General features: G+C 41.1%; 2 protein-coding genes across 3 annotated transcripts; one reads left to right on the top strand and one right to left on the bottom strand.

Annotated features, from left to right (window-relative positions):
- The first annotated feature begins 9372 nt into the window (after positions 1-9372).
- LOC103715327 (zinc finger protein KNUCKLES-like) lies at positions 9373-9837 on the top strand. The gene has a single exon (XM_008802911.2). The coding sequence runs from the start codon at positions 9373-9375 to the stop codon at positions 9835-9837; it is 465 nt and encodes a 154-aa protein (XP_008801133.2).
- A 10237-nt stretch (positions 9838-20074) lies between these two features.
- On the bottom strand, positions 20075-64499 carry LOC103715323 (acyltransferase-like protein At1g54570, chloroplastic). Of its 2 annotated transcripts, XM_039129890.1 has the most exons (14): positions 64002-64497; positions 63729-63780; positions 63589-63644; positions 61792-61950; positions 61583-61687; positions 43107-43213; positions 41150-41271; positions 35496-35604; positions 34579-34709; positions 34080-34449; positions 31980-32093; positions 23328-23413; positions 22482-22591; positions 20075-20456 (listed from the first exon to the last, which is right to left on the bottom strand). In XM_039129890.1, the coding sequence occupies exons 1-14, from the start codon at positions 64417-64419 to the stop codon at positions 20266-20268; spliced, it is 2130 nt and encodes a 709-aa protein (XP_038985818.1). In that variant the 5' UTR covers positions 64420-64497; the 3' UTR covers positions 20075-20265. The 2 variants fall into 2 exon arrangements, with proteins under 2 accessions (XP_038985818.1, XP_038985819.1); XM_039129891.1 differs by lacking the exon at positions 31980-32093 and having other exon boundaries at positions 64002-64499.
- Between the last annotated feature and the right edge of the window lie 7590 nt (positions 64500-72089).

Here is a 72089-nt window from a genome sequence, read left to right as displayed (position 1 = left end):
GTAGTATCATAAAGCCCACATGCTAGTTGTTAAAATTTCATGCATTAGTTGCAAGACCAAGGCTTAGTGAGCTAATCAGCCTCTATAGATTGGGACAGCTCAAGTGGAGATTCTGGCCCTTATGCCAAAGATTTGGCGGGTTAACTGACCGCTCTAGGTTGGAACAGCCCAAGTGGAGTTTCCGATCCTTACAGCCCACATAGAGATTTCAGTGAGGCAACCCGAGCTGAGGCACCAACTTCATAGATGGTTAGCCCCTATGCTATGGTATTAGCAACCCCTTCAAGTGAACGTGGCCCACGACACTGCTAAAAGCCATTGAGGCTGGGGGGCAGGACCCTGGACATCTTTTGATGCTAGGCACGGAGTTTAACCCTTGATAGAGGAAGAAGGATCTGTGATAATGAACCCGACCACTGGGCTTGCACGCACCATAAAAGATAATAGAAAGAAGAGGAGCAGAAGAGATATGATAAAGAGAAAGCCTTTATTTACTTATTGCTCCAATTACAACAGTACCAACTTATCAATGGGGTATATGCTTAAATAATAAAACATGTGAGGCTATAAAAATGATAACTTAAGTGGATAGTTTAAAGGCAATTAGACCTTTGTGGACTACAACATCTAAAAGGAGTCTAGCAGCCACTTTCTATTGCACCCCTTTTAAAGGGTGACACAAGGATCCTCCGTCAAGTATCCTCTAGTGAGGATTCAACTTTTTCATGTTCAACAATGGTCGAAGGTTTGCGTTCCACCATGAGAGCAACCTCTCCCCCATCCTCCATAGTGTGCAGAGGCGTGATTCATGATTTCACTGCCGGTTCGGTTATATTGAAGACTACACCTTCCTCTTGGGTTACTCTCATTCTTCGTTCTGCCTCTGCCTTCACCAGCCTAGTGCCCCTCCTTCAATGGAAAGCCTTCATTAGGAAGGCTGAAACAGACTCAGCGATTAAAAGATCCCTCAGGCTCCCTCAAAGAAGAGAGGAAGCAATGAAGGGTCGCACGGGTCAACCCAATATCTCGGAGGATGGATCCTGAATCTATTTATAGAAAGCGCATATAGTTGAGATCAGCGCACCCAATCTTGATCGCTAGACACGTGCCTAGTTTTTAGGCAATACACAATTAATCCAGAAAATATTCCCCAGGAATCGGTTGTTGAGGTGGCATCGTTGCTCAAATTCAGTTTCATTTCCATTGGGGGAGAACATTTTGGACATTGGACATTGGTTAGCATGAGATGTTCATGTTTTCTTGAAGAAACGTATAGAACATGGCTACATAATGACTGAGGGAGAACACCCGCCATAATACCCTCATTGGCCAGCCACTAGCGGCCCCACCTCAGGTCAGGAATGGATGATGCGATGGCTAAAGTATCGAGTAGTCTTGCTCCAAATTGAGTAGACCGTGAAACAAGAATTTATGAATCAAGCCAAGCAACCAAGCAAGCAGATGAAAAATAAAAAGAGAACTTCATTCGTTTAGAGAAGGATTATAGGAATGACAGACAAAAAAGAAAAGATATAAAATTATAGCTCATAAACACCTGAGCTAAAAAGCAACTCTATTCCTCTCCCCTCTATTCTTTTTCTTCTTCTTCCTCCTCCTCTTCTTCGACTTTGCTTTCCATCATCTGAAAGAATGCGCCTTCATTATAACACTCCCCTGAGAAGGTAACCGAGCTGAGGTCGAGCTTGGGAGCCACCTTATGGATCATTCTCTAGCAGACGGTGAAACCCATCTTGAGGAGTCTCTAGCAGCCTCCAACATCCCATTATGGAACTCTCCAGAAGCTTTGTAGTCTGCAATGGTATGCTGGGCCTTCTCCTTTGCATGGGAGACCTCCTCCCTAGCTCAGGCGACCTCCCTCTTAGTGAGGTCGGCCCTTTCTCAAATTGGACGGCTTTGCCTTCTGCCTAGGTGAACTTCTCCTTAGCTTGAGAGGTCTGAAACTCAGCCGCAATGACCGCATCTTTTAGGTAAGAAATATTCTCCCTAGCCTTCCTCCTGATGTTGGCCCCTTCCTCACTAACAACCTGTTGCATTTCCTAGAGTCGTGCCACCATCCGGCCCAGCTTGACCTCAGCGGCTTCGGCCCTAGCACCTAAGATGGAAGTCCGCATCTTCGCCTCCTCTTTCCTTTTCTCTATGGCTGCGCACTCCTCTGTAGGCCCTACTATGCTCGATTTTTCGAAGGCGGCACTTAGAGGCCTTTGATCTCTACTCCTAGGAACGGATGACCTCGATAAGCACTAGAGCAGCATACATCCTCAATGGATATGAAGAGAGTAACAGTCAGTCTCCCTAAACAAGAAAAGAGAAAGGAAGAAAGAGAAAAAGAGTATAGGATCAACCACATTACCTCGATGGCAGTCCAACAAGGCGAGGTGAGAATGTTCTCCAACGGCCTTTTGTGCAACTCTTCTCTTCATCCCCAGGATCATGTCCCACATGATGCAGGGATTGCTCCGACAAACCACTGAATCAGAGGTCCTCATGGACCAATTCAGGCAGAAGACCCTTGGCTCTGTGCTCCACAGGATAGGCTGGAACAAAGATGAAGATGAGTGAGTGCCCCCGATGGTTGGGGTAAAAACTGGTTTAGATGTCGCTGCCTTAGGCACAATAGCATCTGAGGTAGGTGTAGAAGCATGAGGACCTTTAGGATGGGCCATTGAAGGTAGGGCTACATCTACCACAACCCACGAAGTACGAACAACATCTAGAGCCATCACAAAAGCTAGAGCAGCTATAAGGGCAGCCATTGGAGTGGACTCAGAGATATCAATTGGAAGAGCTGCTTGATCGGCCACCATGGCAGAAAAATGCATATATATAGGAGGGACATCGATCACCTCCACCTTCAGCGATCCTCCTCTAGTGGGCCTAGCCTCGGCAGCAGATGAGCTTGTCATCGCCCTCCTCCTCCTGCTTGAGGAGGGAATGACCTCTTCAGACCTCTTCCTCAAAGAACTGAAAAGCTCGTTCACCTTGAACTTCATCTCTACATGCTCGAAGAAAGATTAAGTCAATTAGTAGAACGACATCAATAGAAGACAAAGTGAGGCATGGAAGTATACTGATAGAGAAAGTAGGGCTCCAACCATCGTTTACCAATGCCGACTCCTGGAGCAGCTCAGTCAAAACTGGGACTCTCAACTAGCGAAGGATGCAACCAACTCATGCTCTTCATCAGACAAGAAAGGGAAAAGGCTTAACTCCTACTTCACAAGTGTCCTCCACCATGTTGGAAATCTCCAAAAAGCCGCAGAGATCATAAAGAAAAATTGGCCCTTCCAATTGTGAATCGACTAAAGGCCCGAAGGAAGGATATTGTAGCCCTTCCTACAAGAAACATACCATCACCCTTTATTTTGAGGGTGAGCCTTCACTTGAAAAAAGGTTTGGAACATTCTTGGAGTAGGGATGATTCCTTGCAATCAAGTGAAGCAAAAAAAATGACTATCATCCACCAAGCATTGGAGATGAGCTAAACTAGGACGAGCTGATATTGAGCCAACAACTTGATAATAACTAGCGAGATCGGGAGCCTCAATCCCGCCATTAGGGACTCCTTGTATAAAGGCATTCTAAGTCTCTCTGGGAGAAGTCACCCGATCCGAGAGACCAACCAGCTAAACAGTAAAATTTTGAGGAATAAAAAATGTGGTTCAAGTTTGGTCAAGGTCGGATTCCTCAAGGATGGTCATTTTGGTATCCGGATCCGAGACCACCTCGGGGTGGATTCCTCCCAAGGCTACAGAGGCTTGTTCGTAGGAACCCTGACCTACCCCTTCAACATTAGAAGATCAGCCTCCAATGGATGAATCCATGAGTATCAAGCAAAAGAAGGATAAAAAGAGGCAAGGAAAAGGAGAAGACTCAAATTAAGTCGAAAATGTAGAACTACCTACCAGGAACTAGAGAAAAATCCTAGCGGCGGATGAAGAAGATGGATCTTGATGCGGAGGCATAAAAGGAGTGGCCACACAAACCCTACACTTACCCTCTTTCTCTCTAAGTTTTGTAGCAAGAAGGGATGAGGTAAAAGGGTTGTAACAACCATCTGCTTTATTTATAGAAGACCTGGGTGACCCATGTCGATATGGGGCGTTGCCAACTTTGGCCATGTGTCATCCAAACATTTGCCCTCGAGTGATCTCCCAGAATGCTGTAAGACTTCAAGCATCTACTCAGCCCGTAGACATTCCTTCCATAATTTTGACACTTTGAAAATAACAAAAGACCACGCCTCCCATAAATGCAGAATGTAGAAAATCTCTTTACTGATATTAAAAGAGCAAATACAGAAAAGCGACCCTGATAATCACCTAGCTTCGCGGGCAATCTTTGCTGGCTGACCCTATCGAGGAGACTACTTCTGCAACCTGAGCCAGTAGGCTCGGCTATGGAAGTGGGAGGCAAGAGATGTATCTCAGAATTGACCACAACTTATACGAAGGGTTGGCCAACCAAGCTCACCATGAAGCCTCTGAATCGAGAACCAAAGTCTACCACAAAGTCTTTGAATTATCAATTAAAGCCAACCATGTGGCAAGCCTAGAAGCATGCAGTTAATTTTGAATTTCAAAAACTCCATACAATTGGAGACACCTCAGTCGTAATCTCGTGTGGTCTATGAAATCACGCTAGTTAAATAGGCAGGATGCGATTCACATGCAAAATGCCTGACCTGATTTTCGAAATATGTGAAAGCCTACCAATCTTAGCCGACCCACATGCACGAATTCTTGGGCGATAGATGCTTGCCTTTGCCTATACAATGTGCTTTCTAGAGGACCTTCTAGGTAAGTACTTGGATGCCTTGACAGACTACTGAGAATCTCTTATATTCTCTTCATATCATCATAACTTAGACATCGGAGGATCTCTTGCTGGACACACTCCAGCAAGAGGACTTCTTCATCTTTGTTATTTTAGGTTGGAGCTCGGTTGTAAAGGCTCCCTCGCTGGACACACTTCAGCAAGAGAACTTCTTCATCTTTGTTATATCAGGTCGGAGCTTGTCGCAGACCAGGACCCCGGCAATAACCTTCCACTCTTAAGTCGCAGCCCTACATAACCCGAGTAGCAAATCTTTGAGTCCTCCAGCATCTCTCCTGCTCGGCACCTAGGATAGACCGGTCCTCAGCAGCAATAATTACTATATAACAATACATTGGTATATTATATTATATTACATTACGGTATTATATCACATTATATTATTATTATAATATTGAACTATATAATAGTATTTTAATATGTAATGGTATCTAATATTATATTGTATTATACTCTACTGTACAATACCTACAATGTCCCTTATGTCATTCTATCATACCAAAAGTACTTTCTTATTTTGAGTACCAAAAACAAGTTAAAGTTCCATGGTACTTTAAAAAATAGTTATAAAAAATAAACAACTTTTTATAAAAGCTTTACTTCTCAAAGCTCTAATTTTTAGAAGCTCTAGAAGCTCTACTATCAACAATAATCCCAAGCAGGGCCTAATACTCTCAAGATTCTCATTTCATCGTCATTGATCTACCAAGAGGGGCCTACCGTGTTTCTTCATTGATTGTAGTGAAGGTAGAGCGAGTGCAATGGACTTAGTCCTTTTATGTGGACACAATCATCAAAAATCAAAATGAAGAGAAGCTTGGGGAAGGTGTAGGATTAGTTTGAGCATGTATTAGTTTGCTGATTTGGAAGCTTTGGATCAAATAGTTAGATAGTTGTGACAGAATTTCAATTTGGCAATGCAATCCATTTGTGATGATATTTCAATTTCTGATAACATTCTAGTTGGAAATCAGTTGATCAAAACAAATGGATTGTTTCGGCCCATACTCAGTCTCACTCATTATATTAAGCAAAAGGAAAACAGGAAACATGAGTGCAGTAAGGAGGAAGGAAGATGGGCACTGAAGAGAAGGGCATAAGGCCTATTTATAAAAAGAGGCATGCTTTATGAGGAGATAAAATAAATCCCTATTAATGTAGAAGATAAAGCAAGGGAGCTAGAAAGTATATAATAACATTATCGAGGATGGAAGTAAAGCTTCAGAAAAAAAGAACAACAATTGGTGCCAGTTTCTCGATTATCAACCGACAAGATATACGGAAATCGTTTACACCCCATCTCAACAATCTAGCTGGTAGCCAGAACAAGTACCATGTGGACTAGGTTTGATGGAAATAGAGTCAATGGGCATGTGACCTTTACTCGATTGAGTAGAGTTTGTCTAAATGTAGAAACATAGGCCGAAGTAGCAAGGAACGACCATGATATGGATAGGCATGATGAAGGTTTGAAGTTCAGCCACGATTAACCATGATACATGGCTATGGGTCGCAGGCCGAAGGACATAGATCATGATTTAGTTTATGATTATATTATTTATGGAACCATGAAAGTAAACCACAAAAATGTTGAGGATCATAACGACGTGGGTAGTTGTAGGAACTAGTAATATTTGTATTGGGATCCTTTAATAATCAATTCAATGCAATCTTAGTTTTACTCTATCAGTAGCTTTTATCCTACGATTAGGTATAACTTGTATCTCTACCATATCCTAACATTACACTCTTATCGTAATCCAGTGCTGTACCATTTTACTGTAGTTTAGCGCTACATCAGTATCCAGATCATCGAACTTTGAATGATGGGATGATAGTGGCGAAGTCCTTAAAAGTCAAGACATTTGAACCCATGCTACTCTCTTTGATCTCCATCATCATCTTTCCGATTGATCTAGCATCGCTGGCATTCTTATGTAACCAACCTCGTTGCAGTTGAGACTCGATATCTTTCTCTACCAGCAACTGAGTTCCCTAACGATCATCCGGACGGGATGAAAAAAGTGCTAACATGGCCAAACTCTTATCTAGTTCAACAAGAGTTACATTGCCCTCATTTGTTCCGATTCTCTGATCCATGTGGTGCTTACTCATGTCTTCCATCTAAATTGTTGAGATGAAACATAAACAATTCTAAACTAAGTTTATCTGGAATAGAACAATGGCTATTAAAGTAGTCATTGTTGGCTACCAACATAGAAAAGATAATGGGTAATACCGAAAAACATGGTGCTATTTGATCCTGCCATTGTTTATTAATAAATAAAAAAATACTAGTAACAAAAAGATAAAATTTAAAATACTAAGTCATATGAAATAATAATAAAATAAGAACTAAATAGCCATGGACAAATGAAAACCCACTATATAAGCCAAAAAAGGAGATTTTCATAACCAAGTTCATAATGCGACAACTTAGCCTAGCACGCATTACTCTTTGCATAATAATTAAAAATCTAATGGCACCTTGTTCAAAATATAAATAAATCGTATCTGTAACAGAGCTTCTGATCTGAATATTAATCTACGAAATATGTATACCGGATCAATCCTAACGTGACCCATACTAGTACACCTAGAGAGAGAGAGAGAGAGAGAGGGAGGGAGAGAGAGGAAGTAGCGTGGTTCCCTTCAGCACGCAAAGCCCAAAACGGGCAAAGCGGAGAAAAGGACGCAGGGGGATATCCGTACCCGAAGATATTCCCTGAAATGGCCGAATCAAGCACCTCCTCCTACTCGCACTCCGAGGAAAATATTCGGATGGCGTCACTTCAGCCGTCCGATCGGGTGATGGACGGAATCACGACGGGCGGATCTCTCGCCGCCTCAGGGGGGACTCCGCCGATGATTGGCCCGCAGAGTTAGTGGGCCTCTGCACCAACCTTGGACCGACACGTGTCGAGATGTGAGACGTTTGATCGCTAGCGGACAGATCTCGGAGGGTAGAATGGTCATTCGGGACTGACGGCTTCCGGCACAACGTGTCCGCGGCGCGTCATGGCCCGTCGCCTCCCCTCCCGTACACCGTTGCCCCTTGACGAAGCTACCCTTCTGATGCTTCCTCTCTCCTCTTTCGGTGGCAACGCTCCGAGAGTATAAGATAAATTGCTGAGTCTATGATTTTGATAATCTCATTGTTTTGTTACAAAAACTCAATGCAAAATTCTTTATCATACAAAAATTATCAGAAATAGTCATGTATCTCATATTATTATTATTGTTGTCATAATAATAATAGTAGTAATAATAATAATAATAATAATAATATTATTATTATTATTATTATTATTAGTATTATTATTATTATTATGCATATGTAAATTTATTTTTTATAATATATTTGAGCTAGACTGGATTTTGTATTTGCAGAATAAGTATCCACATCATGTTAGATTAACTTCATGTTCTTCTCATTTCCTTGTAAGTCAACTATAACTTTCATCATTGAACTAACCTAGCTTCTAATAAACACAATAAGTTAGTGATTCACCTAGTCTTTAGAATCTAGTGAATTAGAAAAATGATATATTTGCCCACTAAAAAGATAGCTGTCTAATTTCGTAGGTTTCTTAAATACAATTGTTGGCACCAGAGTCTAGAATGTTGGTGTGAGGTACCCTCATAAATCGATGAGATAATAGACAAAGAGTGAAGGCTCATTGCATTGGCTCTAATCGGGCTCTCCAATGCTTAATACAGTAAATATTTTCTTGATGGAAAAAAAAAGAGAAACATGGTTGCCCCTAAGTTAAAATTATTACATTCCTTTGTTGAAAGCATTTGAGCCTATTTATAGCTGAAATTTCAAATTTTTGGGATTGTACCTTAACAAACTCGAAGCCGTGCTGCAGCAAAGTGCTAACATGGTGCAATAACTTTGAAGATGTGTTGTAACAACATAAGATGTGTCGGAGTGGTGCATGCTTTTCAATGGAGGGACCAAGCAGTTTCTTTGTTGGAAAGAATTTTCTTGACATGGATCGATAATTGATGTCATTGAGTAGAGTGCTGATCTTAAAGGCCGGTTGCTTCTGATGTGCTCAGTTTGGTTGCTATGCTTGCCTGAGAAGGATTGGCTAGAGTGCATTGGAGAGTCTTCAGATACTCTGAGATCACCACATGAGCTATGGGCTGGATGAATCTTCGCATGCCACCGAATACCGGCCATTTATTGCATAAGATTCTTCAAATCATTAACATTCTATCTGAAATCGAGGGAAGGTTTAAAGCCCAAATAATAATATATTAGAACTTATAAAAACAAATTATAGTGATATATTTGAAGGGAATCTGAAGACGAGGTCATTTTCGTCGTCGTAAAACTAACCAATCATAAAAGCACGTAAGTAAGCTATTTACCCCCAAAACTGAAAAAAAAAGCACGTAAGCTCTCAAAAGAGAGAAAAAGCCCTTCTTAAACCCCTTCCCACTCTTCCCCGCTATAAAACCCACTCTCTCTCTCTCTCCCTCTCTCCCGCTGTCTCGCTTTCTTTCCCAATGGCCGAGCCGAGCAACGGCTACTACGACTTCCTGAAGTCCCCGGCAGCGGAGAAGCCGATCGCCGCGGCCGTCAGGAGGCCGCCGGAGGCGTTGCGGACATTCCCCTGCACCTACTGCTCCCGCCGGTTCTTCACCTCCCAGGCCCTCGGAGGTCACCAGAACGCCCACAAGAAGGAGCGCGCTGCCGGCTCCCGCAAGCCCCCTGCCTCCTCCCCCTCCGCCTCCTCTACCGTCGTCACCACCGACACCGCCATCCTCCACCATCCTGGCCTGCCCCCCCGCCCCTCCCCTTCGTCCCCGTGGTTCGAGCCGCCGCCGCCCCAGCCCTACTTCTACGTCTACGGCCCGCCTCCGTTTCCTCCTCTTCCTCCAATGTCCGCCCCAATGGCCTCCACCGCCGCCGCCGCCGCCGCCGCCTCTGCCCCCGTCGACCTCGACCTTGATCTCTCTCTCCATCTTTAGCTAGCTTTGTTTCAAAAAAATCCAAATGGGAGGAGGAGAGAAAGTTGAAGGATCCGAGGTTTGTCTTTATGCAGAGAAACGATAAATTTTAGGGTTTAGGGTTTCTTTTGTTGTTCTTCTTGTTTCTTTTTTAAAAGAAAAGGAAAAAAAAGTGGAGAAGAAAGTTCCAGATCTTTGCATGAGAGATGATCAAAAGTGAGTCGGAAATGGAATATTATGTCTTCCGACAATGAAAAATCTTTTGCTTTTTTTTTCACAAGTATTTTATTTTGATATACATATTCTACCAATCATCCTTGTCTGAGATTTTATTTATTTATTTTATTTACATTTATTTATACCATATTATATATATATATATATATATTTGTTTACTTGTTCCAGAAGGAACATTTTTTTAATTTTTTAATCGGCTTCTATGTATACTATTATGAAAAATTTGGAATCAGTGGATGAGTACGGTCAAAAAGGTTTTAGAGGGAGATGGGTTTAGACCATTGATGCCCGAGCACAGTCTGCAATTAATAACATAAGCGTCTTGTTACCTAGCAGCGGAGTTTGGACTTTGTGGTCTCTAGAGCGGTTTTATTGGGTCTCTAATGCCATTCCACTAGTAGCTCCAGTTTTAACTAGCCCAAAAGTAGACTAGACATACCAAACTAACCTTATTTTCTTTTGCTAGGACAGCCAAGATTAAAATCATTTATAACTATATTTTAAACTGAAAAATTAGAGCTTTGCGACAAAGCCTGGTCCATGTTGATTTGGATGACAGCTAGTTGGACAGATGCTGATGTCAACAACTGAGCCCAGACTTGTCTGGGCCGTGTCATTGGGCCAAATCTTCTACTTCAGCAATACGAATGTCTCAAGTGGCCAGCTTCGCCACTCTGTGCATAAACACTCAAAGGATATCCGATAAAAAAGAAATAAAAGAGCATTTAGTCCTCTATAATTTTAAGTATTTCAAATAATTTTCTTGTTTTACTAGTTATGGTAACATACTTATCTAACCCTGTGGTTATGTGATTTGGCGCAAGCCCCAAAACCATGGAATTCATCAAATATTTTGGGCTAGCAACCAACTATAGGTGGCATTTGGTGACCCAAAATCTGGTTTAGCCACATACGTGTCTTAAGCAAAATTATATCTAAGGACTCATGTCGCGCTCCCGACCCGAGATCGCGAGACAAAGGTCGCGGCAACCGCTGCATACTCGTAGAAAACTCTCCCCACAAGCATGCAAGATATCTCATCATGATATTATAATCAGATAATAGAAATAATTTAAATAATAACATTCAAATTCTAATTAAATAACAAAATTAAAAGTCTTACAAAACTCTCATACAAAATTTAGTCTAAATAAAGATGCCAAAATCTTGTCTCTAATCGCTCTTCCATGATAAATCCCCGAGTCGAGCTAATTCTTCGAATCTATAAAAATAGTAAAAAATTGTATAATGACCTAAATAACCCAGTAAGTAATGAATATCTTAACTAGACAATTTATATAATAACATAAAATATAAATATAAATTACAATGAATCAGTATAAAGACATAATCAATTTCGTTTCAAAACACAAATCTATTAAAATCCATATCTTTTAAATATTTGTATATGTAATCATAAATTCGATTTGAAGCAAATCACATTCAACTCAGCATTCTTAAATATGGCCACATTTATACCTTGTGGTTAAGCCAGAAATAGAATCACACTTATATCCTGAAAAGTGGGCCAGAATATCGCACTTATAACCTGTGGAGTAGGCTAGAATACCATATTTATATTCTATGGTGGGGCCAGAAGCAAAATCATTGAGCTCAATAATAGTTAGAGTGCCAATACATAACCCACAATTAGCAGGGTGCAGAACATAGATAGACTGAGTTCAAATATGATACATATCAAAGTTCTTTCTACAAAATAACATATATATTATAATCCAATCAAAATGTGCATATACGATGTAAGATCAGTAAATAATATACTAATAGTCCAAAAAATATTACTTCGAATTACATATCTATTTTTCATTCAAAAACTATCTCATACAATTCATAAATCACATATAAATCAATAAACAATATATTTGATGTAAAACTAATATTATATAAATAAAAAATTTAGGAAAGGCAAATTATTACTTACCTTACAAATGCAATCCATAATATATTTGAGAAGCAAGCTCTAGCCAACTCCTAAAGATTATGAGTCGACTCTTGAAAATCTCGAGTTAACCCCAAAAATCTGCAAGTCAACCCCTCTGCAGTTAACAACAGCAACGGATAGTTTTTCTGAGTCTAAAAGGCTGTTTTCTCCTCTCAATGGCTCTATTAATGCTTAACGACTAAAAAAGTGTTCTAACTATCTCTAAAAAGTATAAATGCAAGGTAATACCAAAGAAAAGATAAGAGCTCATACACCATAAAGACAAATCTACTAAGGGCCAGAAATATAGAGCAAAAGAGAGCTTCAAAGAAGATATCATTTTAAGAGCTTTCATTGTAAGCTGAAAGATTACATCTTCTACATCAAAAAGTTGGTGAAGCGCCTTCAAGAGCAATCAAGTCAACAAACAGTGTAGCTGCTACTATTTTTATCTTGTTCTTTTTTAAAAGAAAAATTAAAAGTAGGATACCCCAAGTATAGGGTGTAGCGAAGTAATATTCTTGGTGAGTCCGAGATCGTATCCACAGGGATTTGACTATGAACAAAAATTAAAGGCTAATTTAGATTCAGCTTGGGATAACTAAGGCATCGGGATTCATCTTAGTACTTCTTCATGCATTTCTTTTAATCACCTATTACCTCAGTTAGATCTGAGTGAAGACCTAACTGAAGAATAAAGCGGTGAAAATCATAAATAAATGGATCTTTATGGACAGTATTGCATTAATTTTACTTTAGACTACAGGGATTTCTAAGCATCTGTTATACCTTGGGGGAAATAACAGATCAAACAAATGTATAAGTTTAAAGTAATTCCTAAACATTCACTGCACATAAATGATATTAAAATTTTAATTGATGATTAAAAGAATACATGAAAAAATACTAGGCTATTTCCTAGCCTTAGCTAAGAGAGATTTAGCTATCCATATGAGATGCAAGCATTTTTATAAAAGGGATTAGCATAGAATAAATAGAATAAAGCATAAATCCCTTTTTTTTTTTTTTCTTTGGTTCAGAAAACAGGGCACTCTGTTTTCTCTCCGTGGCCTCTTCTCCTCTCTCGCTCGGCTGGGAAAGGTGTGGATGTTGGCTCCCCCTTGCTCCGTGTCCTTCTCCTTTTCCTCCACCGGATGATCCCCAAAAATGGAAGGCCTCCTCCTTCTCTTGCCCGGCTGGGAAAATCGGAAGAGGAGATGCTCCCGGATGGATCCTGCTGGCCGCCCTCTCCCTTCCGTCGGCTGCTTCTGCCTCCACCCGATGGTCCACTGGATGCCCTCCCTCCTCCCAAGCCCGGCTGGTAAGATCCTCTCTCTTCTCCCCTCTTGCTCCCGTCCTCCTCCTTCCTTTTATAGCATGTTGGAGGCGTGGCTGGTGAGACGCGTGGAGGTTTGGGGATGATCCGGTTGCTTGAGATGCGGGATGAAGTCGAATCGCTTGGACTCTTCGGCTGGAAACGTTGCAGAATTTTGAGAACAGATAAGACACGGGGTGGAATGATCCGGTTGGGAATACGGGAAGACTCGGATGGAGATAAATGCTGGGAAGCTCCTCAAGGACGCTTGCTCTGTTCGTTGGAAGCCACAGGTGGATGGGATGAAGGAAACATGGATGACCGTTGGGGTGTTGAGATCGCAGAAGCTGGAACGCTGCTGGGAGGTTGAACGTTGCTAATTTGCTGAGAATGGATGGGGAGCATGGCATGCGGAGGCGACTCGGATGGATGGCTTTTGGGAAGTTTTGCTTTGAGTCAAAGAGCTTGGGGAGTTGAGATGCCTGCTCGGAGATGCTTGAATTGACTCGGATGGCTGTGAATTTGTTGAGCTTGGGCTACTGGTCATTGGGCTCAAACCCAATGTTATTGGGTTTCTTGGATTACTTGCATTCAAACATAAATAAAATATTAATTAATCAATTTTATCAATAATGATTAGCTATAATGCTAATTAAAATGGTATGAAAATTGTACTTTTTGTGCTCTCATCAGTAGCTCCATTTATTGTTTTTGCATTTATTATTTGGAGTTGTTTTCGTTGTAACAGTATTTAATTTTTTCTATTTTTTGCTGTAACAAGTTTCAGGAATTGAAACTTAGGAAAAGGTCCATCCAAACCTATAATTGGATTGTGTTAAGCTTGGGATAGGCTCGGGGTAGGTTTTGGTTGATTAGCGTGGAAAATGAACTAGGTTGATTATAAATCCAAAAAACAATCGGTGAAGGTTTTGGTTGATTAACCTAAAAAAATCAACTGAGTTTGGTTGTGAACTCGAAAAAATAATTAAACTATAATCTATGATATAGATTATAGTAAAATTTCTAAGAGGTATTGGAGAGTGTATGTAGGTGCAGAGTTCGCATCGAGCCATTATAAATTTCTTGTATTTGTTTTGTTGTTTTTTTTGCTTTATTTCTTTGCATATTTACTTAGTGGTTATTTGCTGAGTTGAATATTTATCTGTCAAGCATTTAATTTTGGTGCATTATCAGTTAAAGATTTTGAAAAACCCAATTCACCCCCTCTCTCTTGGGCTGCATAACAGGGCAAAATCATGCCTCCTTTCATCTCCAGAGTATACCCCATGAGGCATCTCTAGGGTTGGCTCCTAAAGGAATTCCGAGTGGGTTTAGTCTTAAGGAGGTTGGTGCTTTCTTTCATCTTCGAAGTCTGTTCTCGGAGGCTTCTCTAGAGTTGGCTCCGAGAGGAATTCCAAGTGGGCTCTGTCTTGAGGAGGTCGGCACCTCCTTTCACTCTAGAGTATACTCTCGGAGTCATTTCTGGAGTTGGCTCCTAAAGAAATTCCGAGTGGGCTCGGTCTTGAGGAGGTTGGTGTCTTCTCTTATCTCCGGAGTATGCACACGGAGGCATCTCTAGGGTTGGCTCTTAGAAAAAATTCGAGTGGACTCGGTCTTAAGGAGATCGATGCCTCTTTTCATCTTTAGAGCATGCTCCCGGAGGCATCTCTGGGTTGGCTCCTAACGAATTCTGACTGGGCTCGATCTTAAGGAGGCCCTAGGCATCCCAGAAATGTCTCCTTTGTTAGGGTACATGCATCCTTGGGGTGTTCCAAGTCGAACTCAATTACCATAGTCATCCAATCTGAAAGATAGACACAACAAGAGAATTATTATTAAAAATAAGTTCAGACTACAATGAGCCTTATCGATAACTAGCACAAAGGTTGTCGGAGTTCCAAGCCTGTGGGATCGGAGCGTCGTCGAGGTGTTGGAAATTGTATCCTAAATGTCAATCGTCAGCATGTTGATGATTGAATTTTGTAAATGAATCGACAAATTAATAAAGTGTTATTTGGCATTATTCATCATTTCATTGTACATCTTCAAATGAACTCTTATATGATGAAGTCCTTAGGACTTGTTTTATGATAAAGGAGGATTTATCTTCAAGTCCTTAAAACTGTTCGCGATCCAATAATATGCTGTTACTAGGACGACAGCATTATCGAGATTAGGTCGTTGTGTGACATATACGTTGGTTGTCCTCTTAACCAAGGAGTGTGGAGACACTGATATGTCACACAGGTGAAGTGTAGGAGTATATTTCACTGAACGTGATTAAATTCGGAACACTCTACTGTCAAGAGATGTTCCGAGTGTATATGGGTATAAGTTTGGCCCTCTGACATGAGACCGCAACCTGTGACTAGCAAGCAACTCACTGTATTTTGGTACCGGACTACCTGAATTTCTAATTCAGTGATGGAAAGTCACTGGGTACAGTCAAGTACTTGCGTTGTCAGTTGTGAGTCAAGATGGAATTGACCCCTCCTGGAAACAGGAGATAATGCCTTGTGTTCAATTTAGCAAAACCTTGGCCAGGATAATTCTTGTGAAGAGTCACAGGATTTCTAAAGTTGAATCACATCATGGATGCACTTATTACAAAGTTGACAGAACTCTGAAGTCATCCTAGCATTTAGGAGTCATAGGGATGAATTATACGGTAACTATAGTCCAAGAGTTCTTGAATGTTGCTTTGCAATCATTCGGCCTATCCGGACGTCGGGTACCATTGCTAGATGGTCATTTCGATTAGTACAAGAAGTTGTTCTTATGCTACCGGCTTAGGTTCGAACCTATGGGGTCACACGCATAGAAGTTTCTAGGTTGATAAAAATGACTGATTGATGATTAAGAATCATTCAGGGGTAATTTGGTTAAATCGATTGACAAATTATCCCAAGCAAAAGTTGTATTAAAATAATTATTGAATTATTGGAGGATTAATTAGCAATTAGATTGCTAATGAACTCAATTTGATTGAGTAATTGGGCTTAGGTTGAGCAAAATTAAATAGGATTCAATTTGGGCTACAACAGGATTTGATCTAATTGGATTGGGTTCAACCCAAGTAGATTGAGCTTGACCCAATTGATGAGACTTGACCCAATTGGATTGGGCTTGATCCAAATCAATTAGAACACCTTATTTGATGAGTATTTTGAGTCCAAACAATCAGAATTGGATAAGGAGAAGAATTTCTAAATTTTAGGAACCCATCATTATCTTCTTGGAGAAGAATAACACCTTGATTTATCCCCAAGATTTCCCACGCCTATCCTATTTATTTTTGGCCAAAAATTGGCATGAGAAGAGAGGAGGCGTGGGGCTATATTTTCTATAAAAATGGCACCTCAAATCTTCCTAAAAAGATTTATATGAATTTTCTAATTTGTAGGGACAGCATGGTGCATGAAATAGGGTGGTCTGCGGCTGAACTTTCAACGCATGAATTCCTATCTTTTAGGGATCCAAAATATATGAAATTTGGATATATTTATCTCCTCTTAGCTTTAAAATTATCATAATTTTTTGGAAATTTTATCAGCCAAATTAATTAGCTAAATTAGGTGTGAGGTGTGGGGGGGTCTTTTGGCTATAAAAGACCCCCACGCCTAGGGTTCAAGATATACAATATTTAGAGGTCTCAAAAAATTCTAAAAAAAATCCCTGAGGGCCTCCATCCCTTCTTCTCATTCTTCCTCACGTCCATCCTCCATCTTCTTGAAGAACAATCAAAGGTTGAGTGTTTGGAAGGAGAAAGCTTCAGCCATTGCAGTGTTCCTGCGCGAGCTAGCACTCCCACGGAAAACGATTTACCTAGAGCTTCGCGTGGACAATCTATAGAGGCCGGACACATGTACGGCTGCAAAGCGTGATCAAGGAATCATCCAAGACCTCTAAGGAATCAGGTATGAGATTTGATCTTATTAAAGTTAAGATTAGATCTTAAACATGGTTGCTGAAATTTCAGGATTGCTGAAATTTCAGAATTGTATGTTAGACATACATTCATTGTTTCATGTTTTACATAAACATTTAAATCATGATTCTTAATTTTGTTGTAGAGATCTGATCTCTAGCATGCATGAAAATTAAATAGTTTAATTTTTAAATGCTTCCGCTGTATTTTTTTTGAAAATAAATGCATGCAGCCCGCAAGGGTTACTTTCACGAGGTGCCCCAACCTGTATGCTGAAGACCTTTGGTTGCTAGGTTTCGAGTTTCTTTGAAGGCTTGAGTCCAGTGATGAGCACCTCGTACCTAGTTTCGTTATTTGAGGTGGAGGATTCGAACCAAAGAGCATATTTCATGACTACCCCGTCAGGGCCGGTGAGTATGGGACTAGCCCGCTGCTTCCCAGGTTCGATGACCCATCCACATGTAGAATTTATGGCCGCTCTATGGTCTTCTTTTTTAGGAGCTCGGCTACCTGAGGCACTTAGGGCCTCGGCGGGTCCACCAACGATGGTGTTGATGACGCCCGTTATCGGACGATTATTGATTTGTTCTGGGGGTGGCAGATTAGAGGTCAGGGCAGGCGCTCCTCGACCGTACCAAGCACGTATGTACCGGTCTAGCCGCCTAACCTGAATGTGTGCTTCGATTTCATCCTTGAGCTGAACACACTCTTCAGTGTCATGGCAGCAGTCCTGCTAGATGCTGCAGTACTTCTGACCTTTCCTAGTCGACGGGCCTTTCATCGGATGCAGAGGGCACAGGTAGCCTCAGTATTCGACCTCTATAAGGATCTGGGACCTCGGGGCAGTAAAAGGGGTGTACCTCTCAAAATTTCGAGGAGGATTCTTGGGTTGTCGCGAGCTCCTTTTGGGTCGAGGTGCAATGCTTCTTGGCTCTCTCCACTTATCACGGCCCCTCTTGGCTCTTGGGGGGTCTTTCGCCAGCAAACTCGCGATGGAAGGCTATGGCCTCCTCCATGTTGGCATATTTGTTCGCCTATGCCAGCATTTCGGCGAAGTCCATCGAGAAACGCTTCTCCAAGGAGAAAAGAAAGCACGACAGTCGTAGGTTACTCTTCATTACTAACATCGCGACCAACTAATCTAGATCGCGAACTACCAGCGTCGCCACATAGAAGCAGCTAACATAGTCCCTAAAGGACTCTTTCTCCTTCTGCTTGATGTCGAGCAGCGCATCTGAGCCGCGGCACCATCTTCGGCTAGAGACGAAATGTGTCACAAATAGGTGGGCGAGCTGCTCGAAGAAGTAGATGGAATCGAATCGAAGCCCGAAGAACTAAAACCAAGTTGCCCTGCAAAGAGTCAAGTGGAACGCCTTGCAAAACACGGCGTCGGTGGCTCCATGCAGCATCTTCAGAGCCCTGAAGCTCTCAAGATGGTCCAAGGGGTCCAAGATCCTGTTGTACGGCTCTATCTGAGGCATCTTGAACCATGGTGGAATTGTTTTCTACATGATCCGCCTATCCTCCTGATGAAGGAAGGCTCCGAGGAGAAATTGAGGTCGTTGTTCGTCCTCGAAGACTGTCCCTTGAGGGCCTGAATCTACCAACGTATTTTCTCGATTCTCCGATTGAGGTTGGCATCCCGTCGGGATGGGGGCTCCAGGCAACGAGGAGGTGATAGGATCGACACAGAGTTTTCGCTGGAATGGGGGCTTGGAGCATGTTGGTTCCCATCAAGACCAAGACTGCTTCGCTCCCGTCGTGCCATTATCTGCTGCAGGCCCTAGACTGTTGCAATCAACGCCTGCACCTGTTGCGTAAGTAGGTTGAACTGCTCATTGTCCATAGGCGCAGCGGGTTGCTCTAGCTGAACGAGTTCCAGGCTTTGCAACAACCATTGGGAGGTCGGAGCGCGGTGTTGCAAAGCACACGATATGCTGCAAGCTCCTCGCAGCCTCATGTTGGTTGTCTTTCCTTTCAATTGATAACGTAGCTGGAGGTGATCCCTTCCTCTAGTGCCAATCTATTGCTGCCGAATTTGGACCAAGATGAGAGCGCAGCTTGGTCGACCATGAGGTTGGCTGGAAGCGACCTGAGCAGGCTGGTTGATGCAACGGATGTTGGTCACCTCTGCTGGTGGTTTGCAAGAAGTCTTCTTGCTAGAGAGTTTCCGGCAGGGACTCTTCGATGCTTAACTAAGAATAACGACGCAACAACATGGAAAGAAGTCGATTTCAGCAAAGGGTAACTTTGTGAGCAATATTGCATATGTTACATATTACATACGTGAAGACCTCCAAGCTGCCCCTTTATATAGGAGAGCTCACTTTATCGTTACCTGACCTGATGTGGCAGCAATGATGGCCAAGTAATGACCGATAGTACGGCCATAGCAAGGGAGCTAGTCCGCGTGGGTGGTGGGCAATGTTGGTAGGGCGCAGGCCTTGATGATACCACGACTGCGGGTTGTTGAGCTGTCGATTGTTAGAACTGTTAGTTCTTCTAGGCTAATGGCTTCTACTCTGTCGGTTAGATGCACGACTGGGGCCGAAGTTATTATTCTTGGTTTACGTCCGACGTCAATGTGGCAGATCTGGTTCGAGGTTGAGGTGTCCAATATTTCTTCCATCAGTGTCATTCCCATCCTTTTTTTGAAACATGCCCTATAAATGGTCAGAATAACCCCAAATTTGACCTACAAGTCTAAAACAAATCCAACAGCACACCAAGCCATATGTACAGGCTTGTACAAGCATCCATCAAGTCAGCTGACTTATTTTCAGATCCGGCCAATAATTCACTGGCCTTAATTGAAATAGAATTGATGCCATAGAGGTAAAAAATAAAGAAAAAGACTTGAATAAAGCAGATGAGAAATTTAATCAAATTACATAGTTCAAATGAGTCAAATTACACCACAAGTTTCACCAGAATTAGTGCCAAAATGCCCCAAGATTTTTGGCCAAAAATGGCACTAAAAGCATAAATAAAGAATAAGATGAACATCACCTCTAGACTGGTTGGTGTTCAGAGTTCAAATGTAGGAACTTCTGCTGTATAACCATTAGCAAGCTGGTAGAGAAGCCTTGGCAATATATTCCTGTAGGGGTCTTTCTCTCTCTTCTCCTTTAGATAGGTAATACAGTTCTTGACCTCGGACTTGACATGCATGTAAAGCTGTTGGGCTTTATATTTGTCTTTCAGCTCTTCTCTCCTCCCTTCAGTCAACAAACAGAGAGTGATAGTGCTTAGAAATGTTATCACTATATCACAAGAAAAGGACACCTTTCTTTCAAGTCTCTAAAATCCATTGCAAAAATGAGTATTTAAGTTGTTGCACAACCAGGATAAGCCTTAATTGATAAAGAATCCACAAATCCAACAGAATCAAACTCTGAAATGCTAATAGCCTAAAGTTTGTATGGTTTGGATGATTGTAATACACTATAGACTTGTTTGGTTCACGGGAAGAGGACAGAAAGGAAAGTATACTCAATGGAACAATGAAAAAATGTCTCATGTTTGGTTGGGGTTTCAAAAGAGATAGATGAAAAAGTAGCTTTTCCATAAGAATAAGATTCCCACATTTCATGAAAAAAAAAACTGTGGGATATCCAAAAATCCAACTCTCACATGGTAGAAATTGGGATAATTTTTTTCAAAAGTGCTCTTAAGCTTACAGATAGAATGGGGTAAGATTTTTTCTTTTATTAAGGGTATAACTGATATTCTATACAACTTTTTTATGGAACTAAATGTTCAACCAAACATAAGCCATTCTGAAATGTGCCACTTTTCCATAGTCAACCAAACATGCAAAAATCATTTTCTCAAGCATCATATATCTAGGTATCAGCTTCCCAAGAAAAAACATTCCGGTGAGAAAAAATTCTTCCTACGAACCAAACGAGTCCTATAAAGCAATCCATATGGTTGATAGTGTACAATTCATTTGGTCCAACCAATTTGTCAAGTTTTTAGTCCAACGAATTCCTTTTTTCAATTATCATCTGAATGCTAGTGAATCTGTATAACCTGAGACCTAAACTGAACCGTATAGCTCACACCGGGTTGGCCTGGCTAGGGTAAGCATAGAAGATCCCTATTAGATCAGTTTGGTTCCAGGTCAAGCATCAGGTAACTAAATTCAAACCAAACTTAACCAATCTATGCTATATAATATTAGAAGTATAGATTTTAATAATATATCACTTTAAATTTATCATAGTGTAGGCTCATGGTCTATGTTAATGTTTGGTATGTTGAATACAATGTCAGATTCTCTGTTGTTGTAGCACATTATATCCAGGATTTATATATATGTATTATTTGGATTATTTGGATTTTTTGTTGCATGATGTCATTAAAACATTATTTGTTAATTTATATTGTTTATCACTTAACTGGTTTTCTACAATAGATGAATATATAATTTTCCTAAAATTTAGTTTTGTTTTTTAAACTTTGCTAACCCAAGAACTAATTACTAGATCCAAATTAAAGCTGACATGGGCTGGGCTTGGGCATAAAAAATGACAAATTTTACATAGGCCAAGCCCGAAGCCCAATTAAAATTGAATAGAGTTTAGGCCTGAGGCTTGGCCCATAATTAGCTCCAATCCGAACTAACTTTGGCTGGGTTGGTTTGGTTTAGATCCAACATTATGTTGGTTGTTTTAGTTCCAGTTCTAAAATTTGAAAACCGACTAGGACTAGTTTGGTTTGGGTTTTCCCTTAAGCCAAACCAACCTAATGCCCCATTTGGATACATAGAGGGAAAGAGGAAAGAAAAGAAAGGAAACAGATAGAAGAGGAGAGAAAGTAAAAAAAAAGAAGAGAATATTGAACTTAAGTGAATAGAAGAGAAAAGAAAAGCAAAGAACTGACACAAGCAAGAAGAAGAAACAAAGATATTTTCTTGTCTCTCTAAATCTCTCCACTTATAGAGAGACTAGAAAGGGGATTTAGAGCAAAAATGTTTCTCTCCGTTTCTCTTATTTTCTCTCATGACTTACCATCCAAATGAGAGAATCTAATTTTCTCCTCTCCTCCTGTTCATAACCAAACAAAAGGAAATGGTTTCTCTTCTCTCCTCTCCTAACCAAATGGGGGTTTGTATTTTCTCTCCTCCTTTTGTCTTCTTTTCTCTCCGATACTCTAAACCCAAATAGGGTCTAAACCATGTACAGCGCTACTGCTGCCAAGCACACAGACCTCTAGGGGTAGGGCATCATGTGGCATACCTCTCATTTCAATTGGCCTTCCAAAAAGGAAATATAATCTTCCGGGAATCTTAGGCAACAAAATTGGGAGATAAAGTGCTTGATTCCGAACCTCTCCAGTCGATTCAGTCCTGTTCACACAAGATTGCAAAAATTTCACAATATATCTCAGCTAGAATGCAGAGGAAAAATGAGGACTATGGAATATTGAAAAGAAACAAAATGTAATACTTGCAGTAGCAAGGTTCATCAACATATGAGAAGCTTCCACATGGAATTAGTCATAGACATTGACTAAACTAAATCCAAATACAGGTTATATGAAAAACTAGGAGCTTATCATTTCTTTAGAAATCCACATAAATCATCAGCAGAGAAATGATTTATAGTTATTGTATTTGTCATTAAATCATATAGAATAAAATTTGATGCTCACACAAAAATAGAAAGCTAGAAAAAAAGCTAATATATGACCAGAACATAACAAGAAAGGTGAGAATGCTGCTGCAGATGGTTCTAGTGAAGAAGCCCTGTCTGCAGAAGCAGTTTATGATACCTTAGTGAAAGGATCAGTCAAGATATCATGTATTCAAAATTATAAATTAAACAAGACTACATGAGGACAATGTCTGGTATGGCTAAGAGTCCCTACTTGATCCATCATATCAAGCAACAGAAAAATTAACATGTTTGACACATCAAGAAATATACAAGTCCTTAACCCAAAGTCCAAACCACATCTTTTTTGAGTTTAACTTATGGCGATATGAAACCTCATGGTTACAGCTCATGATGCATGAAAATTTAGGCACAATCAGTTTTCCTTTGATGCACATAAACTCATCTGCATGAAGTACTGGACCGTACCTCAACCTCACAGCATCTTGATTAATCCTCTTGTCCAGAATGTCATAAAATGGAAGATTAACAAGATCGTCATAATCAAGCAGCATCTGAAAAAGCAGTATGCAGACACCTATTAGTTATCAATTAGAAACCGAGTACAAAAAGTGAGCTCCAGATATTAAGTATGCTCAATTGTTGTGACTATTGATTTATGAAATTTGTCATTAGATAGAGGAGCATGCAAGTGAAGTGAAATCATTCTTCTTGCATAAGCTTATTGGAAATCTAACCAAACTTGATCACCATACAAGAAGAGAGTGTGTTGAGGATTAAGCCTGTTGGTCGCTAAAAATGAGTTCTGCTGCATTATACAAGATCCAAAGCTAGATCCAAGAGCCTAAAACTAAAGCCATTCACTTAGCCCACTTCCCCATTTTTTTTGTTACTCCACCATTCCCAGAATCCTGAAATTCATAATTTTATTGACTGTTGTTCAATATATTTACACTACAGATGGTACGGTTTTAATTGATCAGACCAGGGTAAGAATTAATGCTAGTTTGGAGCTATGGATGACCATTTTTTGGGACTAGGGTCTTGATGGCCAACTATAAGAATTTAGTGCACACGGCATAAACTTTAATGGAAGATAGATTGTAAACGAAAAATCAGTCACAAAAGATGGAAAAAAGAACTATAGGGACCATTTGTAAGTGTGGGAATCACTACACGAAAACTTTCATTATTATCAAAATGCCTCATCCCATAATCATTGTTTGAAGTTTTTAATTATTCTTACAGTACCCCCGCTAAACAACTTTCTTTGCACTCAAAATGCCCCTATCCTATAGACAATATAAATGTGCAATATAGATCTCAAAATATCCCTCTCCCAAGATATTATTATAGCAATCGAATATATCTTTTTGTACAAAATCCCCCTATACTCTAAATTTTGTCAACAATTATGATGCTCAACGAACAGTATCTAATTAATTAGAAGTAAAACAATAAAAGTGTGGTAATAAGCATGTGGAAACTTTCATTATTCTCAAAATAACCCTATCATATAATATAATGAAATTTTTAGCTATTCTTGTAACACCCCTCTTAAACAAATTTCTATTCTTAAAATGCCCCATCTTAAAACTACATAAGTGTGCCAGTGTAGATCTTAAAATGTCCCTTTTCCAAGATAAAACTATTCTTATGATACCCTTTCTAAACAACTTTCTTCTTGCTCAACAATGCCCCTATCCTAAAGACTATATAAGTGTGCTAATATAGATCTCAAATTATCCCTCTTGCAAAATATTCTTGTAATAATAAAATACATCTTTTTGCCCAGAATGCCCCTATGTTCTAAATTTTGTTAATGATTATGACTCTCAATGTGTAATATCCAAGTAATTGAAACTACATAAGTGTGGGAACAAGCATGAGAATACTTTCATTATTTTCAAAATGCCCCTTTTCCATAATAGCCTTATAATGTTTAAAATTTTTAACTATACTTGAGATACCTCAATGTGCCATTCAATCCGGAAGCCCAGATCAAATTTATATGGAATTCAAAACTTGACCTCTTATTAAATATAATCAAAAGCTGTTATATTCATTAGCATATTTTAGCAAAATAATTTTTTTGTTTGTATAACTACTTATTTATATTTAAACTCTATTGAGAAATGTTTGTAGTTAGAATTTTTTTTATTGCAAAACCAGTTTTCCTTGTACTGCAAATTAGTCCCATATGCAATATGCACGTGCACATTAAATAGTGCAAAAAAGAATTGGGATGCGGATATGGTATCACGGAGAGTATTACAGCAAGCTCAATGAAATGTAAATTCATACTGATTGACACATGATGAAAAAATTGGAGAGGTTGTACAAAGCAGCTAAGCTAGATACATAATATGAAGTGGCTGTTAGGTTTAGTGGCATCATAGGAGGAAATGAATGAGGCAACATTCTACCGAAGGGCCTTGTGAGGAGGGTTAGACAATTAGAAGTAGGTTTGGTGAAAAGAAGTATGCCAAGAATCTAAAGACACTTGTGTCAAAAGTTATATTAATTTGCAGATATGAATGGTAGAGAAGTAATTGAAGCACAAATTTGATTAGCAGCATGAAATACTCCTGGAGAAGCTTTTAGTGTTATGTTAATCAATTGTAAAAAATAAATATGTTCAATCCTTTGTCAGAGCCTTCTTAATCTACAGCCATGGTCTATCATGGTCAGGAAACATTCTACAGGGGGGCCTTGTGAGGAGAGTTAGACATTTGCAAATAGGTTTAGTGAAATGAAGTCTGCCAACGAATCTAAAGACACTTGCGTCAAAAGTTGTACTCACTTGTAGATATGAATGTAAGGAAGTAATTGGAGCACAAATTTGAATTAGCAGCATGAAATACTCCTGCAGAAGCTTTTAGTTTTACGTTGATAGTCAGTAATAAAAATTATGTTCAAACCTTTGTCAGAACCTTCTTAACCTAAAGCCATGGTCTATCATAAAATCCATTTTGTTTAGAAAAGGTTTGGTTCCCTAGGTTGTTGACATAAAAAATCTTTGGAAGATGATTTTTGTGCCAGTCTTTTCTCCACAATTTGTGTATGCATCTTACTCGGATGGCTTGGATTTAAGGTTGTAACCAGTCGCCACCAGCTGTGTCGTACTAGCTCGACTGTAATTTTAGCTAAAGGCAATGGACTTGATTAACCACAAAACAGAGTTCCCAGTTTCTATGCTTTCCACAGTAAAGGGAAGAAGGATTTTGATAATTCTTCCTCATTGTTGACATCCTTCGTTTGTACCCACCGCCAGACTTCTACTTGGCACACTACTCCAATCAAAGTTGCTCGCCATCATTATCCATCTAGCCATCTGGATGATGCTTTTCCTGCCTTCCACCTATCTAGTTGCCTTTCTTTGGTTTACTTTATTATTTTTAGCTAGATCCTCTACTCAAAGTCAAATTAAACATATTATTATATACCAGAAATGGGAAATCTTCACATCTTTTGATTTGATCTACTAATTTACAGTGAAGTTGGTCAAGTGCGAGGACTCGTGCAAGCGGCTATTTAGTCCCACATCGGTAAGGGTAGCAATGTTTAACCCATTTAACTTATTTCAACCCATCGTAGATCGAGCTAGAATACCTATTTAATAAAATGGTCCAAGTTTGGATGTGGATTTTTGACTCGTTTAATAAGCAAGTCAAGTTCGAGTTGACAAATTTTTGATCTATCATGTATCTAACCCATGGAATGCCGTAACGGCCTGTACCGGCCGGTATGGGCCGGTACGTATCGGTCCGGTCCTAGACCGGTACCGGAACCACAAGAAATCCGGTATCTTCTGGTTCTTTTTGCCAAACCGGCCGGTACGGAGCCCGTACCGGTCGGTACCGCTTGGTACCGGCCTCGTACCGGTGCGAACCGGCCGGTACGATTTTTTTTTTATGAACCACAGCACGAGGCGCTGTGGTTTTTGAAACCACCGCATGGCGCGTGGTTTTAGAAACCATGCGCCGCGTGTGGTTTTAGAAACCATGCGCCGCGTGTGGTTTTAGAAACCACGCGCCGCGTGTGGTTTCCCAAAGAAGTGGCCACGGGCCACTTCTTTTTTGTTATTTTATTTTAAAAAAAAAGAAGTGGCCGAGAGGCCACTTCTTTCTTTTCACAACACAAAAACCAAAGTGGCCTCTCGGCCGAGAGGCCTGTCGCCCTGTCTGCACCTCGTCTTTCTCCTCACTCGTTCGGTTATAAAAACCGAACGAGAGGCTCTGTCCAGAGTAACTCAAATCCAGAAGTGTTTCAGAGAGATTGGCTTGTCCAGAGTAACTCAAATTCAGTGAGCCTCTGAAGAGTAATCAGAGACGGAAAGATTTGAGAGAGCCTACAAATTGAGGAGGAGGTCCTGCCCAAAAAATCCAGCGGAGACTATTTAAGGTGCGGTTTTTTTGTCCTATGTTATTTCATTAATTTTGTTAATAAGTAACTTAACAAAATAGTTTATAAATTACTTAAAAAATAAGATAATGCGAAAATTTACTTTATTGCTTAATTTTTTGATAAGTTATACATTTATGATAGAAATGGAGCCATCAAGAAAAACGAATCCTACAAAGCGTGATATTGGCTAGTCTTATGGGCGAAGACTTGGAAGAGAGGGGCAACGACATGAGTTTCGATGCAACTTTTGCGACAAGATTTTCAAGGGAGGAGGGGTAACCAGGTTGAAGCAACACTTAGCCGAAAATTCCGGTGAGGTTGCTACGTGCCCGAATTGTCCTAGCGAGATTCGTGTGCTGATGAGGCAGAATCTCGCTAAGGTCAAAGAAGCGAAGGAGATGGCTTCCAAGAAGAGGGCGGAGGTTGATCGCCGAGCGGCAGAGCCACCTTCCTATCACTCTAGGAAGCCAGAGGAGGTTGAGGATCTAGATGAGGAGGAGGCAGATATTTAGGCGGTTATACATGCAAGCCTGGATGATCAGTGGCAGCAGGAGGAGGTGGCCAGGCATAGGGCTCGATTTGAGCCCTCTGCATACGAGTCGGTCGGCAATGAACGTGGCCGGATTGCATCTATGCTGGGTAGTTTTGGTAAACGAAAGAAGTTATCTAAAGAAATTTCACAAGGAGCGACAATTCATAATGTAGATCCGCATGCTCTCCCCAGCAGAGATTCAAAGCAGCAGAGGGTAGACACAATGTGGATGAAGGATAAGAAGAAAACTATGTGGCAAGCTATTGGATCCTGGTTTCACTTCAGCCACATCCCAGCAAATGTGGCAGACAATACATACTACAGGTCTGCCATTGCCGCCATACAAGCTGCCGGTCCCGGTGTAGTTCCTCCAGGCCCGAAGGACATATACGGTGAGCTTCTTGACAACAATAAGGAGGAGCTGGAGAATTGGATTGACTCCTACAAGAGCAAGTGGCCCATATATGGACTAACCATCATGTGCGATGGTTGGACCGGTCCGACCAGACGGAGCATCATCAACTTCCTGACATACTGTAATGCGAAGACCTTTCACAAATCGGTTGATGCTTCGTCTTATGTGCACAACACCACGTACATGCTGAAACTTATGGAGGATGTGATTGATCTGGTAGGAGAGGAGAATGTCATGCAGGTCGTCACTGATAATGGGCCGCAATATAAGGCTGCCAGGCAGGTCTTGATGGAGCGGCGACCACATATTTTCTAGACCCCATGTGCTGCACATTGTATCGATCTCATGTTGATGGACATTGGAAAGATCCGTAGGGTGCAACAAACGGTGGAGACAGCCCAACGCATTACCAGGTATATTTATAACCATAACTGGGTCATTTCACTGATGAGAAAGTATGCAGGGAAAGAGATTCTGAGACTAGGAGTCACACGGTTTGCTACCAACTTCATCGCACTTGATAGCATACTCGAGAAGAGAGGAGCCCTACGTCAGACGTTTGCCAGTCCCGAGTGGTATGATAGTAGATATTCTTATGCCGGCACTGAAGGGAGCAAGATAGAAGACTTGGTGACGAGATAGCCATTCTGGCAGCGGGCTACTACAATAGTCAAGGCTATCAAACCATTATATGAAGTGCTGCAGGCCGTAGATAGCGAGATCATCCCCAGATGGAATTTTTGTATCACATGATGGTCAAGGCAAATGATCAAATTTTGGAGGCAGATCCAGCACATGGCCCGTCGTACATCAACATCATTGAGCAACGGTGGGGAGCGCAAATGGGTAAGGAATTGCATCTAGCAGGTAAGCTAAGATATAATTATAGTGACAATTATAGTGATTGATGTAATTATATAATTATGCTAAGATAGTTTCGTATATGTGCAGCATACTACCTAAACCCCCGGTTTCAGTACAGCATAGATGGAATTGGTATGGATGAAACACTTCTGGATGCTTTGCGTAATGTGATTTACAAGATGGAGCATGATCCAGAAAAAGCGACCCTATGTCTTGAAGAGGTAATTATGATTTAGTAATTATCAGCATGTGTAAGTATATCGGCATCTTCAATTATTAACATGATTTTCTTATGCTTATTTTTTACAGAGCAAATTATTTAGAGAGGGCAGCTACAGTTTTGGCCAACGAGCGGCTGTCGTCAGCAAACACAATATGAATCCAGGTACGTGACACATCAGGAAAACATTCACCTGGTGTTACTTAGTTACTATTATGGAACTATCATATATGTAATTTTCATAAATATTTTTGCAGCTGAATGGTGGGTGCATTTTGGCGGGTCCACGAGAAATGTAAAGCGGATAGCTATCCGGATCCTCTCCCAAACAGTCTCCTCTAGTGGCTGTGAGCGCAATTGGTCCACCTTCGCCCTTATCCACAGCAAACAAAGAAACCGTTTGACGCAAAAGCGCTTCAACGACCTATTTTATGTGCATTACAATTTGCGGTTGAGGCTAAAGTGCATCCAGGAGGAAGTGGAGCTCAAGTATACAGATCCGATTTACGGAACCTTCACTGCTGATGACGATGATCTACTATTCGGCTGGCTTGTAGGCCAGCAGTAGGAGTCCGAGCTTGATGAGCCAGGATCACCTCCATGACCAGCTAGCTTCATAGCCACCGAAGCTAAGGTCGATCCAGAGCAATGGGCTGAGAATAATATTCCACGCAATCCCAGAGCTGATCAGCCGCAGGCACAGGAGAGCCACTCACCACATGATTGGTACGAGACACCCTCCGAGAGAGCTGATCGAGAGATGCTCGGCAGACAAGGACGACATAGCCAGACAGAGAGGGCCAGGAAAGGAAAACAAAGGATCCCAATGGAGAGTGTCGAGGAAGAGACTTGGACTAGCAGCGATGAAGGTTCTGGTGGTGATGGATCTTCTAGCCATGGAGGGAGCGGAGGACAGTATGGTACTCATAAGACACAGCCGGAGGGTGGTCATTATTTCACCGGTGAGTCCCAATTTACGGATGCTACACAGGATACGGACCACGGTCGACCACCTGATAGATTTCGTGAGGATATCATTGGATATAGAAAACGGGCTCCTTGAGGTCGTTCAGGAAGACAGGATACGACTGCAAATCCGACAGCATACGGATACGGATTCTATTATCCACAGCCTCAGCCTGACGAATATAGATATGGTGCATTAGATTTTGCTTCCGCCATATTTGGATGGGCCCCTACACAATCAGAGGACACTTCTCAGAGCCAGAGCATGAGTGAGAGATCCGACAGTTCTTATAACCTGACGCGCGTTCCTTCTGATTAGGTTGATTTGAATCCTCCTGATTATACTTATGATCCGGATATCTACGAGAGCCATCGGCACTCATCTCGATTTTAGATATCCAAGAGTGCTTTAAATGTATGTAAATGATTGTACCTTAATTTGAAGATATTTTATGTGTATGATTTTATCGTTTGGAACAGGAGAAAAACATAACATGCATCATCTATGTTTCAAATTTCAACCCTAAATTTAAACATAAAAACATCAAAAATCATGAAAAAAGCAATAAAAAAATATCAATCTTCACTTAATTTAAGATCCAACAGAGACAACATTTAAAAAAAAATCCAAATTTCTGGCTCGCGGTACCGGCCGGTACGGTACCGGCTGGTACGTACCGGACCGGACCGGTACCGTATCGGTCCGGCCGGCCACCGATACGCCGACCGGTACCGGTACGGCGGACCTTGATCTAACCTAACCTATATCTTGTTTGACCTGACCCGATTGCCACCTATACACATCGGTTATGCACTAGGTAGATCTTAAGTACTTATATAGAGTCAAAGAACCTTAATAACACTTTTGACAAGCCTTTTTGGATGACGTTCTGAATTATTACAAATAATATTAGAACAAACCCGACCTATGGCCCATGTGGATTAGGGGACATTGCAGCACGGGTCCTTTTAGGATTGACCACAGGTTAAATGGGTAAGAGTTGAGACACAAAGAGGCAAGAATCAACTTATGATCACTTCAATGTTATTACAGTTATCAGGTACCTTTTTTGAGATAAAAGAATAGGTAGAATAGCTACATTGAACTTTGACCAATAATTCTACCAAAGGGATGCTAACAGTAGAGGTGACATAATGGACTGATATTTGGGAAGACAAAAGGAAGTGGTTAGGTATAAGAGAATTGTGGGGAGGGATTTACTCTGATGGTTTGATATTACATAAGTCCAATATTCTCTATCATTACTAATTTGTATTTGCAAGTTTCTATCTCTATTGCATTGGTTAAATCTTTTTCTCTGCAATCCTTTTAAAGTAAAATTTCAGGAAAATTATTATGCCATATTTGTTAAGGTAGACCAATTTGGTCCAAGTTAGCTGAGATGCAAGGGTACTCTTCGTTCATAAGGTGAACAGACTTTTTCATACCATCCATTTATATTCATTTAAGGCATAGAAGTCTACCCTGAATAGAAGCTCTATAACTAGGTTTTGATCGAATTATCTGCACCATGAAGAAATTCCCAGTGACATGCCTTGAGTCCCATTTGCCATTACCTTTTGACAATAATGTGAGGCAGAGGCAAGGGTTATGGACAAGAAAATCCTATTATCTAGCATATGCAAAACTAGATCACATAAATTCTATACTAGGTGCAATAATAACAAAATACAAGTATTTAAAGTAGTACTCACTTCAGATATATCATCTTCTCCAACAACACCAAATGGTATTATTGTGGCCTCAAACCTTGATGCCATCCTGACAAACTCTGGTTCTTCAGGCCAAAACAATTTGTAGTGCTCACCCTAGAAAGCAGGAAGGTCCACAAATAAACTAAGCAAACAAAAAAATGAAAGCTAAGAAATTGAACATAAACAACATCAATAATTTGACCAGTCCCATGTATATGAGCAATCCATAGTACCTGCTGACAAATACTTTTCTTATAGTTCACTAACTTTCTTCCTCAAAATTTGTGATTTTTTTTAGAGAGAGAAAGAGAGGGAACCCACCCACACTATAATTACCTAGGTTCAGATGTTTGAGGACTCACCACTACTGAACCAAGAACCTCTGGATGCTAAGCAGAGGGGTGTACCACTAGGTTAAGCCCTAATTCGCTAGCAAAATTTTACTTAAAAGAATCAAAAAGTTAGACCTATCAGCTGGATGATGTTTTATCTCTTAATGAAACTTTTGGAATTAAAATTCGTTTGGAAATCAATTACCCACTCGTGCAACTATGGACACATAATTCATAAGATGGCTAATAAACGTATTGTTCCAACATGTACATTTAATCATGCTTGCATATTTGAATGACAGTGGCTAATGAAATGAGTTGGACTATGAATATCTAGACCAAAAAGAAAGTAAACTGAACTGAGCAAACATTTGGAGTCCAACAAGCAATATAAAAATTTTAGACCATAATGCATGAATATTTCATTCCGTGATATCACTATTGTATGTAGTTACAAGTTTCACAATTGAGAATGATTTAATTTGAAAGGGCAGTGAGGTGACAAAAATTTGGAAAGAAATTTTGAACAATTAATAAAATTTAAAGATAATCGATATAACCATGCTAAGATTTAAAGTGAGAAGAGAGGTTTTGTACCATCATAGCATGCATCATCTAGCTTGCCGTTTTTGGGGTCGACTAGAGTTTCTTATGATCTTGGTAAGCTAGGAGTGAACGAAGAACTTCTATTTTAAAGGTCATTGAGTTAGTAGAGCTTTTCGTATTTTATTTTTCTTGTAATTTTCGGATTAATTTGTATGGATATTTTAAGGGTTCATTTTTAAATCCTGTTTTACGTATAATAAGCCTGTTTGAGTCCCTTTTTTGTTAGGTCATAGAAATTTTTTTAAGAAAGGCAAATCAAACTCTTTCACTGATTTGATCAGAGAGAGAAAAAAGCAGTTTCTTCAATCTACTCAACTCAAATTTCTCAAAGAAAATAATAGAAAATATGGAGAACCAAGAACTAGGGATCTAGACCCATTTATCTCCCGACCCTTGTCCAAACCTATCCGAGATGGACAAAGTGGTCCACAACAGTCTTGTGATCCTTCTAGACTTATAATAGTAGCCCTTATTTCCAAAGAGAAGGGGCTGAATACTTTTTTATATAAGGTCTTCATCTCAGTAGAAGGGAATCTTTTGTCTTACTAGCTATTCTTTATTCTTTCTTTTTTCCTGATGCCCATTGTCTTATCCAATTTTCTTGACCTCAAAGAACCTCCCAGACCCTAGAGCCATGAACTCGAGGTCCTTGCCATCCTCAAGGCCCTAGCCATCCTGTTCAACTATTAACCAAGTTCAGGTCTAAGTACAATTATAACCACGCTAAAATTTGGTAAGGTCCCTCAAGATGCTCATTAATCTCAATCAGATTATGGATTCCCCTACTATAGCCCTGGACACTGTTCATAAAATGCTCATAAGAACCACCTATTTAGTTAACTTTAGCCTAAATTCAAGTACATTTTTGTTTATCCACCAACACATAATTTTCAATGTTTTCATCCTAAATCTATAAACCTAGGGATCTTCTTCCTAATCCTGCCATGCTTTAATACATATTGGATCTCTGATTTTCTTTTGCCAACTTTTCTGTTTGAGAACTTCTCAACTATCTCAAAATCTGTTATGCTTAGGAAAAATATATTAAAGATCTTGAAATCCAGTTCTCATAAGTCTTATTATTGGAAAGCAGCTAGTTTGAGAACAAATTACTAATTGTTATCTTACTAAAGAAATGACTATGATGATGATAACAAGTTACCTTTTTATGAAGAGCTTCACGTGCACCCCCAGGGTACAGTAAAACAAATGACTTCCTTGACAGAAGCTTATAGAAATTGGCCGCCGAGGCAGGAACAGCACCCAAAAGTCTATGACTATCAAATGATGATGAATCTGGCATAAGCAATTCTGAAGCCCTATCAAACATAAATGGATGAGCAATGCCTCGAAGATGGATTTTCCTTTCAAGAAAGAGCCTTGTGAACAGAGGACCCAATTCTAAACCCATCAGCATATGGTACCCAATAAGCACAGCAGGTCCCTCCAAAGGAATCCCTGCAAGGCCCTTTACTACTCTGCCATCCTCTAAAGTTGACAGCATGACCGGGCTCATAGCAAGGTCAATCCATCTGAACCGCATAAATGCTAAGCCATCAGAGACTTTTGATGGAATATAGGGAAGAATTTGACCAAGAATCTTGGAATTCCACAGCGAAAAGAACAGTAATACCATAACAATGTATGAAAACTTTTTGTACCTGTACTGTTCTGTTGCCTTTTGGAACTCATCAGGAGTAAGCAATAAATAATCTGACACATAGTCTAACTGGCTTGAACGGCGGAAATAACCAGCACCCCTTATTGTGGTCAACAAATCGATGCCACCTTCCTGCATCAATATGAGATAGTTGCCATTAATCATATACATTAGCCACGAGCTGAAAAATCAATCACAATTCATATATAAAATGCAATGGTACCATAATTTCAGTGGCAGACATTGACAACTTTATGTTCCACCCAGCAGTTCAAGCATACATATAGAACATCTGGTGATACAGTATATCTACTGAACGACATGTCAATCAGATATTTTCACATCATATATGCAAGAAAATTAAAACAAAACATGCTAAATATCTGAGCAAAATGGTTTCCAACCCCCTAAAAGCCTAGATTTAGAATCATAGGTTCAATACAAAAAAACCTTCTGATTTTCATGATAAATATAGATAGAAAGTTTCTGATAGTGAATTCCTTTGCTATAAGCATCACTAGTTATCTAGCATAATAACCATAAAAAATCTGATAATGAACTCCTTTGCTATAAGCTTCACTGGGTATCGAACATAATATAACCGTGGCCAAGAAGCCTTATTCTAATTTCTCTTTTTGGCATGAGAAATTAAAATAAAATAAATTAGACACTTACATCTATTAAAGCAATGTTCGACCGATGATTACAGGATATTGATTGAAGTACAGTTTATAGTTTTCTTTCAATTTATTAAATTTAGATCAAGATATGGGTTCAAGAAAAACTATGTAAAAAGGAGAAAATGGCAACACAATTTCTTCATGTTCCACAAGAACCAGAGGAGCTTTTCATTTTCAAGAAGTGTTGACAAAGCTTATCAAAAGAAGATTGGAGGAGAAAAAGAATCAGCACCCGTACCAGGAAAATGTTGTGACCACCATCCTTAAAATGACGGATTCTGCAATTTGGCAGTGCACTACAAAGTCTTTCAGCTTCTTCACGGCTGGGAAACAATTGATCCCTTCCACTAAAAGGACAGCAATGTCAACCCCATCATTCTGGAAATATGTCATCAAATTTGAACACTCTTACCAAATATGCATAGATTATATGTACAGTTTGCAAGAAGCATACACAAACATATCTTACTAGACTGGCTACTCATGTGCAGTCCTGGAAAAAATGAGTAGCTTGCAGCACAATAATGCATGTTATGACAAGAATATGAATATACTGGTGATATATCACAAAAGAAACTGCATTGGAACTAAATATAGATGAAAGGCTAGTTTTCTCTGTGCTCACCATGCAGCTGCAAACTGAAGAAAGATGGCTTACCAAAAAGCGAGACCAAAAATTAATAGTCAAAAGACTCAAAACACTGTCAAAGCTCCAGATGCCCAAATTTTGGAGAACTTTAAGACTTAAAATGTTAAAGTAACCAAATTTAGTTGTTTATGGTAGAACATGCACAAATGGCTTAACAGTAATACTTTATCCTTCCCCAGACCTTGACCTGTGAGCAACATCTCATTCTTAAGGGTCAGCTTTTTGTTGGTCACAGTGTGGTCTGTCTAAGTTTGAGAACTTCTTACAAGAAGTTCATGAAACATAAATGTCTTCATCTCAAAAAAGACCCTCAAGTTAAATGGAGAGAGGACTTCCAAAATCTGGCAAAAGCAATTTCGGAAAAGAAAAGAGACTTCGTGAAAAAAAGGAAAACTATTTGGTAGAAACTTCAAAATAATTCCTCCTACTAGCGAATAGTGAACAAAAGATAAATTGTTATTAGTAGAATTTTCAGAGTTTATAATTGTGGGATACGGGGCTGAAGTCGGCAGCCCCAGCCGACTTCAGCCCCGATCCTAATATGGGAGGAACCGGACAGAGGATCGCGATGGCGATCCTCTCCGGCTCCTCCGGGAGCAATTGGGGCAAGGCGCCGCAAGCATCCCGCGGCACCCCCCCTTTTCCGGTGAAACCGCGGCCAATCACGGCCGCGGATCACGCTCGACCGCCGCGATTCACGCGGCGGAGAGCAGTTACCAAAGGGCTATAAAGCCCTTTCTTTTCCTCCTCCTCCCAAACCTCCGAGCCCTCCTCCGACTCTTCCTCTCCTCTCCTTCCTTCCCTCCTCTTCCTGTCTGGTGACCGGCGTGCTCTCCCGGCCGAGCGCCATCCAAAGCCCCTTCACAAGCTTTCCCCTGTTTCTGGATCTTCTTCCTCTCCGGAAGCGCCGCCGCCGCCGCTGCTTGACCACTGGATCGAGCCTCCCCCGGCCAAGATCTGCCATCTCCGTTGATCGCCGGTGAGCCTCCCTCCCCCTTATCTTTGTTCTCATGCCAAATAACATGATTTTTTTTCCTCCTTTGTTCGGCCCCTCAAACCGAGATCATCTCGGTTGCTCCTCGACTTCGGCCACCGCAACGGCCGCCGACCGCTACTGCGGCCGGCTGGCCGTCGACCGGGCGACCGCCCCTGGCCACCCAAGCCGGCCACCCTGCCGCCCCCTTCTCTTCCGATTATTCCTTCTTCCCTGTCCGTGGGGGATTTGGGGAAGGAGGCCCATCACGGGCCAAACTGGGCCCGTTGGGCCCTATCGATTTCAGGCCCAACTTGGGCCCAGTTCAGTCCGGTTGGGCCCAGTTGGGCCATACCTTTGTGGGCCCAACTTGGGCCCAGTTCATGCCCGAACCAAAAATTCGAAATCCGGTTCATGCCCGAACCCGAAATTCGAAATCCAGTTCAGATCCGAACCCGAAACCCGAAATCCAGTTCAGACCCGAAACTCGAAATCCGAAACCCGAAACCCGAAACCTGAACCCGTTTGGCCAATAAATGGAATTTTGCAGTTAAGCCTTTGACAGTGTATTATTCCACAAAAAAAAGTCTTCCGCAATTTATGTTTGATCCTTATAAAAAAATTATATTGCATAAATGATCCTTTTAAAGGCCAACTTTGGGGGCCCTATTGGGCCGGGTCTATGCGGGCCCATTGGGCCGTGTCCGATATGGGCCCTATCGGGCCATGCCCATTATGGGCCAACTCTGGACCCTGTTGGGCCGTGTCCAATAGTATTATTTTTGGATTTTGCTTAATTCTGAAATTAACAAGAAATTAATTAAATTTAAACAGGTGAACCTGTTCCGCCTATCTGAAGTAGGGATTAAGCGAGAAGAGGTAAGTAACTTAATACTTCGAGTGTGATTTCCAAATTATTTGATAAATAGATTAAATTCTGAAATATGTTTTGTATTTAGTAAAATGGGTCTGGCATGTTAAATTTCATTTGAAAATTATGCTTTGAAATCCGTAAACTATGACTGAAAAATTTATGAAATCTGTTTTTATATATATGTATTCTCAGCATGGCTATGATCTATTCTGTTCTGTTCTGGCCCCGCCAATGGGGATTATACGTTGGACCAGTCGACTTGTAATCTATGAGGAACCGGTTCCGACACCGCGCCACTGGTGATTAGAATAGTGGTTTCTGGACACCGGCTGCCATCGGTGGGTAAATATAGTGGATTTGGCACTTTTGTGCAACACCGGCTGCCATCGGTGGATAAAAATAGTGGATTTGGCACTTTGTTCAACCCATGCCACTGGATTACGTGGTCGTAGCCTATCATGTTGAGATTCTGATATCATATTTTTGGAAAAATGATAATAAGTTTTGAAAACAGTAAAATGATGTTATTTATTCCAGACATTATCCTGCATTTTGATCTGATATGCTCTAACCCCACTTTGGGGTATTTTGTTGCTTACTGGGCTAGTGTAGCTCATTATTCTGTTTTCTCCATTTTTCAGATCCAGAGGCTTGATCTCACGGGATTGAGGAGTGCGCTAGATTTTCCGACGATTTCTTCAGTTATTGATCCTTTAGTTAGATTGATTAGAGTATTTGACTTACGTCAGCATATGTTATTTGAAATTTTGTAAGACTGCTTTTGAATAACTTAAATATTTATGTCAGTTTTAAACATCTGTATTTGCTTTGATGTAATCCGATGCCTTGCACGCCTGCGCGGCCCGCCGTACGGGCGTGCGGCGTCTGCCACGCCTCGGGCTCGGGGCGTGACAATAATTTTCCGAGCCTTGACTGAAGGGCGGTAAAATAGATCAGATGAACCTTCAAGATAAGCAACATAGTAGCTAATGAGGTTGGATCTGCAAAGTAAACCAAGATAATATAGGATTGGGTGGGTTCAGGTTCTACAAATGAAACTGATTGTTATGGATTTAACCAATTCTAAAATGGACAATCCAAAATTTGATTTTATTAGAAGAAAACACAACATAATTTGCATCCAACTCTTTCCTCATGCTCTCAGATACAAGTAAATATAAGATTATTTCAGCATGGCATATCTTCCTTCTTCCAAAAAGAGATGTATCTGATACAAGAAAAAGGGAGAAACTTAGGTCTAAGATTTTCACAGATACATGACTGTGCATATAGTATCCTTCACAAGGTTTGAAGCAAGGTTCGTCGGACCGACCGTACCGACATACCGGTGAGCACCGGTACCGAACCGGCCCCGCGTGCGCGTCCGCGTCCATGGCCCCGCGCGCGCGGACGTAAAAAAAACAAAACAAAACAAAACAAAAAACAACGCGTCCGCGCTCATCCGCGGACGCGCACGAACGCGTTAAGTGCCACAGAGTGGCATTAAATGGCCTACGCGGGCTGCCAGCCCGTGTGGGCATGCTGCCGTGGGCGCGGTTCCGACGTAGGAAATCGCGCGCGGGCGCCCGATTCACCGGTCGCGCGTCCGCGCGCGTTTCTCCAAAAAAAATCTACGCATCTGCGTTAAATGCTACAGAGTGGCATTAGGTATTGAGTCGCCCACGCGGGCTGGAACCCGTGTGGGCGCTCTTCCCAGCGCGCGGGGCGTGCTGCCCCACGCGCGAGTGCGTGGGGAAAAAATAATTGGGCCGATGCGAATCGGCCCGGTTTGCACCGGTACAAATATGGAACCAACCGGTTCCGACCCAAACTGGATCGGAACCGTTTTTATACGCTGTACCGTACCGGTGCACGTCGGCACCGGTTCGGTACAGGCTGAACCGATCGGTTCCGGTCGGTTCAGCATACCTTGGTTTGAAGTATTGGTTTCAGTAGCTATACAGGAACCTAGTCGATACAAGCTATAACGAGTGTAAGTACTGTTACTAACCACTAGATGTCAAAAGCTTAAAACTCTTAGGGAAAGGGTCAACAACGTAACTTAGGCCTCAACACCAGTTGTCCCTCTCATGTGCAGCCTGGACAATGCACATGAAGGTATAAATGAGTCAAGAATGACTCAAGATAACAATCAGGAATGTGATAAAGAAGAAAAGACTCAAGACAACAAGCAAGTGAATTTAAAAAAGAAAAAAGAAAATGACCTGAATGGGGATTTGAACCCATATCCTTCAGCCCTGATACCACTGTTAACTAACCACTAGAAACCATAAGCTTAAGCTAATAAGGTGTTAGTCATGAAAGTTGGGGCTTAACGACCCTGGCCTCCCTCATGTGTGGGCCAGACCATGAATGGGAAGTCATAGATAAATCAAGAATGACCCAAGATAACAATTGGGAACAAGTCAAAGAAGAAAAGACTCCAGATAACAAACAAGTGAATAAGAAAAAGAAAATGGCCCGAATGGGGATTTGAACCTATAACCTTCAGCTCTGATACCATGTTACCAGAAAAAAAGGAAAAAAAACTAACCACTAGAACCCAAAAGCATAAATTGTTAGGGAAGGGGTCAACAGTGTATAGCACGCCTTAATAGGTATCGCACATCCCCTGGTAAACACAAGAAGGAGGGCAAACCAGGTACTGGTTCCAGCCTGATATAGCACAGCCGGTATGGATTGGTAGAGTACACTACTTAAATTCTTGGTCTTTCATATCCTTGTTCAAGTTGTATTAAAATGAACATGAGATAATGAGATATAAGCAGATGATTGTTTGATCAGAAACAAAAAAAGCCAAAATTTCTGCTTTTATATTAAAAAAGCAGCAAAGAAGATGCTTTTCATATGAACTAAGAACTAGTTCTTTATACATCATATTTTACCAAACTTAGGAAACCGGAGGATCATCTACTTTGCAAACAAAAAATGGGGGATCATCTTTCTGTCAAGTGCACTTAATTATATTTTTCTGAAATGTTTGGTTATGTCAATTGCAATTGAAGAAGCATTATTTGATTGTCACAACTCACAAGTATATCAAAGTTATTGTAATAAAGGGCCAAACAATGTTCACAATAAATGGAAACACCAATCAAATGCATAGGCCTGGAAATGCACCTCACAAGGGCCTAATTTTACATCAATTTAGGTTGGACTTTTTGGTTGAGCCTATTTGACATCTCATATTTGCTCGACCCAAATTCAGCCAATTTCCAGCACTACAAGTGTGTAATTAAACAAAGGGCAAGGCTGGCAATTTTTTTCTGAAATTTGTTATAAAATAATGCAAACTCCATAAAACTCTTCAATTCATTGTCAACATTATTTTCCTACACCTATGGTAATTATATTAGAAAATAATATATCAAGTACCTGGCAAGTATCAGCGCCTGAGCTTTGACAGCATGGAGACGAGAATTGACATAAAACGATGCTGATCTTAGCATCTTCAATTTCCACAGAAGAGATTCTTTTGGTAATATATTAACCAAAAACTGCAAAACAAAATGTACTAATGCATTGCCCTTGGAAAAGACAAAATGCCTCAAGCATAGGATTTCCAGATTAAAGTTAAAAAATTCTAGATACAGGATTACCTGAATATGCTAAAACATGGTAGTTGAGATAAATGCTGAAAGATACATATTTAGATATTTCTATTATATCATGAACAAAAACAAATGAATTGTTGTAGCAAGACAGGTATCCACGTGCGGCAAATATAGTTCTGGTTGTTGAAGTTTGAAGAAGCACATATAATCTCACCAAAAAAAACACATATATGCATCATAACATTAATAGCTACATTATCAGCATATTAATTACAATCTGAAAGAACTTTGATAAGCTATAAACATGGCAGCAAGGTTAGCCGAACCGGAATGGTTTGGGCGGTCTGGGTGGTTCGACCCTTATTAACCCTCGAGCCACTCCCCCCACCCCTACCCTTGCTTGTGGTCCTAATCGTCGCTCGATATCTCTCCCTCTCCTTCTCTCAGTTGATCTCTTTCCCCCTCTTCCGCCATAATGGGAGATCATGTGACGGTGATGGCAATGCCATGATGGGGAGATCTACCAGCGTGATCATACGACAATGACTCCTACTCCAAGTCCGACAAGACGAAATATGCATGACTCTCGATTGAACTCTCTCTCCCACTCCACCCTCTCCCTATCCCTCTTTCTCCCCTTGTTCTTTTCTCTGACCACCAATTTCGTAGGGTTAGGGTTTTCTCTCTCTCCCCCTCCCTCCCTCTTCCTCCCTTACTCTCTCTCCCCCTCTCTCTCCCTCTTCCTCTCTTCCTCCCTCTCCCCCGCCCTCTCCCTATTTCAGTATGCCCGGGCACGGCATGGTATAGACTTGTATCATACCGAACTGGTCGTCGACTAGACGAGCCTCAGATTGGTTTAGTAGGCCTTGTATGGCAGTCAAATTCTGTTCAAAATCTAAATATATCAATATAACCCATAATCAATGAGAAAGTTGATGGAAAGAATCCAATCTTGAGCAAGAGGTGTTTAATCATTTTGTAGATGGATTTGATTCTTGTGTGGAACTGCTATCCAACCAGCCCACCTTCTTACTCCTTGATACCTTTTACTTATCTAGATGATCCAGACATCTGGTATTGCTTAGGAAAAATGCATCTTATAGTAATGCAACATTTAACTTGCATCTTGAGAGAATGACTTCATCGACTATTGACTTGGGTATATGTAAAGTCTGGGCCAACCCAATTGACCCACCAACTTGTTTGGGTAGGCCTTGCCCAACCTGCTAGCATGTCAAATTCAGTTTGGTTCAAGGCCAGTTTGACTAAATGATGGAAGTTAATCTGACCCATTGCCACCTCTATAAGAAAGTATTAAAAAAAAATAGAAACCAAAGTAGGAGCACAATATCATGTAACATAAAATTTAGAATATTTTAATCTTGAGATCACATCCATGTGTTGCCCCCATTCATTGCACGTGCTTACTGCTGGTGATAAGTTACTAAAAGTCAATGATAAAAGAGGATCCAATTTCTTTCAATTAGTCAGGTATAGTCTGCTAGAAATAAGATAAACCATAGATGGAAAACAGTTAAATCAAAAAAAAAAAAAGTTGAACAAACAAGTATTCTACAACCTATGTACATTATGTTTGGAATGTATTCAAGTTGTCAAGTTGATTAGGATACCAGAGTATCCTTTGAAAACTATTAACAATAACTAACATAACAAATCTAAATCAAATATTATATAAACTTCATACTGATTAAAGATAATAAACTTCTAAGAGAGCAAGACTATATGTTTGGATATGTAATCTAAGATAATATACTCACAGAAAGACAAGGCGGAATATCAGCAAGGCTCTCTGATAGTCCCCAAGCGGCTTTCTGAAGAGAAAGCACACTTTTTGCATAAGTTGATGACATCCTCATGTGATTGCCTAGAAAACAGTGAAAAATCGTTATTTATAGAAGTAAAATTGCAATGATTGTATGCCTTATGAAATAATTTATCTGTAACATTGGAACCTATGATCTGTATCAATGAAAGCTATTGTTCTAATTCATTTACTATATGGATTTATACACATAATGTTTGTTATGGAAAACATTTATTTAGCAAATTGTATATAAATATTCTTTAAAAAAAATATGCACAATAAAAGCACTTAATTAGCACAACTGCACAAGTATATACAATATGACATAATATTGTATTATTGCAAAGAAAAACATATGTATTGGTTGCTCATATGAACTAGTTTTCCCCTAAAAACAGTTTATTGAAAGAGCCACTAAAAGCTGCTGTTATCATGAGAAAACAAAATGCATATTTTCTAACATGAGCCTGTAATCACACAGCTATCACAGGTTTCCTTAAAAGAAATGAAGCAACCACTAGTTTGTAAGATAGATTATTGACTAAGGCACCCTTCCACATTTTCTTGGAATCTTTTGCTCGAGGCCCAGCTTAGAAGCCCTAAAACAAATTCGATCAAAATGCAAGAGTTTTCTATTGTAATAAAAAAAGAATTTTTTGCATACATACCCTCCTAAATATTGGAATTTGCATGAATACCCTTCCAAAATTGATATTTGCATGTATACCCTCATCAAATACTTGTTTCATATGTATACGCTTGCCATTTAATGCCGTTAAGAAGTTGGCGGTTTAAAATTAAAATAATGAAAATACCATCAATGGATAAACATGCAAAAAGAAACGTTTATAAGGGTAGACATAAAAATAGTAATTTTAGAGGATATTCATGCAATTTCATATATTTAGGAGGGTATACACACAAAAAAATTCTTAGATTTTTGCATAAATACCCTTCTAAATATTAAATTTTGCACGAATGCCCTCCAAATTGATATTTACTTGCCTGCCCTCATAAAACACTATTTTTGTATGAATACTTTTGATATAACGATTCAGTTAACATAATTAGCCAAAATTATATTTATGTAAATTAAAAATTAATTAAAATTATAAAAATATATTTTTATTTCTAAAGTGGAAACAGGTTAACAGATCTCACTGAAAACTAAAACAGGTTAAAATAGAAAAAATAAAATTAGATTTTTTTATATAAGCCCTCATAAATATATGAATTGTATGAATACTCTCACAAAGTATTATTTGCATATATACCCTTATCAAATATTTTTTTGCACATCTACCTATTAGGGGTATTTCAGTCATTTTTAATTTTAAACTGCAAATTTTTTAACAGCATTAGATGGGATGGGCATACATGTAAGAAAAAAATGGAGGGTATACACGCAAAACAAGTATTTTATAAGGGTATACATGCAAATATCAATTTTCGAAGGGTATTCATGCAAATTTCAATACTTAGAAGGATATGCACACAAAAAACGGATAAAAAAATTGAGATATTTCCCATTCCAGTGTTGTCACAGGCAACCGCCTAAATGGTCCCGTTTAGGTGCCCCAGCAACCCAAATTCCTAGGCGCCTGGCAATTTCCCAAGGTACCAAGCGGTGCAGCTGCCTGAAAACCTAGATGAGAGCTTGAGCAAGTGTTGAGTTGCTTTTTGGCCAATTTCCTATGAAGGTGGCACCTATTTATGATATTATTTATCACTTCAAAAGTTCAAATTCTGACCATGTTTTTTTTCATGGGTACTAATAAGGTTTGAATTGTGTGCATCAAAGTGTTTTAAACATCATAATTAAAAAGTACTTTAAATATGGTTTCATTTTTAGATTATAGCCATCCATGTTAGATATTCCACTTTCCGTCTAATGACAACCCTTCATCCATGTGCCTCATCATAGCTCTAAGCCCCCATATCCCTCTTCATCTCCACTATGAGTGGCACGAGAAAGATGGTTAGGGCAGAACAAGAAAAAAGGAGTGTATAGGGAGAGAAGTTGAAGAGAGTTGCCCACTACCTAGGAAGAATATGATGTTTTTTCATGTGTTCTCTATGAACCAAACATATGTACTTGCGATAATTTAATTATGCAATCATGTATTATGAATTTTCTAGATTTTTTTGACTCGAGATGCCTCCACCGCCTAGGCATTTTGGACAACCTTCACTTTTATAGGTCCCATACAACTATTTTGGACAACCATTACTTGTACAAGCCCCACGCAACTTTGGGCACATCTTACTAGTCAAAACCTAGTACACATCACGACTTGAGACAATTTTGTAAGTGAACCAACCAAGCAAAGTTTGTCGTACTAATCGGTACCATACCAGACCGATACTAAATCCGTACATAGTCTTGTACCATACCAACACTCGATACACCTTGTTGTCTTCTACCGTACCGTGCACCTATACTGAAATAGGATGGTAATGGTACGGGCTCCGGTACCGAGATGGCGAATCTTGCAACCAAGATTTGCTAACCAGTATTGCTTACCATACTTGGATGCAAGGTCTGTCGTACCGCCCCATACCATCCGATACGGAGCGTACCATACCATACCGAAAAGAAACCGATACGAAACATACCTTCAAGACGATACAAGCCCCGTACCGCCCGTATCGAGGCATACCGCCCCATACCGAGGCGTACCGAGGTGCGTACCAGTCCATATCGAAGCATACCAAGATAAAAATTGAGAAAAATGGTTAGAGTGATATAGAGGTGTACCTGGTGTAGAACCAAGTCCGGAAGGAATACCTCAGTGGAATTTTAACTCAGAAACAGAAGAAGAGGGAGAAGAGAAGGAGGAAGAGGAGGAGAATACGTGGGGGGAAAATTTCTTAAACCTTCATTAAGCCCTAATCATGAAAATAGGTCCCTATATATAGGACCAAAATACAAAATTTGCATAAATCCCCTTACACAAAAATAAATCCTAATAAACCCACAAATAACACAAATAACCCACAAATAAGCCCTAAAATGCAAATAAATCCAAAAATAAAAATAAACAAATATGCAAATAAAATGGGGACATAGCTGATGTCCCCATCAACTCCTCTCGGATGGGAAAAACTCGACCCCGTCGAGTGTAGAGCTGGCTGGCTGTCGTACTGCTCCAGAAGATCAGGGTCAAGGCGCTGTAACTCGACTCGCGAAATCCACGACACATCTGATTCGGGTCGACCTTTCCACCGAACAAGGTAACGTTGGTAGCTTCCTCTCCTGGTAGATATAACCTGCTCATCTAATATATGTTATATGTGTTCTTTGCGTGCATGAAACTGTGGAGGTGGAGGCTCAATAGCAGGTGCTGGATTAGGGTGATCAACAACAGTGGATGTATCAACAAAAGGGTCAGAAGGAATGAATGTTGATTTCTTGTATGGGACCAAATCTTCAATATTAAATGTCGCACTAATCCCATAGTCTTCAGGAAGATCTACAACATAAGCATTCGAACTGATTTTCTTTAGGACTTTGAACGGTCCCGCACTACGAGATTGCAACTTTTTGAACATCCCCGAAGGAAGTCGTTCAGGTCTAATTCTTACCATGATAGAATCGCCTACATTCAATTCTTTATAACGTCTGTGCAAATCAGCAAAGAATTTATATTTTAAGTTATTAGAGTGAATATGTTTGCTGATCTCCTGATGCAATGAATGCAGGTGTGAAGCAAATGATTGTGCAGACTCAGAGACTCTATGTTGATGAGACATGGGAATCAAGTCTATAGGTTGCCTAGGTTTATATCCATTCACCACTTCGAAAGGACTCATGCCTAAGGTCCTATTGACCGAACTATTATATGCAAACTCGGCAGTTGGTAACACAAGATCCCAAGTCCTAGCATGCTCACCTACCAGACATCTTAAAAGATTTTATAGACTTCGGTTGACAACTTCGGTCTGGCCATCAGTTTGGGGATGATAGGCAGAGGAAAATTTTAATTTGGTACCCATCATGTGCCAAAGAGTTTTCCAAAAATAGCTCATAAATTTAACATCCCTATCGGACACAATAGATTTTGGGAGGCCATGGAGTCTAACGACTTCGTCAAAATAGAGTTTCGCAATCCTAGAAGCATCGGAAGTCTTAGAACATGGGAGAAAATGAGCCATTTTAGAGAACCGGTACAAAAATGGAATCGTGTTTGGTCGAGGTACGTGGAAGCCCTAACACAAAATCCATGCTAACATCTTGCCACGGACAATCAGGAACAGGTAGTGGAGTGTAAAGCCCAGTGTTCTGTTTACGTTGTTTGGCTAGTTGACATGTGCGACACTGAGCGACAATTTTGGCCACGTCTCTCTTGAGACTCGGCTAGAAGAAACGTCTTTCCACCATTTCAATGGTTTTATCTCTTCCGAAATGCCCAGACAGTCCTTCAGCGTGTACTTCCCATACTAGAAAATCTCTCAATGAGGTTCGAGGAATACACAATCGGTCGGAGCGAAAGAGATAATCATCTTGTAAAAAGAAATCATCTTGCTCTCTCTCTACTCCATCTCGTAAGGTCAGGTATACATCACTAAAATCGGGACAAGTGGTATATTGTTCCCTGATCCTTTCAAAACCAATTACTTCAGTGCTCATCACGGATAGGAGGAAGATCCGTCGACTGAGCGCATCAGCAGCCTTGTTCTCAACTTTAGCTTTATGTTTCAGCACAAAAGTATAGGCTTGCAGAAATTCAATCCATCGGCCGTGTCGAAGGTTTAGTTTCTTTTGAGAATTGAGATACTTTAAAACCTCATGGTCTGAATACAGGACAAATTCTTGCGGTAGCAAATAGTGTCGCCAATGTCGCAAAGTTTGCACTACCGCATAGAATTCCTTATCATAGGTGGAATAACGCAACCTGCCGTCACTTAACTTTTTGCTAAAAAACGCGACAGGGTGACCTGCTTGGCTTAACACGCCACCTATGCCAACGCCAGAGGCATCACATGCGATTTCGAATACCTTAGTGAAGTCGGGGAGGCGCAAGACAGGTGCTTCGATCATCCTATGCTTGATATCTTTAAATGCTTGGGATGCCGAATTAGTCCAGATAAAGTCTCATTTCTTCATGCAATCTGTAATGGGAGACATTATCGAACTAAAATTTCTAATGAAGCGACGATAGAAAGTAGCCAGACCATGAAAACTACGTACTTCTGCTACGGTCTTGGGCTCGGGCCAATCGACTATCGCGCTTACTTTTTCTGGATCAGCGGAGACACCCTTGGAAGATACTATGAACCCTAAGAAAGTGACGTGATCAGTCAGGAAGGCACACTTCTTAAGGTTAGCAAAGAAGCTCTCTTTCCGCAGGACATCACAAACCTGCCTTAAGTGTGAGAGATGGAGCTCTTGAGTTTGACTATAGATGAGGATGTCATCAAAATATACAACAACAAATTTATTCAAGAAAGGTCGAAAGATCTGTGTCATCACCCTCATAAACGTACTTGGAGCATTTGTTAATCTGAAAGGCATTACTAACCATTCGTAGAGTCCATCTTTGGTTTTGAATGCAGTTTTCCATTCATCCCCAGGACGAATCCGAATCTGGTGGTACCCACTCTTGAGGTCGATCTTGGAAAAAACTGTAGCACCAGACATATAGTCTAAAAGGTCGTCCAGCCTAGGAATGGAAAAACGATACTTAACCGTGATTTTATTGATAGCACGGCTATCGACGCACATCCTCCAAGAGCCATCTTTCTTGGGAGTGAGGAGTGCAGGTACAGCACAGGGACTCAGACTCTCATGAATATACCCTCGAGTGAAGAGTTCGTCAACTTGACGTTTCAATTCAGTGTGCTCGTTTGGGTTGAGTCTATGATGGGGAAGATTTGGCAATGACGCTCCAGGAATGAGATCAATTATGTGCTGGATATCACGCATTGGAGGGAGTGCATCTGGAAGATCATTTGGGAAAACAGAGTAAAACTCCTCCAACAGAGGAACTACGGCGGCCGGATGCTCGGCATTTGACTCCACATTGATAACTCTAGCCACCAGGGCGAACACAGGTGAGTGGCTTTCGATATCTTTCATTACCTCTTTCGAAGTAATGATGTGAAGTGACTCATCTTTTCGTGGTGTACCACCCTTCTTCTCAGGGTCGGGCTCTCTAGGAGGCAATGAATTCAGTATAATTTTTCGACCCTGGAACATAAAGCTACACGAATTTGACCGACTATGAAGTGTGACGTCCCTATCGTATAACCAAGGTCTTCCTAGAATGACTTGGCCGACGTCCATCGGAAGGCAGTCGCACCAAATCTCGTCTTTATAAGATAGGAATTGAATCGGGACAAGGCATCTTTCCGATACCGAAATGGACGTCTTATCTACCCAGGCTACTTTATATGGATTAGGATGAGGGGTAGATTTCAGGCCAAGGCGAGAAACAACTCCAGATGCAATGGCGTTGATGCAACTCCCGCTATCAAATAAGATTTTGCATGTTTTACCATTAATCCTAATAAGCATGTAAAATAGGGAGGTTCTACGCCAATCTTGTTCAGTCTTTGTTTGGGCTAGTGTACACCTAACCACCTGAAGCCTAGGGTTTTGGTCATTCCGATCAGTGGGCTCATATTGGGATGTAGGCTGGGCAAACTCTAATCCGGTCTGTTCGTCTCCAAAGTCTTCTACAAAATCCTCGATGTTTGGTTCATAGACTTCTTCGACACATTCAGTCTCCTGGGTTCCTGCTTCCAGTTCAGTCATTAAATAAGTCTTGGCATTACATTGGGACGCGATGTGGCCAAACTTTTGGCACCTGAAACACTGGGTTTGGCTTCTTGAGGGCGGGTTGGACCCTAATATGCCTTTTTCTTTATCAGTTGACGTACTTTGAGCAGGCATCGGGAACGGCTTAGTCGGCGTTTGGCTAGAGCTGGGCTGGGTAGGATGGTTGGAGAGTGGTCTGGGTTGCGGGAGATAGCTTTGATTAGGTCGGGCCCCTGGAGGTAAGAACCGAGAGTCGGTACGTCTCACTACAGGGACTCGTATCCACATCTTGAGCCAACTGGTATGCCTGGCCAAGGGTGGTAATCTCTCGGAGGATCAATTCTTTCTGGATCTCTTCGCGGAGTCCTGCCCGAAATCTAGAAAGAGTAACAGTCTCCTCTTCGATTACACCGCACCTCATGTGAAACTCCTCCAATCGTGCAATGTAATCGGCAACAATTGAAGTTCCTTGAGTTAGTTTCTGCCACCTATCCATAAGGCGTTGTCGGTAAGAGAATGGCAGATACTTCTCATTCAGTTTTTCTTTCATATCCTCCCAGGTGGTGATACGTGGAAGCCTTTGGGTCTCACGCCTATGTTCAACGTTATGCCAGTACTAGTGAGCTTGCCTAATAAGCTTCATTTTAGCAAACCGAACTTTCCTATCATCAGTCATATCATACCACTCAAAATAGTTATCCATGGCTGCTCTCCAATCAAGGTACACGCTCGGCTCTAATTGACCAGCAAATGTGGGAGCATCTACTCGGACGGTACGAAGTAGTCGCTCATCAAGATCGCGCTGGTGATCAGGAGGAAGTTGGTTCCTAGGAGGATGGGGAAAAGCTACAGGTGGTGTGGTCAAACCAAACTCGGGATAAGCTGCGATTGGGGTTGACGGTTCAGGAGTCCTAGGGTGTTGCACTAGAGCACGGATCTCCCGTTTGAACTCATCTTGATCAGCTCGTAATGCAGCTAATTGTTCCAAAATATCTTGTAAAACTCTAGGGTCCATGGTGGATAAAGGGGTCTGAGAGTCCGTGAGGAGGTACTCTCTACCACTACGGATTGGCATGCAGGGACTACTCTAATTGGTGATATAATATGCAATGTTACTAATGAACCCTAACTGACCAAATGCAATGCAGGACAACCTACTAATGCAATCTACTATGAATTCGGAAATCAGCAAATTTTCACAAAAGTAACTTAAAATTAAATATTACTAATTTGTACGTTGGTTATTTCAGAATTAAAGTAGAAAATTAGTCACTATAAGAAATTAGGTTGCAAGCACGTTTTACGGTCATTTAAAGTCCGAAAGTAATCTGATCTATGGATGTTGAGACTATCCTGTCGCTAGGGTGTGCTAATTTAATATCTAGATTTATAGGATGAATAGGACGGGTGTGGGAATATATGTTTAAGGTTGCAAAATATGACAGGAAAGTAAGTTTTCAATTATGGCTGTCATGCAAGAGAACTAGAACACAATTAGATAAACAAACCCAAAGGAGGAAGAACCTATTACCTATGGTGAATGCAGTCGACCAGAAACGTCCGTGGTAGAGTCTCGAGCATGAAATCAGTACCGGGCGAAGTTAGCTGGAGCCGTGAACCTGCTGCTGCAGCAGAAAGGCCTTTTGGACTTCTAGATGGGCTGAAGAAGATGCTGGATCGGCCTATAACAGGACCTGTGGCTGAATGAGTTTGGGCTCGGGCCCACAGTTGAGAAAAGGGCCGGCGGCCTTGTGGGTTTGGGGTTCAGACCAGAGCAGATGGACCTGTTGTTTGGTTGGGCCCGTGCAATGTGAGTGGGATGGGCCAAAGGCTTGTGGAGCTCTGTGGCTCGGGTAAGGTTTGATGGGGTGTGTGGGCGGACGGGAGAGAGGGCAGATCGTGGCGGCGGTGAGGAGGAGGCGGCTGAAGAGAAGGGGGGTAGGAAGGCGGCGGCGCTCGGTGGCGATTGCAAAGGCTGCAAGACGGAGGTGGATGGCGGTCGCGGCGCGGAGACGTCGCTGCGTGTGGATGGCGGAGGAAGATGGGAGCGGCGCTGCGAGAAGATGGCGCACGAAGGAAGCACTCGGGTTCGGGAGGTGGGGGAAGAATGCCGGCTATCAGCAGCGTCGCAGCTGGTCCGGACGGCGCTGTGGTTGGCCGCGGGAAGGAGGCGCCTCGGTTGGTGGTGTCGCGGTTCGGTAACGGTGTGCGGACGCGGTCGGCGTAGGAGGTGCGGCTCGGCGACAATGGGGGATGGCGTGGCGGCGCGGCGTGGGCTCGGATGACGGAGGAGAAGGCGAAGGCGGCAGAGAGCAGCACAGCGGAGGCGGTGGCAATGGCGTCGGCGGCGGAAACCCTTAGGGTTTCCCTTCGACAGAAACAGAGGTAAGAATCTTTTTTTTTTTGGACACGTGCAGGTCACGTGATCCGACGGATTATTTTTTTTTTTGAACCTTAACGGGTTCGGGTTATCGGGTTCGGGTTTCGAATGAGACCCGCTCCGATAACTGTGAAACTCAGCACGTGCAGATCACGTGCCAATTTTTTAATTTTGGGGGGGGACCCGGGTTACCGGGTTGTGGGTAACGGATTTAGAACCTACCCGTTACCGTGACTTCTTCTTCAACCTCCCGATCGATTCGGGAGGGCGTTCCGATTGCTTCGGCGATGGTTGCGGAGCAGCCGAACGGAACGGCGACGGAGCTCGCAGCCGGGGCTCCGTGGTCGGCGGCGACAAGCGGCGGCCGGTCTTGGTGGCGGCCGGGATTCCCCTGTGCGCGGTGGTCGGCGGGTGCGTCGACAGTGCCGAGGGACAAGGCCGAAAATAGATCGGCGACACTCTTCTTCTTTCCGGCAGCAGGAGTCACTCGTGGCCCTTCGACACGCTCCGGTGTCCGTGGTCGAGGTACGGCGTAGAGCTCGTGCCTGCAACCGACCCCACCATCAGCTGGTGTATGGCCGAGCGTCGAAGGGCAAGATTTCCTTTTTTTTTAACACTGACAGAGGGAAAGAAGAGGGAACCGAGAGAAGCCCGGTGACCCAGGGGTTGTTCCCCTCTGTCCCTTCTGGTGAGAACCGAGAGAACGAAAGATCTTTTTTTTCTTTTTTGCTCTCAGTTTGGAAGAAATAGCCGGGAGATGGAAGTGCCCGACACAGTCTTCTCTATTTCACAGGAAGGCTCGGACGATCTGGATCGGACTTTGGCAGCAGGGGCAAAGTCTCTTGCTCTGATACTAAGTTGGTGTAGAACCAAGTCCGGAAGGAATACCTCAGTGGAATTTTAACTCAGAAACAGAAGAAGAGGGAGAAGAGGAGGACAAGGAGGAGAGGAAGGAGAAGAGAAGAAGAGAGGAGGAGAATACGTGGGGGGAAAATTTCTTAAACCTTCATTAAGCCCTAATCATGAAAATAGGTCCCTATATATAGGACCAAAATACACAATTTGCATAAATCCCCTTACACAGAAATAAATCCTAATAAACCCACAAATAACACAAATAACCCACAAATAAGCCCTAAAATGCAAATAAACCCAGAAATAAAAATAAACAAATATGCAAATAAAATGGGGACCTAGCTGATGTCCCCATCAGTACCATACCGAACCGATAAGGTACCGATACAATATCTGTTACTGAATTGCGGGCCTTTCTCATATGTTAACGATGTGGTATAACATGGTTGATAGATATAGTGTTGAACACACTATAACAATACAATAAGTTTTTACACCCATCCATGGTACCACTTGAAATCAAGTAATATGGATCATTAGAACATGGTACCAAGCATGATGGTCTTGCTTGATTTTGACTAGTTTGAATAAGTTCTGCTCATATACCAAACCAAACCTTGATACCTAATCAATATGGTGTGCCCCGATATGGTAAACCTGTAGCACCTTAAACCAACTTGTATTGTCCTATATCAACCCCGCACCATCCTCCTACTACTCAGTACATCTTTTCTTTTGTTTTTTCTTTTTTTTGATATTTTCTAATTTAAACTAGCAAGATACCAGCCTGTTGTGAAATCTGACCTTCGTACATAGTATGTATCATACTACTATGACTGGGACAAGCCCATATGTCAGTATCATTGGTTGCAAGTGCATATAATAAAATCTGGAAAAAATGATGTATAGGAATCTCATTTCAGTTCATGGTACCTTTCATAGTGTCCTAAGTTTTGAATATCTTCTTGGTTGTGAGCAAATAGGGTGTGGCAGTGTGCGAAGAAGAGAAATGGAATAGTGCCATATGTGATGATTTGTGGCCTGTTGTGAATGCGCATTCTAAGCAACTGTTCATTAGTTGCTGATTATTTTCATACTTTTTCTGATGTTTGTTCCTCAAGCTACATGATATTAAAGCAAGGAATTATTTTTCCAAGATCTCATCACTGATTACTAAAGATACATTATGTGTGCATTCAATATAAATCTCAATTATCAAAGTCAGCAGCAAAATGAACATCTAATTGTCAAGTTGAGTTTCATGTAAATATTACCAAAACATCATAGTCCAATCACTGCAGTCTATAGAAGGGTTAGAAATATTTGATTTAAAAATAGGGCGGCTCACTGCATAAAGCTCCTACCACTGCAGGGTCTGGAAAGGATTAGATGCACGCAGCCTTACTCCAGCGTGCGAAAAGGCTGTTTCCATGTTTCAAATTCGTGATCTCTAGGCCGCAATGGAGCAACCTTAACATTGTACCAAAGGTCACCCTTTGTTAGTGATATTACTATTGCATTCCAAATCAAGAGTAATATATCAAGTTGGATGCCAAAATCCTCACCTATTTGTTTTCTCCCTCTATTTTGGTCAGCTTTAGCCAAAATCAACATTCCTGAACCACTTTGGATCAATAAACAATATCAAAGGCTTGGATTTTTTGTAGAAATAATGGGCAACTACTATTATGGACTGAACAATTACAAACCAAAGAAGTAGGCTATAGAAGAAATCTTGAACATGAGAATATCCTAAGGATCTTTTCCATAACCTGGAAAGCAGTAGCACCATAGAATTTGTTTATTCCACTCATTTTTAAGATAATGCAACGATTACTACTCCATTTTGGCAAGGACAATCTTTAAAGATTCCCTCCTCGTTGTATGGCGGGAAAAGTTACCTAAGTAATAGGTGTTTATGTGAGGGCTCATGTGGCCGTATGTTTACTCCCATGTCAGCTATGTACTGAGTAGGTCTTAGGTACTTATACAGGGCCAAAAAATCCAAATAATACCTTCTAGCTAGCTTTTTTGGATGAGGTCTTAGGTCGTTACACTTGGTATTAAAGCAGGCCCAATCCATAGCTCATGTGGACTAGAAAACACTCTAGCACAAGCCCATTTGGATTGACTATGAGCTACTCATGCCGTTTATGATTGGATTTGAATAAATTTAAACACTTAGCTTGGCGAGAATGCCAGAGCTTAGATGGAGGGTGGGGGGAGTATGTGAGGATCCATACAGGCATGTGCTTAGTGCCATATCAGCTATACACTGATAGATCTTGGATACTTCTACAAGGTCAAGGAATCCAAATAATACTTTCCAACTAGTTTTTTTGGATGAGGTCCTGGATCATTACAGTTTAATAGTACTAGTAATTCACATTAGGTCTTAGTTTAGCAAACCACTTAAATAGGCTAATTTAAGCATTATATTTTTGTTTCTAAATTTCATGGTTGGTAAGCCTTAGCATAGTTCACCATGACTTCTTGATGCCCTGGGAGATGCATCTTATGGGACTCAATTAACCACTTAAATAGGCTAATTTAAGCGTTCTATTTTTGTTTCTAAATGTCATGGTGCATAAGTCTTGGCATAGTTCACCATGACTTCTTGATGCCTTGGGAGATGCATCTTATGGGACTCAATTACCCGTTAGAGATCTTATTCATTGATTAAGTCTTTGATTTATGGTCTATGTTTGACAAACTGCTATCAAAATTCAACCACCCTAGCAAAAAATATTTTTAAAAAGCACAATAGATTGCTACAATCTAGAGCAATATCTGCCAAACCGGGCCGAACCGTCCGGTTTGGGCAGTATCGAGCCGATCCGGTGCAACACCGGGCCGGTTCACCTTATGAATTTGGTTCTGGCCCCATACCGGCTGGAACCCCTATCGAGCCAGCCGAAACACCGATCCCTTACCGGCCGGAACCGGACGGTAAGTGTTCGAACCGGCCGGTAAGTGTTCGAACCGGCCGGTAAGTGTTCGAACCGGACGGTAAGTGTTCGAACCGGACGGTAAGTGTTCGAATCGGCCGAAACCGGACGGTAAGCATTCGAACCAGCCGGTAAGTGTTCGAACCGGACGGTAAGTGTTCGAACCGGACGGTAAGTGTTCGAACCGGACGGTAAGTGTTCGAACCGGTCGGAACCGATCAGTTCGGTGTAGACTCTATGTGAACCGGTCGATTCGGTGTAGACTCGGTGCGAACCGGTTGATTTGGTGTAGACTCGGTGCGAACCGGTTGATTTGCACCGAGTCAACCTAGTTCCTAACTGGGTTGTTACTGTGGAGCCACCTGATGCTTTTAAAGCCCTAACCGCAAAAAATTTGTAGCGCTCTCTCAACCGCTTCTCCTTCCCAAACAATCAAAAAAAAATCACCGATTCAGCAGCTCAGAAGGAAGATCTAAGTCTAAATCAAGTGTGCTTCTTCTTTTCTATCTCATTTTCTCAATTTTTTTTTGCACTTGAAAAAATAGCTCGAAAATTACAAAGTAAAGAGAGATCATACCAAAATTTTTGATTTAAGCTTGAGTTTATTATATGTTGTAGATCTATGGATGATCTACACGATGACATAAAAAATTTTAATTTTGAATTATATATAATTTTTAAAAATTAAAAATATATTAATTTTTTAAAATTAATAAAAATTTAAAAAAATGTAAAATCAGAAACGTATTTAGGGGCATACAACCTACTGTCCATAAAAATTTGGTGTCCATTTATTCAAGTTTCGATGCGATCATGCACATAGTGCTTACGCCTAAATTTAAAAAAATTGAGAAATAAATAGCCTTTGATGCATGTCCAAGAGCCTAAAAAAATATATGTAGCATACATTGTTGGATTATACATGAATCTAAGCTAAAATTAATTTTTTAAAATATCAATATTAAAATATTATTTTTAAAATTTAAAAAATAATTAGAAATATATAAATAATACCAAAAATTATAAAAAAAATTAGTAGGATGTATTATATAATTCAGAAGTAATTTTTGAGATAGAAATCATATTTTTCTGAATTTATGATATTTAAATATATTTTTAAATTTAAAAATTATTAAAATTATATAAATAAAAAAAATAAAAAATTAGTATTATGTATTAGATAAATCAGATGTATTTTTTAAGATAAAAAAATTATCTTCATCGTAACAAAATTTTGCTAATTTTAATTAATTAATAAACTGATGTACTTGATAAACTTGTAGGAATGGAGCCATCAGGCAAAATGAAGCGAGAGTTCAAGGAAGAAGGGGTAACCAAGTTGAAGCAGCATATAGTTGGTGGTTATCCCGACGTATCTACAAGAGCAAGTGGCCCACATATGGACTAACGGCCATATGTGATGGTTAGATTGGTCCTACCAGGTGGAGCATCAACTATATTGTGATACGAAAATTTTCTTCCACAAGTTGCTTGATGCTTCTGATTAGGTGTACGACGTTGCTTACATCCTCAAACTGATGGAGGAGATGATTGATCAGGGAGGAAAGGAGAATGTCGTGCAGGTCATCACTAATAATGGGCCATAATATAAGACCGTCGGAGAGATCTTGGAGCGGCGGTCACATATTTTATGAATCCCATGTGCAACATATGGTATCGACTTCATGTTGATGGACATTGTGAAGATTCGTAGGGTACAGCAGACAGTGGAGACAGCCCAAACCATCACCAGGTATATTTATAACCATACTTGGGTCCTTTCACTAATGAGGTATGTGAGAGAGATCTTGAGACTAGAAGTCGCACGGTTTGCTACCAACTACATTGCACTTGATAGCCTTCTTGAGAAGAAAGCAGCCCTACATCAGATATTTGTCAATCTCGAGTGGCAGAAAAGTAGATATGCAAAGGTCGGCACTGAAGGGAGTAGTATCAAAGACTTGGTGACAAGGCAGACATTCTAGTAGCAGGCCACTATAATAGTGAAGGCTATCAGACCATTGTATGAAGTGTTTCGGATCGTGGACAGCGAGAGGTACCCCCAAATCCCCAGACGGGCTTCATGTATCACATGATAGAGAGGGCAAAGACTCAGATCATCGAGGTAGATCCAACGCAAGCCCAGAAGTACATCGGCATCATTGAGCGACAGTGGGACTACCAGATAGGTAAGAACTTGCATCTAGCAAGTAAGCAAGAATATTAAAAATTAGACTACTCCGCCCTTATAAAATTTTACTTAGACGATAACGAACTCTATATGCAGTATACTACCTGAACCCTCGGTTCTAGTACAGCATACTTGGAATCGATATGGATGATGAACTTCTAACCACTCTGCGTAATGTGATTTATAAGATGGAGCCAGATCCAGAAGTTGTAGCCCTAGTCTAGAAGAGGTAAGTTAACTTAAGTAACATGTGTAAGTTAACTGGTATCTTATATTATTAACATAGTACAACACAGTTTTTTTCATAAACCAAAATATTTAGAGAGGACAATGACAGCTTTGAAGTCTCGGCAGCTATCGTAAGTAAGAAAAGTATGAATCCAGATATGTTACACATCAGGAGAACATTTATCTGGCGTTAGATAGTTATTAATATGGTACTATTTTATATATAATTTTCTACAATATTTTTGTAGCTGAATGGTGGATTCATTTTGGGTTGTCCGCAGCAAACCATAAGCGGCTAGCTATTCGGATCCTCTCCCAAATGGTCTTCTCGAGTAGTTGTAAGCTCAACTGGTCCACCTTCGTCCTCATCCACAGCAAATAAAAAAACTGTTTGACACAGAAGCGCCTCAACAACCTTGTATATGTTCACTACAATCTGAGGTTGAGGCTAAAATGTATTCAGAAGAAAGTGGAGCTCATGTACACCGATCTGATCCATAGTGCTTTCGTTGATGATGAGGATGATCCTACTTTTGTTGATGATGAGGACGATCCTATGATTGGATGGCTTGTGGGCCAGCAGCAGGAGCCGAAGCTTGATGAGCAAGGATCGCCTCCACGACTGGTAGCCAGCAAGGCTAAGATCGATGCAAGGCTAAGATCGATGCAAGGCAATGGGTTAAGCACAATATTCCACACATCCTTCCAACTGATAAGCCGCAGCCACAGGAGAGTCAATCACTGCATGACTCCTTATCTGAGACATTTTCTCAAAGATATGATCGAAAGATACTTAGACGAGACCACTACGCTACCCGATCGACTCGATCAGTAGGGCGACATACATCCTCCAAGGATAGCGAGGCAGAGAGAAGCACGAAGAGTAAGAAGGTAGTTGCCTAGCACACCAAAAAAAATAAAAGGCACCTACAATCCCAATGGAGAGTATCGAGGAGAAGTCAGCTCACTCAAATTTAGAGATCAGGAGCAGCAGTTCTAGTGGTCATGGATCTGCTAGCCAGAGGAGTAAAGGACAGGAGACCGCCGTTTATGAGACATGGCTGTAAGGTGGTCTTCGATTCACCAGTAGGTTTTAGTTTATGCATGCTACACAAAATAGGGACCATAGTATACGATCTGGTAGAGCCCACAAGGATACGATTGCACATGGGAGACGAGTTCCTCAGGAGAATATGATATAGCTGCAGATGACCTCGCGCGTAGAGTAGGATCCATAGATGTATCAGGTTTCGAGTCGTATACTGAATCTTATTATCCACAGCCACAAATAGCCTATGATTCATATGGATATGAATATAGATATTGTGCGTTTGAGGTATTTTTCGGTGGCTATTATCCTAGCAGTCTGAAGCATCTTACGGGTCAAATTTTGCTGCAGGTATATTCGGATGGGCCCATCCAATGCCGTATTATCAACCAGAGGACATCTCTCAAAGCTAGAACTTCAGCGAAAGATCCAAAAGTACTTATACCCCAGCACGCGTTTCTTTTAGGATGAACGTACAAGACTACAACGTCGATTGATTAGATAGGTGGGTTAATGTGCTTCTTAACTATGCTGATAATTCGGATATCTATGAGAACCATCGCCACTCGACCCGATTTTAGATATTGGTATGTATGTTGTACTTTACATGCATGTAATTGAATATATTATTTTATAATTTTTACGTCACTACTTAATTTGAAAATAGTTTATGTTGTTCCTTGTAGCATGCAATATCTCACTAATTAAAGCTCAATAAGTAAAGGTGGAATTTGAGTAAAGCTGCTCCACATTTGGATAGTTCCAGGTTTTAAAATGCCTCTTTGCTGGTTCATCTGCCTCATCTTCCCTCCCAAATTGATCTTAGAATTAGCTCTTCTAATTGATCCTGCTCAAGCTGACTTACATTGGGAAATTTCATTGCTTCTTTCTCTACAATTCTCAGGAGTTTATTTTGCATTTTGAGACTTTCAGGGGTACAGAGTTTGTTCCATCTATCCATGTTGTGCAGGATTTGATTGTTTCACCTACAATTTGTTCCAGAATCATTTAAGTCCTTCATTTGAGGTCCTGCAAGTCAGTGAATTTTAGATATAACTTTTATATTTGCGGAGCATTTTGAGTTCACATTTTTATTTCATTAGGATTTTGGTTTCCCTTTCTCTGTTCCTCATATATTTTGCTCATTTGAACTGCCGGCGATCAGTTTCTAACTTCTCAGGAACCCACAAAGTCCTACACTTCTGGCGCTTATAAAATCAACAGGCTATCACTTGAAGGTACTGGGATATAACATGTATCAGGATACATCAATATTCACCAAATCACAATATTGCTATCCTTTGAATTTCATTGAATATTCTTGGCTCGTATTCTATTATGCCACTGCTTGTTTTTTTTGCTCCATTTCATTTTGGGACTATGACTAATTTGAGCTTCAGTTTCCTTGAGGCAATGCTCATTTTCTCTAACTTCTTGTTCTGTTGCATATCAAACTCATTCTGCAAAATGAGTGCCAAAGTGATCCATCAAATTTTGGAGGCATTTGCAAATTTTGACTTGAAGTTAACCTTATGGTATAAACATGCATACTATTATAGAAGAACCACACAGAAATTGCAATATCGACCAATTCACATTCCACTAACTAGCATCGAAACTTCAAGGGTAAAATATCTGCCTTATTAGCCCTCAACAATTACAAGATTCTAAATGAGATAAAGAATACAGAGAAATTCTAAGCTTATATGACTAAGCATAAGAAAAGTAAAACAAAGTATTCAACAGAAGAGAAATGCTAAAAATGGTTAGATCGATAATAGCTTAAGGAAACATAAAATATGCTCCTTTAGACAAATAATGACACTGGTTAATTAATTGACAAAAAAGACGTTCAAACCATTAAGTCACTAGACCCGATATATATATATATATATATATATATATATATATATATATATATATATATATATAAACTCGTGAATCCGGAAAAATTAAGTTCTCATTATTGAAAAATGCACAAAGCAATACTAGAAGGTAAAGCAAATGGATGACACAAACCTGTAATAAAATTAAGGAAATATGGAATGTTTATATGGAGTGGTTCAGGCACAACATCCAGGAAAACTGAGAGAGAATGCAGCTGAGACTTGCAGAAAGATGTTGCTGCAAGATGAGAACATGAATTTAAAAAAGAACATAAGGGAACCATATAGATAATTTAATGACAACAACCATGTAAAATATGCAAAAAGAAATTGTAATCAGACCTGGGTTAGCCAATATCAATATCAAATCAATATTGGGGTTGCGTGCTGCAACTGCAAGAGCAATGCATGCACCAATTGATTCACCAACAAGATATATTGGCTTGTTTGGTGAGCAAGATTTTTCTGATTTGACTGTCCTTTCTACAAAATCAACCAGGCCTGAACATAAGGACAAGTGAACACTTCATTAGCGATCTTCCTTTTTTCCCTTTTCCACTGAAGAGAATACTACTAGAACAAATTAATGAAACAGAGTGCAGAAAAGAAACAAATGCAACCAATCCTAAGAGTCATCTCAACAATAGGTGATCCAGTCCTTGAATCTTATTTTGCCATTCCTCCCAAGACAAAGGCTCACAATGTGTATCAACAATGCCCACAGTAGTTGGGGCTTAGCATGATACAACATTATGCTGCATAATGTGCTGAACCTGGCACGCACAAAGCATGGAAAGACACCTGATTGTCATGGACTAACAGTCTCACCATGTCATGGCAAGCATGGACATACACAAGGGAGTGCAGTGGAGTGCAAATTAACTAAGGGATGGGTCTTGGAATAGATGCAAAAGGAAATTTTACAACTTCTGCTGTTTTTTAAAAGGAATTAGGCTTTAGGGCTTGTGAGATTATGGGATTTTTCTTGAGCTGCCTCATGTTTTTGTGAAAAGTTTTCTATGTTTTGTACCTCTGTAAATAGATGAGGGATTCTGCTTGGCCAATAATACTATACAACACTAGAAAAAGTTCCATCAACTGCCAATTACAAGTGGGTTTGCCCAAAAAAAAGGAATAAATACCAAAAAGGCGCTCTTTTTAGCTTCACTAAAATATAAAATTCCCTATTTGGTGTTGCTTTATTTAGGTGCCAAAAAAATTCCAGGCTAAATAAATCTGAGTATGTGGATTTTATTCAGGTTTGTTATGAAATAAACAGGGTCTTCACGTATTGCATTACCTGAAATGCATTTCATGTATGTATTTCACATATGTATGCCTAAGTGTTCTAAGTTGAGAATGAAGTGGTACTTCGCTCAACTTAAACCGGACCTCAGCATTTATTCTCTGACTGAGCAAGCTGCTTCTACAATCCCATTAGTAAAGGAAGCAAAACACTCTGGAATGCACCAAAACCACTCCAAACTATGTGACTACCCTGAACCAAACTAGAAATATTATGCAACCACCTCAAACAACCCAGAAATATTCAACCGTCCTTTTAGCTACTTAGTCATTTGAATCCATTTAGCTGCAAAAAACTATATAAATGCTTAAGGATTGGATATTGTGTTTTGATGGCCATTTAACTATCTTAGTGATCTTGACATGTGCCAAAACGCATGGTTGAATTCCCAAAGTGACATCATGGCATTTGAGTCTAGGACTGATCTCATAGGCAGGCTGTTCTTACCAACTCAATTATGAGTTGGAGGGCAACATCACAACTAGCCATCAGTCTTACAAATTTCCTTTGTAAACTAATCTTGAACCAAACAAATAACATGATATGACCTATATTTGGTACAGTACCTAAGCGTTCTTCACCTAGCAGGCTAGCTGCTAGCACTTAAAGAATATTGATAACCAATTCAGAATTAGATTAAGAACAAATGACCAATTCGGAATTAGATTAAGGCCAAGTAGCAAACTTCAACTTTCAAAAATCTATCTTTCAACAGCCAAAACAAAACCTGTTCCATGCACTTTTAATAGCTAAAGAAGAATTCTGCATTGCAATAATATATTCTTCATTTTGAACTAAAAAAACAAATTTATGAGAGAGATTGAGGGCGAGACCTTCGAATGGCGTCCGATCCATTACTGGAATATGCAGGCACCAGATATCAAATACCCTGTAGCCAAAGACCGATGCATCAATCAGATACAGACATTTTCATTGAAAAAAAAAACAAGAAGATAAAGAACTTGAAGCCTACTTCCCCAATCTCTGGTGATGCCGAATTAGTCCAAGCCCAACTCCATCAATTCCTAAAGAAATTAGTAATAATAAAATCAACCCCACCATTAGTTTTAAGAAGAAAATATAGAGAGAAATGAGAAATTACGAGGGAAAAAAAAGGAAAAATCAAACAAAAAGAAAGCGAAAAAGCACAACTTATTTTGGAGTAAAACAAGAAGAAGAACACAAAAAGGACTATACGGTGACATGGAAAAGAATTGGGGGGTCAAAGATGAAATGGAGCACGAACCGGGCAAGAAGAGCAGCAAAGGAGAGCCCTTCTCACGAGAACCACACTCAAGCGGCGAGAACCACCGTGGTGGGCCGCCGTCCGGCCGGACCAGATCCCTGGACCAATCGATGTAATCCCTCACGCCGCGCGGCTCGATCTCCGACTCGTCCAGGAGCTTCGGTACCGCCCCGGCCACCTCCGGAGGGCCACCGGCGGTCCCCTGGCGGTCGGTGATGGCCGGAGCCGGCTCCATTTTTGAGGTCACCGCCGCGGGCGCCGGCCGCAGGTTGCGGGAGAAGGCGTGGAATCTTGGGAGATGCGGCGGCGGCGGCGGCGAGCGGCGGCGAGGCGCGTTTGCCGGGGCGGAGAAGGTGGTGGCGGAAGCCATTTGTGCACGCGCGCTATTGGTCACTGGAAGTAGTCTGGAACCCACCATTTGAGAGGGAACCGTTCGCTCTTCGATGGGATTTTTCTCGTGGTCTACCGGTCTGTGACCGACGTCTGAATAACGTGGGATTCTATGGAACCCAATTATAATACCAATCAGGGATTTGTAGACATAATTGGTGTCCGGACCAATGTCTGCATGCAACGTGGTTTAATTTTTTCTTTTGTACAATTCTGGGCTCTGAGTGCTGGAGTTTTATTTGCTTGGATAAAGGCAAGGTTCACCCGTCCAATGAGGGATATGAGTTAGCTCGCCGTTTCTGTGACGAGATATACGGATCCTACCTTAAAAGTATCACGTCAAGGATGACATGGCTATGATGCACAGGGAAGAAGTCGGCGTCATGTTAGAAAAAAATAATTAAAAAAAAATAAAAATCATTTTGAGTTTTAAAGTAAATTATATTACATCCAAAAAAATCCATATTTTCTCCCTAAAATCCTTATCATCTAAGGCTTTAATTTATAATAATAAAATATTAATCAAACCGTTAATTTTAAATTAAATCTAAACGCATGTTAGAACAAAATTTTAAAATAAATAAAATAACTTTGAGCAACATAATAGCTACCAAGGACATGAAAAACTATAGACATTCTCCTTTTTTGTATAAAAGCAATTTTAACTTTTTATCTAAAATAAATAGTTTTGCTAATGCAGTTAATTTAACTGATTATAAGTATAGTTTTACAAAATATTGAATGTGAGTATAATAAACATAAATTTCAAAAAAATATATAATTTATTCAAAAAAATATTAAGTAAATTGCACCGATCTTTATAAAGATTTAAAATAATTATAGGTTCCACTTAATATTTTAAATATTATATATTCCTCATTCTATCTGAAATCATAGGCAAGATTGATAAACTGCACAGAGATTTCGGTTGGAGGCGCGACAAAACTTGCTTAGGGGGACACTGTTTAATGAACTGGAACCAAGTTTGTAGACCCAAGAGGTTAGGAGTGAAGAATCTGAAGATCTTCAATCAAAGCTTACTCATCAAAAGATGGTGGAGATTTTTCGATGAGCAGAACAAGAACTGGAGAACTCTCATCAACAATATCCGCTACAGCAATAAAAACCCCAGCCAGCAAAACTCCACACACTCTCAAACAGGCATCAACAGTAGGGAAACATGCACTAAAGGTAAGTGAACTATTCATATGCAGCACTATCTTGGAATTGGGTGATGGAGAAAAGATGCCCTTTTGGCATGATCATTGGACAGGTAATAAACCTCTTAAAGACATCTTCTCTTCATTGTTTTTACTCTCATCAAACAAGAGTATTTCGGTCGGAAATTTTCTGAACACAAAGGAATATTGTTCAACAACAGATTACAGACAGCAGGAAATTTAAGAAAAAAAGATCATTTTGTCATTCAACTGCTTATTATGTGATAATGGAGACCACTAATCACCTCTTCCTATCATGTAGATATTGTTAGACAGTATGAGCTCAAACTCGAACATGTTCTATCTATATCACACTCCCTAATATTGTGAAAGGATTGTGGACTGAATGGAGAAAATAGCTCAAGCCAAGCTCAATTAAAGCATCTCAGGACTGCCTCCTTGCAGTGGTGTTTTGGAGTCTCTGAAAAGAGAGAAATGGTGGTGACATACCTTAGAATTGACCTCTACTGACAAGGCAAACTGATCTTGCTAATAAGGCGAACCGACTAATGAAAGCTCGCCACCTAGCCGTGGGTTGACCATTTAAAGCTTGTCATATGGCCGATCGAAAAAGCATGCGGAGAGTCCTTTGTATTTCAAACTTTTCTCATAGCTGGCAACAACTTGGCCGTGATTGCTAACTGCTTTCTAACAAATGTAATACCCGAGCAAATCCTACAATCGAGAAATGCAGTCAAAATTCACATATGAGATATGTGGTTTGTTGTGTTATCAACCAATGCCTTGAACAAGTCGACAATGGGCTCCAACCCTTGTCTATATATTGTATTTTTAGGGACCCTCCGGATAAATTCTTTTTCGACTCTCTTATGATGTCTCTTTGACCCTCTCAAGCCTCCTCCTGTTTTCTGAAAGGTGCATCTCGCTTAGGCATCAAATAAACCCCCACTAGACATGCTCTAGTGGGTGAACTTCTTTACTTTTGTCGTTTTAGATCGGAGCCAGCATCAGAGAACTACCTGAAGCCCTTCCCACACCATCCAACATAGACTCATGGGTGCTTGACATCGTAATTACTGCCAATCGAGCGCGTTGGCCACCAGAACATCACCATGGAGGCATGCAGCGATCCCATCTCTATCTCTAATATGGACAACAAATAAGATAAAATCCCTAGCAACCCCACCAACTCAACACTTAGGTCAAGTCGGTTCTCAGAGGCAACAGATTGACGTTAGAGGAAAGGTTCTAATTCTATCTTTAGAGGTAGGACTAATCAACACTTGGCTTGAGTCGTTTTCTAGAGGCAATAAATAGACGCTAGAGAAAAGGTTCTGATTCTATCTTTGGAGGTCTGACTAATCAAGCAGACAACACACAATCATAAAGTCAAGGAAAACCCAAGCAACGACCACAGACTACAGCAGGATACATCTCTGAGGTTCGATTGCTCCTTACAGATCCCTCGAAGGGCTCCTCCTCAGTAGGAACCACAGCCTGACCAACGGTTACTGTTGAGCAGTTCGGTCTTCTCATGCAGCAGGTTCATATACTGATCCCCATCATTTAGAACCTATAGCAAACGGTCACGAACTACCAGCAACAATTACAGCCTCAACAACCCCTATAGCAGACTTGTGCATCGGGAGATCAGGAGGATCCAATGCAGCTGAGACGTCATTCCCATTCTTGGAGTCTAAGATGAGTCTGGCATAATCATTATTCTTGCCCATAGAGCACGGGGCTAGGGAGACGGCGTTGGTCCCCTAGCTCGTAATCTCACAAGGGATTGATGCCAGGACATTCATCTCACCACCAATCGGAGAAGATCTCCAGAAAGGAGGTTGATCTCGACCATAGGTTCGAGGAGATAGATCAGCATCTCAAGGATTTTAGAGGTCGCAACGCCAAGCATGAGAACGAAGTCGACTTCACAACCGACCTTCCATTCTTGGTGAAGATCATGAAAGAACCCCTTCCTCGGTTCAAGATGCCCCACCTAAACATCTCCATAGGGCACGTGTACCTTGGATATAGAATTCAGCCAATCTTCTAGTGTATTATCACTAAGAGATATCTTATTGTTATGTAAACCTAGTCTCAATAAATGAAACACTATTTTCTCCAAAAATCATCAAAAATATTTCGGGTTGGATAACTCACTCTCCAACAAATTGAAGAGGATCATGTGTGTCCTCAAAAGACTACTAACCGCAAAACCCACAATGGGAGTGTGCACCTAAGCCCTCTTAATTAGGCATCCCTTCCAATGAATGTTGTTCATGGATTTTATCATTGGGCGAGCCTATATAGTGACCATCGATGAAAGCGTCTTTGAGCATACTAGGTCGGATGAGCTATTTTCACTATCTTGAGGAGACAACACCTTCATCTTGAACCAACACTTGAGCTGAAAACCTAGCGAGCTAATCAACCTCTCAAGGTTGAAACGACTCAGATAAATAGGTTGGATTAGCCAATCTATGGCCTCAAGGAGGCAACACCTACATCTTGAACTGACCCTCGAGTCGAAAACCTAGCGAGCTAACCAATATCTTAAGGTTAGGATAGCCCAGGTGTACCGGTCGGGTGAGCCATTCCACGGCTCTAAGGAGGCAACACCTCCATCCTAAACTGGCTCTCAAGTCGAAGATCTGATGAGCTAACCGACCTCTCAAGGTCGAGATAAACTAGGTGTACATGTCGAGAGAACCATTCCACTATCTTAAGGAGAAAACACATCCATCATAAATCAACCCTCGAGCCAAAAACCTAGCGAGCTAATCGACCTCTCAAAATCGGGCCGACCCGGGTGCACAGGTCAGGCCCAATCAGATGCGCAAGTCTAGTCAAACTGGGTCTGCAGGTTAGGCCAGACTGGGTGTGCCAGCTGGGCCAGACCGAGTGCGCAGGCTGGGTCAGACCGGATGCGCAGGCTAGGCAAGCCATTCCATGGCCCAAAGAGGCAACACCTCTATTATGAATTGTCCCTCATGTTGAAGACATGGCGGGCTAACCGACCTCTTAAGATATGGATGGCTTGAGTGCATAGGTCTGGTGAGCCATTCCATGGCTCTGATGAGGCAACACCTCCATCCTAAATTAGCCCTCACACCGAAGACCCTATAAGCTAATCGATCTCTCAAGGTCGGAACAACTTGGGTGCATAGGTCAAGCAAGCCATTCCACAGCCCTGAAAAGGCAGCACTTCTATTTGGAACTGGTCCTCAAGCTAAAGAACTAGCAAGCCAACTAATCTCTCAAGGTCGGAATGGCCAAGGTCCATAGGTCGGGCAAGCCATTCCATAGTCCTGAGGAGGCAATACCTTCATCCTGAACCGGCTCTCAAGCCAAAGATTCAGTGAGCTAATCAACCTCTCAAGACTGGGATGGCCTGGGTGCACAAGTTAGGCAAGCCATTCTATGGCCTCCATCTTGAACCAACCCTTGCATCGAAGACTTGGCAGATGAATCGATATCTCAAGGTTAAGATGACCCACATAGAGATGACAATTTTTGAACCATTATGAAGTTGACTGATCCCTCCATCAAGTGAATGCGATGAACTCCTGCTGATTGCAAGGCGACTCTCGACTCTTAGCAGCTCGAGGGGCTAGGCTCCAACAACCCACTAATAAGCTCGCCAAATATACTAAAGCTTCTTTAAAAGAGTTTCAAGTCCATGCATCATCCACTCCACGAATGTTCATTCGAATGAACGTAAGTCTTCGGCTTCATCTAATGTGGCCGAGAATGGGGGGCAAGGCTCCAACAATTTACTGAGGACGATTCAGTTCTTCGACCCCTCGAAGGCACCAACCTAAGGATTGATCGAAACAATTGCATATAAAATGATTTACGCTACTTAGCAGATCGACAAATATTCTCACTTACAAGCTTGAGTAAAAACAAGGTGACAAAATATAAACCACAGTTGTTTCTGTTTGTCACTGTAATTACAAAATTGCATCACCTCGACAGCCAAAGGATTACACAAAATGAGTACATGACTTAGACACTATGAACACTACAAACCGAACAAATCGGGCGAAGAGGCTGTTGATCAAAAAGTCATGCTTCCACCAGACAATGCTTCCCCTTTGCTTGAAAATAGCTTGAGGATGGTCGAATCCGATCTCCATCACATATCAACTGGGTATTCGACTTCAAACCATTGCTAGGATTGTTATCGGCAAAGCATTCAATTATCAATCCAAAAATCTCACCACTCATGATGACACTTCGGAAAGAGAAAACACCAACACGCAATCATAAACCCAATATCTTAGAAGGCCTTCGAAGCTGGCAAGATAACCTCAACTGATCAACTTCGCAGCTCCGACTCTAGATCCGATCTAAAACAACAAACATGAAAAAGTCCTCTTATCAAAGAGTGTTTGACGAAAAAATTTTCGATGCCTAAGTCAAATAGTCTCTGAAGAAGTAGTGGAGATATTATGAGAACGACGGAGCATAAGGACGTAAGAGGACTCGAAAGTACTTACTTGAAGGGTTCTTCATAATTAGTTTGTATAGTCAGGGGCGGCCCGATATATTTGGGGGCCTAAGGCGAATCCAATGAATGAGGCCTCTTTTTTTAATAAGTATAAAATGCTTTAAAAAATAATATAGAAATAGATAGCCATCAAGTATAATATTTCAACAAAGATACATGAATCTAATAAAGATAGATAAGAAGCATTTACAGTTTAATATAATTTTTGAATGGAAGCACAAAAATGTAATTGCCTTAAAAAAAGGACCATAAAACTAATTAAATAACTGAGATATTGCTTGGCAATACTGTTTACCATGTCAGGCAAGAACAGAATAAGAAAAGGTCATTCGTGGCACTTCATGGTCAAGGTAAAGAAAAGAATTTGTCCATTGTAAAAATCCAAAAAAAAAAGAGGTTAACGGGCCGGCCCGAAAAGACCGGACCCGTATCCCTCTTATGATCGTGCCCTAGGCACGATCGTGGAGGAAACCATTTTGAGGGAGGGGCAGCGGCGTTGGAGCGGAGGTCGCCGGAGGAGACCGGATGCCGGAGAGGAGGACAAGCGCCAAGATCCGGCCGGCCACGGGGGAAGCTCCAAGCCTCGTTTCCTTCGGTGAAGACCATCCACAAAATGGGAGAAGAGAGGAGTTTGATCCGAGCTCGCTTCCTCTCCGATTTCTCGCCGGAAAGATCGCCGGAACACCCCCACCAGACCGAGGCAAGCATGGCTCGGCCCTTGTGCTTCCTTTGCTAGGGTTAGGGATGTGTTGGATTGGAGATTTGGCCGGTGAATCGTCGGAGAAGAGTCCGAAACAGGGTACCCCTGCTTCGGCCTCTCTCTTCCGGATCTTGCCGCCGCCGGCCGCCGGTTGGCCGGGATCCATGGCCTTGGGGGGTTGATCGGGTCTGTGTGAGGGGTTCTATGATTTATTTGAAGATGGGGGATGGGGGATCCGAGGCCTTCTTCCTCGTGATCCCGTTGTCTCCTCTTCCCCTCATTGGTTGGTCGCCGGCCGGCGACGACAGAGGGAGCTAAGCCACTGTGTGGCTGCCGTCGGATGAAGGCCGAGCCACCATCATGGTGGCTTTCTGTCGGTGATGCTGGAGGGGAGGGGAGGTCTGCCGGTTTTGGAGGAAGAAGAAGAAGAAGGAGAAGAAACTTCTTCTTCTCTCCCTCTCTTGGTCGGCCACCATCGCCGGCGACTGCAACAGTGGCGGCCGGCGATGGTTCGGCCAGTGGTGTTGTTGGGTTGGGGGAGGAGAGGGCACAACCACCATGGCTGTTGCCCTTGGATCAAAAAGATTTGAGGGAGGGAGATGTACTCCCAACCATGAAGAGAGAAGAATCATTCCTTTATGTTGGTCTCTTTTCCGAGACCGGCCATCATCGCCGGCGTGGCAGCGGCCACGGTTGGCGACGACGTAGGCCGGTGGTACAAGATGGGAGTCGGGCTATCCCGACTGCCCTAGATCTGGAGGGATTGAGATGTTTGGGGACCTGGTGATGGACCCCATAGTAGATATGAATTATGGTTTAGAATATTTAAATATTAAATAATTTAGTTGTGATTTATAATTGATGTTGTAGAGGAAGAGTCGGCGGTGCCAGGAGATTTTGATCAAGGGACTCAGCATCCCAGCGCGTAGGTTGTGATTCAGATCCGTGTTTGAGTCAGTCTACAATCTCTGTAAGAATCCCTACAACTGAGCACCTTTATTTATGCATATATGGAATTTATCGTTGGTTATAATTTATCAGTATTTTGATATTAATTTTATGAGCTTGTATGACACATATGAGATGTGCATTCTGATTGCTATGAAAATATTGAAATAATTAAATTGGAAAGAATTAACATATTTTTGAGAAATTATGAAAATATGTGACGTGATTGAAATATGATTTGTCATGTAAAACTAGACATGTAAAATGGGTTGGACTAACCTTGTCATGAGATAGCCTCTACGAGCTTATGCGCAGGATAGCTGCCACGAGCTTATGCGTGAGATAGCCTCTAC

Source organism: Phoenix dactylifera, chromosome 9 (genome assembly GCF_009389715.1).
Source record: "Phoenix dactylifera cultivar Barhee BC4 chromosome 9, palm_55x_up_171113_PBpolish2nd_filt_p, whole genome shotgun sequence".
In the NCBI taxonomy this organism is placed as follows: Eukaryota; Viridiplantae; Streptophyta; class Magnoliopsida; order Arecales; family Arecaceae; genus Phoenix; species Phoenix dactylifera.
Note: the sequence above shows the minus strand (reverse complement) of the source record. Positions and strands in the feature narration are given on the sequence as shown.

Bases quoted from the DNA above. Each gene is read 5' to 3' on its own strand.
- LOC103715323 (XM_039129890.1), bottom strand. From the start codon at position 64,419: ATGGTGGGTTCCAGACTACTTCCAGTGACCAATAGCGCGCGTGCACAA. The intron at 43,214-61,582 runs GTTTGTGTCATC...ACTGTTTTCTAG, and splicing joins TTTCCTTAATTTTATTACAG to GCAATCACATGAGGATGTCA. The intron at 22,592-23,327 runs GTACGGTCCAGT...TTGTGTGAACAG, and splicing joins CAAGATGCTGTGAGGTTGAG to GACTGAATCGACTGGAGAGG.
- LOC103715327 (XM_008802911.2), top strand. From the start codon at position 9,373: ATGGCCGAGCCGAGCAACGGCTACTACGACTTCCTGAAGTCCCCGGCA.